The sequence below is a fragment of the Oncorhynchus masou genome, chromosome 28 (assembly GCF_036934945.1).
Source record: "Oncorhynchus masou masou isolate Uvic2021 chromosome 28, UVic_Omas_1.1, whole genome shotgun sequence".
NCBI lineage: Eukaryota > Metazoa > Chordata > Actinopteri > Salmoniformes > Salmonidae > Oncorhynchus > Oncorhynchus masou.
In genome coordinates, this window is record NC_088239.1 from 63140626 (window position 1) to 63201573 (window position 60948).

The 60948-nt window shown below is 41.8% G+C and overlaps 1 protein-coding gene across 2 annotated transcripts; it reads right to left on the reverse strand.

The window, feature by feature from the left end:
* Positions 1–49676: 49676 nt before the first annotated feature.
* LOC135518052 (uncharacterized) lies at positions 49677–60325 on the reverse strand. 2 transcript variants are annotated; one of them, XM_064942887.1, is made up of 6 exons: positions 60051–60325; positions 55132–55286; positions 54854–54906; positions 54049–54146; positions 53671–53839; positions 49677–53519 (listed from the first exon to the last, which is right to left on the reverse strand). In XM_064942887.1, the coding sequence occupies exons 2-6, from the start codon at positions 55274–55276 to the stop codon at positions 52104–52106; spliced, it is 1881 nt and encodes a 626-aa protein (XP_064798959.1). In that variant the 5' UTR covers positions 55277–55286; positions 60051–60325; the 3' UTR covers positions 49677–52103. The 2 variants fall into 2 exon arrangements, with proteins under 2 accessions (XP_064798959.1, XP_064798960.1); XM_064942888.1 differs by lacking the exons at positions 54854–54906; positions 60051–60325 and having other exon boundaries at positions 55132–55218.
* Between the last annotated feature and the right edge of the window lie 623 nt (positions 60326–60948).

Consider the following 60948-nt stretch of genomic DNA (forward strand, 5'->3'; position numbering starts at 1 on the left):
ATTTGCTTAATGGAAGTCAGCATCTCCGACAGAAGATGAGAATGTCTAGCCATTAAGGCCTCTTGCTGAACCAGGGCGGCTTCGTGGCGTTGGACAGTCTCCTGGTGGTGGGACAGCATGGCAAAAAAGTCCTGGAAACTGGCTGCCTCTGGGTTCATTTTAGGCTCTGTGTTTCTGTCAGGACCCGGTTACGAACCTGGGTCTCCGGAGTGAGAAACAGTCACTTAACCAACTGAGCCACGAATAGTCAGCAGAACCCAGAAGATGAGGCAGACACAGCAGTACTTAAGACGGTGTATTTAATAAAGTAAAAAAGGAGAAGTCCTTCAATACAAAAATGGCAAATTCAAAAGGTGGTAGGAATAGCACAAAAAAGCCTCAAGAGATACTCAAAACAAAAACAGAATTCCACAAGAGCATCCACCGGAATCGACAAGAAAACACAGAACACTAGGGCTGGGTGCTAACATACAAACACAGAGCACAGAACTGAGGGAAACTAAGGGTTTAAATACAATCAGGGGAAAAGAGGCACAGGTGCAAATAATAATGGGGAACAAGGGAAAAAACATAAGGTCAAAAAGCACAATGGGGGCATCTAGTGACCAAAACCCGGAACAACCCTGGCCAAATCCTGACACTTTTTCCTTTTTTGTGAACAATGTGCAATTCACATTCTGACCTGTGAAAAGCAGCAATACACAACATAGCATTGTGTCTGCCAGAAAACCACACGAAGAAGAAGAAGCAGACGCAATGATTTGTATAACTAACCCATGATAGACCATAGTTGTTTTCAATGGGAACAAATTAGTCATGGCGGGCACAACAAGCAAGGAGGAGAGCCAAGCATGAGCTAGCGAGATCCTATTGGTTCGTTCTAGCAGTATTTGCATATATCTCTGTCCAGTGTCTGTGTTCTTTTGCCCATCTTAATCTTTTATTTTTATTGGCCAGGCTGAGACATGGCTTTTTCTTTGCAACTCTTCCTAGAAGGCCAGCATCCCGGAGGCGCCTCTTCACTGTTGACATTGAGACGGGTGTTTTGCGGGTACTATTTAATGAACCTGCCAGTTGAGGATTTGTGAGGCGTCTGCTTCTCAAACTAGACACTATTGTACTTGTCCTCTTGCTCAGGGCCTCCCAGTCCTCTTTCTATTCTGGTTAGAGATAGTTTGCGCTGTTCTGTGAAGGGAGTTGTACACAGTGTTGTACGAGATCTTCAGTTTCTTGGTAGTTCCTCGCATGGAATAGCCTTAATTTCTTAGAACAAGAATAGACTGATGAGTTTCAGAAGAAAGTTCTTTGTTTCTGGCCATTTTGAGCCTGAAATGCTGATGCTCCAGATACTCAACTAGTCTATAGAAGGCCAGTTTTCTTGCTTCTTTAATCAGGACAACAGTTTTCAGCTGTGCTAACATAATAGCAAAAGGGGTTTTTCTAGTGATCAATTATCTTTTTAAAATGATAAACTTGGATTAGCTAACACAACGTGCCATTGGAACACAGGAGTGATGGCTGCTGATAATGGGTCTCTGTACGCCTATGTAGATATTCCATTAACAAAATCAGCCGTTTACAGCTACAATAGTCATTTACAACATTAACTATGTCTACACTGTATTTCTGATCAATTTGATGTTATTTTAATGGACAAAAAATGTGCTTTTCTTTCAAAAACAAGGACATTTCTAACTGACCCCAAACTTTTGAACGGTAGTGTATATATATTTGTTGATACAAAAAAACGTGTCTCAAAGCAGGTGGGACTCTGTCACTGTATATTGCCAACACACCATAGCCAAGGCCTGCATCCAGTCACTCTGAGTTGTGTCATGCATCATAACAGCCCCAGCCACAGCATATTTGTCACACCGCTTAAATATATAATATACCTCTCGCTTAGGGAAGTGCTTCTATAAGCCAGTTATTGTGTTGGTTCTACCGTTAACTTTAATCAGTTATCCCAGTGTTAACCAGCTTGCCAGACACTAATAGAGACAACAACCCTGTTGACAATACCCAATCCATTTGCCGGTGTGTTTAGGAAAAAAATTTAAATGTAAAAGGATAATGACACCAATGACTTTAGAAACGTACAGGCCTTCCAAGCCCTACATTATATCTACATTCATATTTATTACGTATTATCTTAGAAGCTAATTGGGTTGCACACTATTTAACAGCTTCTAAGTCATAATATACCCGGCCTCTACAATTAGGCCATATCATTAAAAATTAAACGTGTAATTTCTAATGTACTACTGTGCAATATGCATATTAACTAAACAATCAAAATGAAAAAAGGTCAGCCTGACCAATCTTCTCCTTTCCCCTAAATCAAAACCTGATCGTAAGTCTTTCTAGTCCGAAGTTCCATATTGCCAACGTTTTATCATACCCAATTTATTTATTATACCCAATTTATTTATCACACCCAACCTTAATTGATGTAGTCCAGGGTTCTATATTGCATTGTAAAAAACGAATGAATCCATAATTATAATGTGTAATGCGTTGCAAATGTGTATCGGGGACTACTCCAGAAGGATGGAGCTATCATTCACAGCCACGTTGTAATCTTCGAGTCCCGTGAACATTTGGTTGTTTACATACAATTTATAGACCACTAGACAAATATTCTGTTTCTCTGCTTGGAGCCTTTTGAAAGTAGGGTATAGGGCACGTCGTCTCTCCACTACTTCATGGGGAAATTGTTCCTTAATAGAGAACGGGGTGCTCTTTTTCTATTGGAAGTTAGTAGGGCTCTTTTTATTTTCTCAGGAGTACTGAGTTAGGAAGTTGTTGTAGGCACGTTATTGGGGACATGAACAGAACTTCAGAATGGGAAAATGGAGTCCATAGAGAAAGCAAGTACAAGATGGGTGTCAGGGAAGGAGCGGCAGTATTATCATAAGGAGACGTGTACTTGGTAAACGGAGGAGGAATGAAGGGAAAAAGAGAGGGAGAAGTGGTCTAAGAGAGTGAGGAAAGAAGAGGGTGAGCTTGAGTCGGATAAAAAAAGTGGATAAAAGGAAAAAGAATGGTAGAAAGTGTAAGCAGAGGGAGCTGAAGACAGGAGGAGAAATGGAAGTGAATGAGGGTGAAGTATCGGAGGTGGTAGGTGTGGTAAAGCTATTGGAGACGGAGGTATGCGCCGAGGATCAGGATGAAGAAGAGTCTGTGACAGTAGGAGTGAAGTTTATAGAAAAAGTGGCCTTTTGGCTGATCCATTTGTGGTTTCATGGTGAATGAAAAAATTGTTGGGTCATGTGGAATCGGTGAGGGTAACTAAAAGTGGTCTAGTGATAATTGTTTGTGTTTCTGTTGGGCAGAGGAAGAATGCGCTTGAAGTAAAATGATTGGGGGCAAGCAAAGTGAATTGTTTTGTTCTCAAAAAAAGGGCACCAATTGATTTAACTAGGCAAGTCAGTTAAGAAGCAGTGTATCTTTCTAAGCTATATGTAGAACATGTATATTTAGTCAAAGTTTATGATGTGTATTGCTGTTATCTGGCGTTATCTGGCGGAGCTATGTATAATTTCTCCGTACATTTCTGTAGCATTTTTGAACATGGCTCAATGTAAACAGATTTATGGATATAAATGGCATATTATTGAAAAAAAACAAATGTACTGTGTAACATGTCCTATTACTGTCATCTGATGAAGATTTTCAAAAGGTTAGTGAATTATTTTTCTTTTAATCCTGCGTTTGTGATTGTGTCTTTGGCTTGACAAAATGGCTGGACATCGTCTGTGTGTCTGTGGTGGTTTGACATAAATATGTGCTATGTTTTCGCCGTAAAACATTTTAGAAATCTGACTCGCTGGGTAGATGAACAAGGTGTTTATCTTTCATTTGTGCTATTGGACTTGTTAATGTGTGGAGGTTAAATATTTCTAAGAATATTTTTGCATTCTGTGCATCACGGTTTGAGTTGAGTGGGGGGGTGTGGTTCCCCTTGGGGAACCTGTATCATTAACAAGTTAAGAACAAATTCTTATTTTCAGTGATGGCCTAGGAACAGTGAGTTAACTGCCTTGTTCAAGGGCATAATGACAGATTTTTACCTTGTCAGCTCGGGGGATTTGATCTTGCAGCCTTTCGGGTATTAGTCCAACGCGCTAACCACTAGGGTACCTGCCGCCTCTCCTGCATCAATGAAAGGAGTGATAACTGGGGTAGCAGTAGATATAAACATTGACCAGCTGAGGGCAAAGATTCCCGGTACATGTGATGCTCGATGCAGACAGGGTGGCGAGAGTGGGGAAACAGAAGAGTCATTGTCTGTTCTTTTGAGTTTTGAAATTGAGTCTGTGCCTGACAAAGTGAAGTTAGGATATATAAGTTATCCTGTATGAGCGTATGTGCCGAATGCATTAAGATGTAACAGGTGTTAAGCTTATGGGCATGTGGCAGCAGTGTGTAGGAGGGAGGGTCCAAGGTGTGAGAAAGGGCATGAGACAAAGGAATGTGTAGTATTGGGGAAGTAGTGGAATGTGTTAATTGTAGGGGTGGCCATGGAGCTGGGGATCAGACATGTCCCGTGCTAGAAAGGCAGGTTGAGGTTTCCAGGGTTAGAGTAGAGCAGAAGTTGACATATGCTGAGGCAGTGACGAAAGTGTTGGAAGGTGGGTTAAGCAGTAGGAGTGGTCAGAGTAGTAGAGATATACCAGTACAGAGGGACGGCCAAAAATTGAAATACGTTTCTGTAAGATTGGATTTGTAGCAGTCTCAGAAAATGGAGGTTGTGGTGACAGCTGCAGAGAGGTATTTGGGTGTGTGAGACTTGACAGCAGAAGAGTTACAGGATATGTTAAGTTGTGATGTCCCATCCTTTCAGGGTGATGGCATAAGGTAGGAATAAATGCATTTAATTAGTGGAGTAGGGGGGTGTTCATTTTATTTTATATCATTTTGAAATTAGTGAGTATAGTGTGTAGGGTATTTATTTAGTACATTTTTATTTTTAAAGTAAACTATAAGTGAGTTGTACTCCAGTCTAGTAGGTAGCAGTAATGCAACAAATTGGCTGCCAAGTGCGTTAAACCTCATAGAAGGGCAACACTGGCAGACAAGTTGGTCTCAAATGTTTCTTCCATTAGAACATATTCAACAATGTATAGCTTTTGCATATGGACATGAAAACAAAATCAGCAAACAACACTCATACCAGCACAGGATAAGCTATTCTGCAGTGATAATGCATATATTGTGATGTTGCCTTTTCTATACTTTGTCTATGGCTGCAAAGTAAATATACACGTTTAACAGTTTAAACCATGTAATTGACAAAGGGTCGGCTGGCTTTTAGTCTTGTGTAAATAGTTTCGAAGCCTATTTTCTTTTATGTCAAAGTGAGTGATTAATATGGCATGTGTCAAAATTGGGCGGCGCTATAAATCCACTCACAGCGTGTCATCATAGTGCAACGCCCTGCATGAGTTGGTCTCTTCCTGATACTGTCTCTGACTGAGAATAGTGACGACCCTCTGATGTCCCACGGACCTAAGAAAGAGATATTCCACTATTAACTTCTCAAATATTTTATTAATTTCTTTATCATTTATAGCCTAGTTAGCTAACTGGTAGGTTACTCTTGCCATTGGTGTGTGTCTTTTACGCATCTGTATCATAGGATTTGACATAGTTGTGTTCACATAGTCGGCAATTACAATGTTTTGCCAAAGTCAGGTGTCAAGAACCACAGTAGCAAAGGGGTCGGCACAGGATCTCGAACTACGACGATGGGGACATTTCAACAGTCTTTATCGACACGGTACAGTTGAGTGGAGGGTAACATTTCACAAAGCGCTCCTCCCGTCCAGTGTGCACGGTTACATGCACACAATAATGCGATTATTGTGGATAGTCACATTAATATAATAGTTCGTTTAACATATTTACATACTTTGCAAGAATAACGTTTTCCTTAATAGACCTGTTTACATGGACACATCTGAAATCTTGCTCCTGATGGGACTTTTGAAAAATGCAGAAAATCGCCAGTCAAAACACCCTACAAAGTTTGTATTAGAAAACTATTTATACGTGTGAGTACAGTTTGTTTAGTGCTGTTGAGGCTGTTCGCTCTTAATGGTTAATAAGGCCGTTGTAAGGTACACTACATTACCAAAAGTATGTGGACACCTGAACATCGCATTCCAAAATCATGGGCATTAATATGGAGTTGGTTCCCCCTTTGCTGCTATAACAGCCTCCATTCTTCTGGGAAGGATTTCTACTAGATGTTGGAACATTGCTGCTGGGACTTGCTTCCATTCCATAAATCACGGGGAAACCAACGCTCCGAAAGACATGTGTCACAAAACAAACAATACCTCACAGTGATGGGGTGCAAAGAACTGAACTAAATAGTGTGTGATAATGACATACAGGTGTGTGAACAGGTGATTAGAATTCAGGTGATTGGGATCTGGAGAGTGAGCTCCGTTCAGGGGATGTAGGTGTTAGAGAGTGTGAGCTGGAAGCAGACATTACAAGATCATCTGGAGGTGAATTTAAGAAAGAAGGAAGGGAAAGAGGAGGGATAGAAGGGAGACAGACACACACACACAAACCTGACCTAAGGCCAGGGAGTGGGAGGAGAGCAGATCAGACTATGACTATCATTACTCAAGTGCAATAAGTCCAGACAGTTCCAGTGTGGAGGATTGCTACTGTGAATTAGTCATCCAGAACATGTCTATAACTATGAGATCAGACACAAACAATGGCTGATCTGAGGGCAGCTTCGTGTTTTCCTTTTGAATCATGCTGATCAGTTTGTCCTAGCCTGCAGTAAGTGAGGCTGCCATTGGCGAAACCACCTTTTGTAATAATATTGACATGATCATTTATGTCAATGTGTGATGTTCACTAGTTGGTTCCAGGCTCAATTCCTTTTGGGTCATGGCTTAAGACATGGGTCTTGGATAAAAAACCTTGGTTGGTTATAAATATAACTGAAAAGTAGAAACATAGGACAAAACATATTGGAACAACTCATCCAGAGGGTTATCATGGGCCATAGATAATCTCTGACCTGTCCTTCTGTGCAGTGGACTGACCTTAGATCAGTAGGCCAGAGTGAACTAGCTAGCTCTACAGCCCTTTGTTGAAGGTCTGTATAGTGCTGTAGGGGAGAGATCCTTGTCAATACTGTGTCTTCTCCCAACACCAGACTGGACCGCATTCCATTGTGGTTTTATTGACTACTGATCCACTAGACAGTCCAAACCCTTTATAAAATATTGGCCCCAACACTCCCCCTCAGGAGCTGAATGGATTTGACAATGCTGTCACCCTCTGCATGGTCAGTGTCTGAGGTCTGCAACCATGCACTCAATGAACTACGATGTGTAAGAAAGGCCGTTGGATGTAGAAAAAAATAAATCCAGGAGAGGGCACTGTTGCCACAAATGTGCTTGTATGAATATTATAGTACAGCAGGGGTCCCCAATTACATCCAGCTGGGGCCAATAAATATATATCTATATATTTTTTTTGACTATTACATAAAATAAAATAATATTCATAATACGTGTGTGCTTTACATTTTGGAATGGATGGTCAGGGTGCTGGATCATAATTAAGTAATAAGGAGCAACGCAGAGTTCTTGGAAACAGCTCTTACATGCTGCCCGTCGCATGTGTGAGTTTTGGCAAAAAAAAATACACATACATGTTATTCAATCTGCACGCGAGTGGCGCTAAAATAGAAGTTGGTTTTATTTTTGATGCACTGCAAGTCCTGTCTCTCCCATCTCCTCATTGGTTTTTAGGAGCATATACCACGTTGTTGATTGAAAGATGAACTGAGGTCCACACTTCAGTCCAGTTTGTGGTGGTAATGCACCACAGAAAACTGAAGGAGGAGAGATTACTAGAAACAAACTAGTTTTCCCCTTTTATCTGTGGATTAATTTTTGGAGTAGAGAACACATGATTTTGTGTGACTCAAAATTCTAACAAGATCCAGAAAAACACAATGCAAATAGTCTGGGTAACCATTTGGTTACCTGTTCAGGAGTTTTGGGGGGGTAAAAACTTTTGAGAAGAGGATTAACGGTCAATTACTGTTAGAACGGCAGTTATTTTCTTGACGATTATGCATAACAAAATTTCATTACAGCCACAGCCCTAGTTCAGAGTTCGTTTTGATACTTCAACCTGCATGTCCTGATCACATCTGGTGTGGATGGATAAAATCAACATACTCGCGATGGCACACCCGCGTGCTTGGTCTGGTCTGCATTGGTTTATTTGCCATATACCGGAAACCGCTGAGGGGCATTATTGCTATTATAAACTGGTTACCAACGTAATTAAAAAGTAATCAAGTAATTTTGCATCATACCCGTGGTATATTGTCTCATATCAGCATCCGGGACTCAAACTAGCTGGTTTATAATTATGAATAATTTGTACACGGAACATTTTTATACAAGAAGCCAAGCCCAAACAGATATAATATTGGACAAAACATGTTTACAGAATGTGTTATTTTACCTATAAAACAGAAATCAATGTTTAAAGTGAGAATTAGGCAGGTCTTTTGCTGAAAATGAAAGGAAATGATTGCCTACTTCGTCCGTGTGTGTGTGTGTGTGTGTGTGTGTGTGTGTGTGTGTGTGTGTGTGTGTGTGTGTGTGTGTGTGTGTGTGTGTGTGTGTGTGTGTGTGTGTGTGTGTGTGTGTGTGTGTGTGTGTGTGTGTGTACTGGACCAGTCAAAAGTTTTTTTCCCAGGGTTTTTCTTTATTTGTACTATTTCTACATTGTAGAGTAATAGTGAAGATATCAAGACTAGGAAATAACACATGGAATCATGTAGTAACCAAAAAAGTGTTAAAGAAATAAAAATATATTTGAGAATCTTTAAAGTAGACACCCTTTGCCTTGATGACAGCTTTGCACTTTCTTGACATTCTCTAAACCAGCTTCACCTGGAATGCTTCTCCAACAGTCTTACAGGAGTTCCCACATATGCTGTGATAGCCATGCAGGTTAAGTGTGCCTTGAATTCTAAATAAATCACTGACAGTGTCCCCAGCAAAGTACCGCCGCACCATCATACCTCCTCCATGCTTCACGGTGGGAGCCACATATGCAGAGATGATCCGTTCACCTACTCTGCGTCTCACAAAGACACGGCAGTTGGAACCAAAAATCTCAAATTTGGACCCATCAGACCAAAGGACAGAATTCCACCAGTCTAATGTCCATTGCTAGTGTTTCTTGGCCCAAGCAAGTCTCTTCTTATTATTGGTGTCCTTTAGTAGTGGCTTCTATGCAGGAATTTGACCATGAAAGCCTGATTCACGCAGTCTCCTCTGAACAGTTGATGTTGAGATGCCTGTTACTTGAACTCTGAAGCATTTATTTGGGCTGCAATTATTTTTTTATTTTTTACTTTATAGATTTTCAGATAAAACAACAGAAACAGTACAACCCCAACCAGTCATTCTCCCTCCCTCCCTCCCTCCCTCCCTCCCTCCCTCCCTCCCTCCCTCCCTCCCTCCCTCCCTCCCTCCCTCCCTCCCTCCCTCCCTCCCTCCCTCCCTCCCTCCCTCCCTCCCTCCCTCCCTCCCTCCCTCCCTCCCTCCCTCCCTCCAAACCACCCAACCACCCAACCACCATGGCATATATAAAAGTAAGTTAAATAGGAAAGAAAAACAGAAACAAACAGTAATAGAAACAAAACAATGGGAAAAAAGCTCAATAAAAATTATCAGCACAAACAACTACTAGAACAGACATGACTGCTTACCAAACTATGCAAGTTACACTAAGCAAAAAACAGGCTCTCCACGTATTATATTAATCGGGACCAGTGAACCTAACCTTCTCCAGAGGCAAAGATGACATCACCTCCTTAACCCACTGCATAAAGGAGGGAGGCTTTGCAGACTTCCAGTGGAAGAGGACAAGGTGGTGAGCTAGCAACTTTCGCATTTGCCTGATGTGTGGTAGCATTCTGGTCTAGGGGAAGTACCCAAAAAATGTCAGTGACGGAGTTGGGGCTAACAGTTGTATTACACATATGTGAGAATGCCTCCATAATGGGGTCCCAGGGGCCACTCAAAGATTGGCATGACCAAAACATGTGTCCCACAGGCACTAGACTGGTGGCATCTCAAACACTTGGGGTCAATATTTGGGTATATTTTTGCCAGTCTGTTATTTGCTTAATGGAGACGGTGCAAAACCTTCAACTGAATGAGCCCATCCATGCCTTATGCAAAATGATGTGTGGATACGCTCAATACTGTGTTGCCATATATCATCGGGTAGCTCACCACCAATGTCTTGCTCCCATGTAGATTTTGTATTTGCCAAGGAAGGTGGATTAATGTTCTGTATTATGCCATATAATCTGGAGATTGTGCCCTTCAGATACGGGTTAAGATCTAAGCACCTCTCGACTGGACACTTAGTGGGCTCGAGTGGAAATGAAGGGAAATGTGTTTTGGCTAAGCTGCGAGTTTGCAGGTACCTAACAAAAGTGGGTATTGGGAATATTATGGTCAACCCTCAGAGTATCGAATGAGACAAATGTGTTGTCAACAAAAACACCAGACTGTTCCTATGCCAGAACTGGAATGCGGTGTCAACCTGTGATGCTGGGAATAGATTCCTTTTCCAACATTTGCGCTTATAGCCTACTGCCGTGTTTGCATTGCTGCGCTTATAGTGTGAAGAAACAGACTAATAGTTCATCAACATTTTAAGCTGAACATTCTCATCTGTTGCGTCAGGCTCATTGCTTAAAACAGTTTTTTTTTATGTCAGTGGTTTTATTAATTTGGGATCTATCGCATCCCACAATTGTTCCAGATCTTTTCTGTTCATTATGCCTACTTGTTGACTGACGCAAAGTAAATGTGGACAGTTCTTACAATGTCTTCAATATGCGCCTCGGAATTGAATAAGGATGCACGCAGTTGCGTCCCCGATGTGTCTGTCTTCACTTGTAGCTTGTGAGAAAGACCCGATCACTTGATTGACTGCCATGTGAGGGAGAGGTGCTTCGGCACACAGCAGGGAGAAGGGAATTATAATTATTATGTTCAGCCCAAGGGCATAACGGCTACTGGCCGCAAAAGGCATGGATTTTTTTAGGGGGATTATGGTCACACAAAGGGGATGCAGCCGGGAATTTTGAGGCATTATCAAAAACTTGTCAAATTGTGAATGACAGACTGATGAAGTGTGTACAGCCTGCGCAAAAAAAACAAAGCAGAGCTCATGCCTTTCATGCAACTGTTTTAAACTTTTTTCAAATCATCATTATTCGCATCATGCACCCTTAGAATGTATTAGAAGCAAATAGCCCAAGATTTCTATCATAATTAAAGTTACATAACTCTAAATTAAGCATATGAATTCAGCAAAAAAAGAAACGTCCTGTCACTGTCAACTGTGTTTATTTTCAGCAAACTTAACATGTGTAAATATTTGTATGAACATAACAATATTCAACAGACATGTGACTAACATAAATGGAATAATGTGTCCCTGAACAAAGGGGGGGGGGGTCGGGTCAAAAGTAACAGCTAGTGTCTGGTGTGGCCACCAGCTGCATTAAGTACTGCAGTGCATTTACACCAGATTTACCAGTTCTTGCTGAGAGATGTTACCCCACTCCTCCACCAAGGCACCTGCAAGTTCCCGGACATTTCTGGGGGGAATGGCCTTAGCCCTCACCCTCCGGTCCAACAGGCCCGGCCTCGCTCAATGGGATTGAGATCCGGGCTCTTCGCTGGCTATGGCAGAACACTGACATTCCTGTCTTGCAGGAAATCACGTACAGAATAAGCAGTATGGGTGGTAGCATTGTCATGCTGGAGGGTCATGTCAGGATAGGCCTGCAGGAAGGGTAACACATGAGGGAGAGGGATGTCTTCCCTGTAACACACGGCATTGAGATTGCCCGCAATGACAACAAGCTCAGTCCGATGATGCTGTGATACACCGCCCCAGACCATGACGGACCCTCCACCTCCAAATCGATCCCTCTCCAGAGTACAGGCCTCGGTGTAACGCGCATTCCTTCGACGATAAACGCCAATCCGACCATCATCCCTGGTGAGACAAAACCTTGACTCGTCAGTGAAGAGCACGCTTTGCCAGTCCTGTCTGGCCCAGAAATGGTGTGTTTGTGCCCATAGGAAATGTTGTACATTGTAATTTATTGCCTGGCCACATCTGCAGTCCTCATGCCTCCTTGCAGCATGCCTAAGGCACATTCACACAGGTGAGCAGGGACTCTGAGCATCTTTCTTTTGGTGTTTTTCAGAGTCAGTAGAAAGGCCTCTTTAGTGTCCTAAGTTTTCATAACTGTGACCTTAGTTGCCCACCGTCTGTAAGTTGCTGTTAGTTGCTTAATGACTGTTCCACAGGTGCATGTTCATTAATTGTTTATGGTTCATTGGACAAGCATGGGAAACAGCGTTTAAACCTATCATGTTTCTTTAGACCTGTCTAAAATAATGAATTGATTTATTGTGATGGTGTAGGCTATATTACATGGATTTGGCTTTTTTTTTTACATGTAGATGTTCCAACAATATTCATCAGTGGCTTGTAAGCTACGCGTGGAAGACAGGAGATGCTAAATGTGTTGCTGTTATTTTAACTGTCAATTAAAGTGAGACTGGCAGTTATTTGCTTGACAATCTCCGAATGACAAAATGTAATGACTGCCACAGCCCTAGTATTGATACACCATCCAAAGTTTAATGAATAACTTCAGCATGCTCAAATGGATATTCAGTGTCTATTAGGTGCCCTTCCTTGAAGGTTTTCCAATGCCTGGCATGGTCTTTGGTTAAATTTGTTTTAAGATTCACTGCTCGAATGAGGGAACTTACAGATCATTGTATGGGTGGGATACAGAGGTGAGGTAGTCATTCAACAATTATGTTAAACATTATTGCACACTGAGTGAGTCCATGCAACTTATTATGTGACTTCTTACGAACATTTTTACTCCTGAACTTAAGGCTTGCCATAACAATAGTGTTGAATACTTGTTGACTCAAGACAGTTCAGCTTTTCATTTGTCATTTGTTATTAATTAGTCAAATGTTTAAAAAAAACATTATTCCTCTGACATTATGGCGTATTGTGGAATTCGACTCCTTTTTACAGATGCACCATTAAAAGTATTATGTCGGGCTGCATCACCACCTGGTACGGCACCTGCACCGCACTCAACCGAATGGCTCTCCAGAGGGTGGTGCAGTCAGCCCAAAGCATCACTGGGGGCACGCTGCCTGCCCTCCAGGACACTTAAAGCACACTCAAAGAAAGGCCAAAAAATATCATGTCACGGTCTGTTCACTCTGCTACCATCTATCAGACAGAGACAGTACAGGTGCATCAAAGCTGGGACCAAAAGACTGAAAAACAGTTTCTATCGCCAGGCCAACAGACTGTTGAACACCCATCACACAATCTCCTGTAGTAAAAGGCTCACTTCTGGGTGTAGATTGTGCCCCCCCTCCCTCTCTCTCTCTCTCCTAAACCCAGGTTTTATTGCCCATGTCATAAATTGCTTGCAGAGACTCTCTCACCCTGGTCATGCAGAGAGAGGATGAGGATGGTGCCGACAGAGATGGTCGCCTCGCTACGCGTTCTTAGGAAACTATGCAGATTTTTTTTTTATGTGTTATTTTTTACACTGTTACCCCAAGAAATCTTAAGTCTTATTACATACAGCCGGGAAGAACTATTGGATATAAGAGCAATGACTTTCCCGAAGCGGATCCTCTGTTTGGACCACCACCCAGGACAATGGATCGGATCCCAGTAGGCCACCCAAAACTACGGCACCACAGAAGGGGCAGACGAGCGGTCTTCTGGTCTGGCTCCGTAGACGGGCACATCGCTCCCGAGTATACTACTCGCCAATGTCCAGTCACTTGACAAAAAGGTAGATGAAATTCGACCAAGGGTTGCCTTCCAGAGAGACATCAGAGATTGTAACATTCTCTGTTTCAGGGAAACATGACTCACTCGGGATACGTTATCAGAGTCGGTACAGCCACCTGGTTTCTTCCCGCATCGCACCGACAGAAACAAACATCTCTCTGGTAAGAAGAAGGGCTGGGGTGTATGCCTTATGATTAATGAGTCGTGGTGTGATCATAACAACATACAGGAACTCCAGTCCTTTTGTTTGCCTGATCTAGAATTCCTTACAATCAAATGCCGACCGCATTATCTACCAAGAGAATTCTCTTAGATTATAATCACAGCCATGTATACCCCCTCCCCAAGCAGACACCTCGACGGCCCTGAAAGCACTTCATTGGACTCTATGTAAACTGGAAACCATATATCCTGATGCTGCATTTATTGTAGCTGGGGATTTTAACAAAACTAATCTGAAAACAAGGCTCCCTAAATTTGATCAGCATATTGAATGCACAACCCATGCTGGCAGCATTCTGGATCATTGCTACTCTAACTTCAACGACGCATACAAAGCCCTCCCTCACCCTACTTTCGACAAATCTGACCACGACTCCATTTTGTTGCTCCCAGCCTATAGACATAAACTAAAACAAGAAGCGCCCATGCTCAGGTCTGTTCAACACTGGTCCGACCAATCTGATTCCACGCTTCAAGATTGCTTCGATCACATGGACTGGGATATGTTCCGGATAGCCTCAGACAACAACATTGATGTATACGCTGATTCGGTGAGCGAGTTTATTAGCAAGTGCATTGGTGATGTTGTACCCACGGTGACTATTAAAACCGTGGATTGATGGCAGCATTCGGACAAAACTGAAAGAGCAAACCACTGCTTTTAATCATGGCAAGGCGACCAGAAACATGGCCGAAAACAAACAGTGTAGTTATTCCCTCCGCAAGGCAATCAAACAAGCTAAGCGTCAGTATAGAGACAAAGTAGAGTCGCAATTCAACAGCTCAGACACGAGACGTATGAGGCAGAGTCTGCAGTCAATCACGGATTACAAAACCAGCCCCGTCGCGGACACCGTCTTGCTCCCAGACAAACGAAACAACTTCTTTGCTCACTGTGAGGACAATACAGTGCCACTGACACAGCCCGCTACCAAAACCTGCGGGCTCTCCTTCACCGCAGCCAACGTGAGTAAAATATTTAAACGTGTTAACCCTCGCAAGGCGGCATCCCTAGCCACGTCCTCAGACCATGCGCAAACCAGCTGGTTGTTGTGTTTACGGACATATTCAATCAATCCCTATCTCAGTCTGCTGTTCCCACATGCTTCAAGAGGGCCACCATTGTTTCTGTTCCCAAGAAAGCTAAGGTAACTGAGCTAAACAACTATCTCACTTCCATCACCACTTCCGTCATCATGAAGTGCTTTGAGAGACTAGTCAAGGGAGCACCCCCCTATCCACATTGGCGGGACACTAGTGGAGAAGGTGGAAAGTTTTAAGTTCCTCGGCGTACACATCACAAACAAACTGAAATGGTTCACCTACACAGACAGCGTGGTGAAGAAGGCGCAACAGCGCCTCTTCAATCTCAGGAGGCTGAAAAAATTTGGCTTGTCACCAAAAACACTCTCAAACGTATACAGATGCACAATCAAGAGCATCCTGTCGGGTTGTATCACCACCTGGTACGGCAACTGCTCTGCCCACAACCGTAAGGCTCTCCAGAGGGTAGTGAGGTCTGCACAACGCATCACCGGGGGCAAACTACCTGCCCTCCAGGACACCTACACCACCCAATGTCACAGGAAGGCCAAAAAGATCATAAAGGACAACAACCACCCGAGCCACTGCCTGTTCACCCCGCTATCATCCTGAAGGCAAGGTCAGTACAGGTGCATCAAAGTTGGGACCGAGAGACTGAAAAACAGCTTCTACCTCAAGGCCATCAGACTGTTAAACAGCCATCACTAACATTGAGTGGCTGCTGCCAACATACTGACTCAAATCTCAAACCACTTTAACAATAAAAAATTGGATGTAATAAATGTATCACTAGTCACTTTAAACAATGACATTTTATATAATGTTTACATATCCTATCCTGCATTACTCATCTCACATACATACATACATACATACATACATACATACATACATACATACATACATACATACATACATACATACATACATACATACATACATACATACATACATACTGTACTCTGTACCATCTACTGCATCTTGCCTATGCTGCACAGCCATATATTTATCCATATATTTATATGTACATATTCTAATTACACTTGTGTGTATGTGTGTGTTTGTATAAGGTGTTTGAGGTGAAATTGTTAGATTACTTGTTAGATATTACTGCACGGTCAGAACTAGAAGCACAAGCATTTCGCTACACTCACATTAACATCTGCTAACCATGTGTCTGTGACCAAAAACATTTAATTTGATTTGAGAGAGAGCACAGAGTGAACAAAGGATTTCACTTGGCCAAACTCCTAAATCAACAAAATGGGAGAATTAAACAATATATCCACTTTTGAGAGTGTTGGAATGGTCCGTGGACAGTTATATTGAATGTGTTTCATTTGGTGACCTCATGAAGGACAGGAAACACACAATGAATATGTACATTTCTCAATTATGGTGTTTGCATTTAATTATTGTATAAAATGAATGAGTAAAGAGGAAACCATTTGAAAATGATGTAATGTGATGTTAACATTTTAATTGTAGAGAATTGTATTCCCTGTAAAGTTTTAACTAGTCAGCGGCCACGCCCCCGTTAGCACAGACATGTCTGGCGTTATGGAACGGCCCTTTTCTATTGTTACGAATAAACCCCACTCTTGAGGAAATTCACATCAGACTAAACAAAACCCAGCGTGAGCTGAGGTTGCAAATGGTTGAATTCCTAAGACTAGAAAACCATGGGAGTGGTTCAACTCTGAGACTTTCGATCCCTACAGAATAAGAGCAAATCTTAGATATAATTACTAGACTAAAGCTAGAACTGATGTAAACCTAGAATTAGTGCTGACAACTGCCAAAACATCTATGCAAAAACAATGGACACCTGACATACTTTTTTATTTTACAAGTCAGTTGAGAACAAATTCTTATTTTCAATGACGGCCTAGGAGCAGTGGGTTAAGTGCCTGTTCAGGGGCAGAACTACAGATTTGTACCTCGTCATCTCGGAGATTTGAACATGCAACCTTCCAGTTATTAGTCCAACGCTCTAACCACTAGGCTACCCTGCCACCCTGGGGTACAGACAGACACTGTCCGAAGCCACTGATAATGCTACAACCATGAAAGACATTGTGACTTCTGGGGAAGGAACCAGAGACTCTCTGATGAACTGAGTCTCCAGCAGACGGACTGACGTTTCCAACAGCGAAGACGACAACGACATAAGGGCGTAAATGTATTTATTGCAATTATTCCCAAATGAGCGGCCGTTCATGTGCAAAGGATTAGCATTTCTATGAATATAATTACCCACTGTGTGTGGTGAATCCATTTCATCTTTATGGGTCCACACCCACTTTCCTTTTCCCACCAAGCCGTCATATTGTTTTATCCCACTAGGGAATCTTTCCCATCATTGTTCGTAACCAATATCTACGGCTTGTTTGTTTATGCATTTCTGTGATTAGTTAGTAAATAAATGATGAAGCCAATTGGTGTATAGATGATTCATGGTTTAGGCTGGGTTCATGCAGATAACCAAGAATTCTACAACGTTTGAAACGAGACTGTAAGGTAAAGAATAATTCATTAATAGAAGACTAATTGATCAGATATTAAAATATCTTTAGTTATATTTGGACAATTATAAATGTGTAATCTGAAGATTTTTCGTGGTACCCTGACTTCCCACTGAATTAAATTGACATGATTAGTTTAATTACATAATAATAATTAGAGAATTGATTTGATAAAATAAGTATTCACATTTCATGATAGCCAACGACACGACACTAGCTAGCTAACAAGCTTGGGTTTGCAGAGTGGCATCTGCATTAAAAACACATGACCTTTTTTGTTGTTAATAAGCATTGAAAAAGTGAATCCATTCTTCTCCAATTATAAATCTCTCTCCCCATCTTCTGAATCACACTTGTAACGTCAGTAGGCTACAGCTATGCTTCGGAGGCGGAGGGGCAGGTAGCCTACATGCGCATGCACACACACTGGTAAAGATTCTCAGCTGGCAGGCAGACGCTGGAAGAAGTTTCTGATTGACAGAGGAAGGGCTTTGCATAGGTGATTTGTTGCATTTTTTTGTGGGACTGGTAAAAACTACATGCAAAGTAAAATAACGTTATAACAGTTTCCTGTGCTTTTAAAGGAACTGTTCTGTTCCGCAACCATATACAATAGATCACTTTTGTTCTGGGTTTTGATTCTGTTTCTTGAAAGATTTTGTTATTTTCTGGTTTTCGGTTCTGTTACCTGAACTGGTTCCAAATGACTTAAATGTAAATGTAAATTATATTTTATACTTATTCATTGGTCTGCGTATGTTTTTCCACAGCTCAACCTTTATGCTGGGTCGCGACTCAAAAGGTTTGGGATTCCATGGGTTAGAGGTTGATTGACTGACACTCTGCACATAGTTAATTGATAGTTGAGGAAGAGGAGTGACAGGGCATTGTTTTGAAGGAGGAAGCAATGTGAATATGATGTACTGCTGAACCAAAGTTAAAGATGGGAATTTCAGACCAGTCTTACTGATTGAACTTACGTTAACTACATTTAGTTAGAGCTGTGGTATTGACTAATTTATTTTCTTTAAAGGGGCAATCTGCAGTTCCTACATACATTGTTGGACTTGTAAATGAATGATCCTGTATAGACCCATTGATTCCTGAAGAATATAACTTTTATAAATGTGGTTGAAATGCTTTTGGCAGGTCCCAATCGCTCAAAGGCCCTAGAATACAGATGGTCAGAGGTGGTCAGCCAGTCACTGGAATGACAATCCAAATTGGGATGGGGAGAGGTTTTAGCAGGTGGAATAGTGGGAAACAATTGGAGGTTTACTCAGAGCAGTGCACATACCATGTTACAGCTATATGGACACTCAATCATTGTGATATTTTTTAATGGTAAGTTTAGAAACATACAGTGCCTTCGGAAAGTTTTCAGAACCCTTCACTTACTCCACATTTTGTTACATTACAGCTTTATTCTAAAATGGATTTATATTTAAAAAATAAAAAATCCTCAGCAATCTACACACAATACCCCATTAATGATAAAGTGAAAAACAGGCTTTAGAAATTGTAGCAAATGTATTAAAAATCAAAAACAGAAATACCTTATTTACATAAGTATTCAGACCCTTTGCTATGACATTTACATTACATTTAAGTCATTTAGCAGACGCTCTTATCCAGAGCGACTTACAAGTTAATTTTTACCTTTATTTAACCAGGCAAGTCAGTTAAGAACACATTCTTATTTTCAATGACGGCCTGGGAACAGTGGGTTAACTGCCTGTTCAGGGGCAGAACGACAGATTTGTACCTTGTCGGCTCGGGGGTTTGAACTCACAACCTTCCGGTTACTAGTCCAACACTCTAACCACTAGGCTACCCTGCCGCCCCATGAGACTTGTAAGTTAGCTCCGGTGCATCTTGTTTCCATTGATCATCCTTTAGATTTCTCTACAACTTTATTGGAATCCACCTGTGCTAAATCCAATTGATTGGACATGATTTGGAAAGGCACACAACTGTCTATGTAAGGTCCCACAGTTGATAGTGCATGTCAGAGCAAAAACCAAGCCATGACTTGTCTGTAGAGCTCCAAGACAAGATTGTGTCGAGGCACAGATCTGGGGAAGGGTACCAAAAAAGATTCCATTCTTAAATGTTAGAGGTTTGGAACCACCAAGTCTCTTCCTAGAGCTGGCCGCCCGGCCAAAATTAGCAATCGGGGGGGAGGACCTTGGTCAGGGAGGAGAAAATACGATTTTGAAAGGGAATCAATTGTGTGTCCACAAGGTTATTTAAACACGTGCCTATTTGTGTGTGTGAGAGAGAGGGAGAGTGTTGATAAGACTAATTCATGTCATCTAAAGGAAGCTGCTGTACCCTGCATAGTGACAGTTGCTATTTATGACATCAGTGAGATGAGTATCCCTTTGTGGAATGGCATACTACCACAATGGAATGCAACCTTTTCATATTTCCCACGTGTAATGTATATGGGCTGGTTTAACCTTATGGGCTTGGTTTAGCCTTATGCCTTTTGTAAATGAGAACTTGTTCTCAACTGGCCTACCTGGTTAAATAAAGGTGAAAAAATATAACTATTTTACTATCTGGCATATCATACCAGGTGAAATTTAAAAAAGAAAGTTAAATAGTTGTGTTTATTTCTATCTGGCACATCATACATTACATTTACATTTACATTTAAGTCATTTAGCAGACGCTCTTATCCAGAGCGACTTACAAATTGGACATACTGTAACTGTCGACTAATTGAGCTTTTTGATACGTATATTGTCCATTTTACTTTACACTGAGATAAATTAAGACTTGAAACAATGCATGTACCCTCATGCCTCTTTGAATATGTTCAGGTCTTAAAGCTGTTGATGACAAATTGGCCTTGAGAATTAAAAAATGTTCTTTCAGATCCATGGCAGGACGTGTGGAATTGCAGGAGATTAGCTTTGAAACGTCAAAATTGTCTCTGCTGACAAGATGTACATATTTTTTACTTATTCTTTGTATGGGGTCAATTTCACGCCATGTGTATTTAATTAATTCAAAATAAAATAAATCATGAACATGAAAAGTTGAGAATGTATTTTCGAGGACGGGTGAAATAATGGATGTTAAAATAAAAAAAATAAAAAAATTGTAAGCAAATAATTTTCAAGCGAGAGCAATCTAATAATAACAAACCATCTATCTACTTAGGTAAACATATGAATTACTTGTTGCACAACGTTTAGTACAGGTGTATGGTAATCAGTTACAAACTCCTGCACCGAAAGTTGTGCAACCGGTAATTCATTTTTCCTAAGTTTACCTAAGTATTCAATAGGATTGGTTGCTGGGAAAGTTTAACACAGAGCTATTTTTCATTTGTTTAAAAAAAAAATATTAAGTGTCATAGAGTTTTGCTCTCGCTTGAAAATTATTTGATTACAAATGTTTGGGTTTTGCTTTTGATATCTTTTATTTTTGTTTACAATTCTATACATTTTGCTTTCAATTGTTTGGTTTTTCATTTCAACATCCATTATTTCACCTGTCCTCAAATACAATGTTTACATTCTGAACTTGATTTTTCCTAAGAATGATTTATTTTATTTTGTATTCAATACATATGGCGTGAAATTGACCCCATATCTTTGGTCCGTGTATGTTTTTTCACTGCTCAACCATTAAGGTGGGTTGTGACTCAAGACAACTGAATTGGTGGTTCACAAAGCAAAACAGTTTGGGAATCCATAGGCTAGAGGATGATTGACTGACACTCTCCAAATTGTTTATTGATAGTGGAGTAGAAGGAGTGTCAGGGCATTGTGTTGTTGATGAAACCAATTGTGAACATGATAGTATAAAGTTCCCTCTGGGCCCATGTTAAAGGAAGCAATGTGAATATGATGTACTGCTGAACCAAAATTAATGTAAGATGGGACATTCAGACCAGTCTTACTGATTGAACTTACGTTAACTACATTTAGTTAGAGCTGTGGTATTGACTAATTTATTTTCTTTAAAGCAGAAATCTACAGTTGCTACATCCATTTTTTGACTTAATGAATACATTAATGATATATATATATATATATATATATATATATATATATATATATATATATATATATATATATATATATATATATATATATACCCATTGATTCTTTAAGAATATAACTTAGAAATGTCTCATGAGCTTAGTTTAACTGTCAAACCCCATCAGAACCCAATTATATAAGATTGTAGTAAAACAATGTAAATGTAAACAAACACTGGATATCCTCAAAACATGACAAAAAAATATAATGTTGAAATCCTGGATGGTCAGTTGTTGCATCCATGGCTCTGTCTGAATTTGAGTGTGGTTACATTTCTCCAGCCCCATCCCTGAGCTTTTTACATCACACAGCATGGTACAAAAAAGTGCAGTACATATTGTTCTTTTCTCTTTTCTATAGCGCGTGCAATGATGTCTTTGGAGAAAACAGTTTGTCATTTTCTGTAACTTCTTTGTTGTTCTAATATCACAAACTGATGTGTCAATTTCACCATTAAGGATTCCAGCTTTAAATGACACCACAGTCCTCATGACAATTTGTACCTTTTTTGATAACTTTAATGGTTTTAAGTGACTTATGAACTTCAGTCTTACTGCAATATTGCATTGAGCAAAGGTTTGTGGTCGTGTAGGATAGGCATTTTAATTATAGGTGTGGTTGTGCCTGTCTGTCGGATGTCTATCTGTCTGTCCTCAGGTATTCCTCCTTATTGTCTGACTCTGAAATACTTGTTTTGGACATGAATGGTGTCTATTATCTGAATGACCGGCATGGTTAGACGACTGAGAGTAGGGCTCAGATATAGGGAAGAGAGAGCATTCTTCTGTGACTTAGTTTTTAAAGGGACAATCTGCAGTTCAAACAGTTTTGATAAACTGGTGAGGGATGGGGCTCATGAGGCATTTATAAGTTATATTCTACAAGAATCAGTGACTATATAATATTATTAATTTAAGTAAAAAAATTGTGCCGATTGCAGGTTGTCCCTTTAACCCAAGGTCCTATTTCTGACAGGGTCTTACGGGTTTCCTCCCTGCGTTCCTGCTCAACCATGTTGTTTCTTTTAAGAACATGATACCAATGAAAACAGGAAAATAGCTATGATGCCTGAAGGCTCTGAAGAGTGCAGGGTCGTACAAAAACCCTGGTGATGTTCTTATTTATGTTGGCTGTGAAAAATCTATAAAAATGTAAATCATAAAAAAGCAACCTTCATCACCTCAATCATTCTGGAGCTGGGCATTCTTCTGAATACTTCATACACCCGCTCTCCTCCTTTAGAAACAGTGCTATTCAGTTGGAGGGTGTTATTAAAGACACTGAATTCTCTGCTACATGTATAATGACAGGTGTTGAGGTTTGTGTCTTAATGTGCTGACAGAGGTCTGACATCTGGAATACATCTACTGATTTATGACCAAGGGGTAACACATGTATAAGGCCATGACAATGCACATTAAGTAGAAGAACCTGGTTTCTACTGAAATTAGTATCCTTGTCATACTACTCACTCTTTTGTATTTAAATTGGGTGAGGGGTACATTTCACCAAGATGATGAACTGAACATATGCAAAACAAATTATAATAGTAACATTTCATTTAAATACATTTGACAACGATATGTCTACTTTGCATTGCAGGTCAGTGGAAGCAGTTTTGTGATGACCTGATAAAGATCAAGGTGTCCTCACCCAGGAAATCAAATTTGGTCACAGTGAAGCAGGGATTCGCAGTAGGTAATTATTCAATAACACACACTCCCATCACATATTTCTTCACACTCACCTACACCGTTTGAATTATTTGAATATAAGCCTGCAGACCTGCTATAATCTTCTCTAAATTCTTAAACAAATTGGATGCTTACGCAACCGTGGGAAACAAACGATTGCTCTCAAAATATTTTTGGGTAAATCTATCTTTTGTGAATCTTCTGAACTAACTTCCCCACACATTATAAAGAAGTGAAAATACAGTTGCTCACCATTACCACTAGTTCTGGCTACAAGATTAAGCGAGGCATAAAATAAGTATAGAAAGGAGGATGGACTGAAAGAAACCTGCTCTGATGGAACCAGGGAGATTAAACCTGTTTCAAGAGCAACAGCGATATAAAAAAAGGTGTAATTTTATTACTTAACCTGAGACAACAGCATATAGAAGCACAATGGCTGCGTTATCTACAACACCTGTTATGTATACCGCAATGACTCAGATTTAAGGCTCTATTCAACTCTAGTTTCTGTAATATGTACCTTTGCAGCCAAGGGAAACCAGAATACAATACCTATCATGTGGTTAGGGAACTGTGGCAAGACCGCTCTTTGAAGAAACATTCCAAACGTTCAGGAATGAGAGCGAGAGAGACAGAATGTCTGATGGACTCAAGATGAGTAGAGGAGAGGAATCAGGCGTGAAAGATGAGGGTTAAAGAAGAATGGAGAAAGGAGGCATAAAGGAAATGGTATAAGAAAATGGATCCGAATTTCCCCCCATTCCCCCCAATTTCCCCCCATCTTCCGGCACAGCCAGAAGAGGACTGGCCACCCCACATAGCCTGGTTCCTCTCTAGGTTTCTTCCTAGGTTTTGGCCTTTCTAGGGAGTTTTTCCTAGCCACCGTGCTTCTACACCTGCATTGCTTGCTGTTTGGGGTTTTAGGCTGGGTTTCTGTACAGCACTTTGAGATATCAGCTGATGTACAAAGGGCTATATAAATAAATTTGATTTGATTTGATTTGATTGTTCCTCCCTCATGCCTGAATCGACCAGCAGAATGTGATCATATGTTTCAGGCTATGTTAAGAGATTCACTTGTGCATCTGTACGTAATGTGTAGGAACTACATTTAAAAAAAATCTTTCTTCACCTCTTTCCACCTACCCCATTCTCTCTCCTCCTTCATTATTCTCCCTTCCTCCTCAATTATCCATCTATCATATTGTCCATTTTCATACATCTCTATTATACCTCTCTAAACACATCCACTTTACTTATCTTCACCCTCCCCTCTTCTTCATCTACTCCTCCTCAGTCACTCCATATTCCCCAGGTGAGGTTGTGGTGATCCAGGATAACTCTGTCTGCTGAGGTGCAGGCCTGCTCTCATCCTACAATAACAGGTAAAGTATCACCAACTGTACCAGCATCCCACAAACTTACAACACAACACAAAACCCCATAGACATCAACTTCACAATATAGTGGGAGTGTAACTAATGTTCTGCCAACAATACACAACTTTCCTCTGCCATGCCATCCATGGCAACCACAGACTTACTTGATTCGAACCACAAATGGGTGATTATAGTTGGGAGTTGTGCTCATATGGAAGTGTATTAAGGTAGGGGAAACCTGTCACGACAGAGCTACATTACAACACTCCATTGACTCAGACATCCACAAACATATTGATATGAATACATTTTTATAAACCCTGCTGATCTACAGTATCAACCTAGTAAACTCACACTAATCTCTATTAGATTAAGTTTAAAGGTTTATTAGTCGTATGTAGAGGATACACACGGTATACCCCATCCAAGGAAATTCTTGCAGGTTACTTCTCGACAATGCAAGAAATAAGAAATAAGAATACGAACATAAAGTAAATGGCTCAGTAGAATATAATAAACATTTTAGCAAAAGTGTTTTGAGGAAGTGGGGATTGGGGGGCAAGTGTTTACATTTTGCAGTATTTAGCGCGTACAGTGCCTTGCGAAAGTATTCGGCCCCCTTGAACTTTGCGACCTTTTGTCACATTTCAGGCTTCAAACATAAAAATATAAAACTGTATTTTTTTGTGAAGAATCAACAACAAGTGGGACACAATCATGAAGTGGAACGACATTTATTGGATATTTCAAACTTTTTTAACAAATCAAAAACTGAAAAATTGGGCGTGCAAAATTATTCAGCCCCTTTACTTTCAGTGCAGCAAACTCTCTCCAGAAGTTCAGTGAGGATCTCTGAATGATCCAATGTTGACCTAAATGACTAATGATGATAAATACAATCCACCTGTGTGTAATCAAGTCTGTGATAGTCTCAGAGGTCCGTTAAAAGCGCAGAGAGCATCATGAAGAACAAGGAACACACCAGGCAGGTCCGAGATACTGTTGTGAAGAAGTTTAAAGCCGGATTTGGATACAGCAAGATTTCCCAAGCTTTAAACATCCCAAGGAGCACTGTGCAAGCGATAATATTGAAATGGAAGGAGTATCAGACCACTGCAAATCTACCAAGACCTGGCCGTCCCTTTAAACTTTCAGCTCATACAAGGAGAAGACTGATCAGAGATGCAGCCAAGAGGCCGATGATCACTCCGGATGAACTGCAGAGATCTACAGCTGAGGTGGGAGACTCTGTCCATAGGACAACAATCAGTCGTATATTGCACAAATCTGGCCTTTATGGAAGAGTGGCAAGAAGAAAGCCATTTCTTAAAGATATCCATAAAAAGTGTCGTTTAAAGTTTGCCACAAGCCACCTGGGAGACACACCAAACATGTGGAAGAAGGTGCTCTGGTCAGATGAAACCAAAATTGAACTTTTTGGCAACAATGCAAAATGTTATGTTTGGCGTAAAAGCAACACAGCTCATCACCCTGAACACACCATCCCCACTGTCAAACATGGTGGTGGCAGCATCATGGTTTGGGCCTACTTTTCTTCAGCAGGGACAGGGAAGATGGTTAAAATTGATGGGAAGATGGATGGAGCCAAATACAGGACCATTCTGGAAGAATACCTGATGGAGTTTGCAAAAGACCTGAGACTGGGACGGAGATTTGTCTTCCAACAAGACAATGATACAAAACATAAAGCAAAATCTACAATGGAATGGTTCAAAAATAAACATATCCAGGTGTTGAAATGGCCAAGTCAAAGTCCAGACCTGAATCCAATCGAGAATCTGTGGAAAGAACTGAAAACTGCTGTTCACAAATGCTCTCCATCCAACATCACTGAGCTCGAGCTGTTTTGCAAGGAGGAATGAGAAAAAATTTCAGTCTCTCGATGTGCAAAATTGATAGACATACCCCAAGCGACTTACAGCTGTAATCGCAGCAAAAGGTGGCGCTACAAAGTATTAACTTAAGGGGGCTGAATAATTTTGCACGCCCAATTTTTCAGTTTTTGATTTGTTAAAAAAGTTTGAAATATCCAATAAATGTCGTTCCACTTCATGATTGTGTCCCATACCATTTTATATCTTTATGTTTGAAGCCTGAAATGTGGCAAAAGGTCGCAAAGTTCAAGGGGGCCGAATACTTTCGCAAGGCACTGTATATACAGTGGGGCAAAAAAGTATTTAGTCAGCCACCAATTGTGCAAGTTCTCCCACTTAAAAAGATGAGAGAGGCATGTAATTTTCATCATAGGTACACTTCAACTATGACAGACAAAATGAGGAAAAAAAATCCAGAAAATCACATTGTAGGATTTTTAATGAATTTATTTGCAAATTATGGTGGAAAATAAGTATTTGGTCAATAACAAAAGTTTATCTCAATACTTTGTTATATACCCTTTGTTGACAATGACAGAGGTCAAACGTTTTCTGTAAGTCTTCACAAGGTTTTCACACACTGTTGCTGGTATTTTGGCCCATTCCTCCATGCAAATCTCCTCTAGAGCAGTGATGTTTTGGGGCTGTTGCTGGGCAACACGGACTTTCAACTCCCTCCAAAGATTTTCTATGGGGTTGAGATCTGGAGACTGGCTAGGCCATTCCAGGACCTTGAAATGCTTCTTACGAAGCCACTCCTTCGTTGCCCGGGCGTTTGGGATCATTGTCATGCTGAAAGACCCAGCCACGTTTCATCTTCAATGCCCTTGCTGATGGAAGGAGGTTTTCACTCAAAATCTCACGATACATGGCCCCATTCATTCTTTCCTTTGCACGGATCAGTTATCCTGGTCCCTTTGCAGAGAAACAGCCTCAAAGCATGATGTTTCCACCCCCATGCTTCACAGTAGGTATGGTGTTCTTTGGATGCAACTCAGCATTCTTTGTCCTCCAAACACGACGAGTTGAGTTTTTACCAAAAAGTTATTTGTTTCATCTGACCATATGACATTCTCCCAATCTTCTTCTGGATCATCCAAATGCTCTTTAGCAAACTTCAGATGGGCCTGGACATGTACTGGCTTAAGCAGGGGGCACGTCTGGCACTGCAGGATTTGAGTCCCTGGCGGCGTAGTGTGTTACTGATGGTAGGCTTTGTTACTTTGGTCCCAGCTCTCTGCAGGTCATTCACTAGGTCCCCCCATGTGGTTCTGGGATTTTTGCTCACCGTTCTTGTGATCATTTTGACCCCACGGGGTGAGATCTTGCGTGGAGCCCCAGATCGAGGGAGATTATCAATGGTCTTGTATGTCTTCCATTTCCTAATAATTGCTCCCACAGTTGATTTCTTCAAACCAAGCTGCTTACCTATTGCAGATTCAGTCTTCCCAGCCTGGTGCAGGTCTACAATTTTGTTTCTGGTGTCCTTTGACAGCTCTTTGGTCTTGGCCATAGTGAAGTTTGGAGTGTGACTGTTTGAGGTTGTGGACAGGTGTCTTTTATACTGATAACAAGTTCAAACAGGTGCCATTAATACAGGCAAAGAGTGGAGGACAGAGGAGCCTCTTAAAGAAGAAGTTACAGGTCTGTGAGAGCCAGAAATCTTGCTTGTTTGTAGGTGACCAAATACTTATTTTCCACCATAATTTGCAAATAAATTCATAACAAATCCTACAATGTGATTTCCTGGATTTTGTTCTTCTCATTTTGTCTGTCATAGTTGAAGTGTACCTATGATGAAAATTACAGGCCCCTCTTATCTTTTTAAGTGGGAGAACTTGCACAATTGGTGGCTGACAAAATACTTTTTTGCCCCACTGTATGTCTGTGTGGGTGTGTGAGGTAAGTTAATTTGTGCTAAGATGCAGAGAATCACGGCAGGTGGTCAGTCTGGTTCAAGTGTTCAGCAGTCTGATGGCTTTAAGATAGAAACAGTCTCTGAGCCTGTTGGTATCAGATCTCATGCTCTGATACCGTCTCCCGGCGGGAGGGGAGTGAACACCTCGTGGCTGGGTGTGTGTGGGGGTCCTTGATGATGCTGCGGGCCTTCCTCTGGCACTGTTTTGTGTAGATGTTCTGGATGGGTGGGAGCACAGTCCCAGTGATGTACTGGGCCGTCTTCACCACCCGCTGGAAGGTTTTGCGGTCGTGGACAGAGCAATTTTCTTATCAGGCCGTGATGCAACCGCTCTCGATGGTGCAGCGGTAGTATTTGAAGAGGACCGAGGGTGGCATGCCAAATTTCTTCAGCTGCCTTAGGAAGTAGAGATGCTGTTGTGCCCTCTTGACAAGAGTGGCTCTCTCTCTGCTGCAGTCCCGTTGATGTGGATCGTGGGATGTTCCTTCCTCTGCAACCTGAAGTCAACAATCAACTCCTTTGTTTTGCTGACAATGAGGCAGAGGTTGTTGTCCTCCTTATAGGCTGACAGGGCATTGTTGGTTATCAGGCCGACAACCATGGTGTCATCAGCAAACTTGATCATGTCATTGGTGTCATGCAGTTGTGGGTGAACAGGGAGTACATCAGAGGGCTGAGAACAACCCCTGGGGGGCCCTGTGTTAAGAGTCAGTGTAGAGGAGGTGTTGATACCAATCCTCACAGCCTGTGGATGTCCAGGATCCAGTTGCAGAGGCTGGTGTCCAGAACTTGGTGTTGAGCTTGGAGGGAACAATCATGTTGAATGCTGAACTGTAGTCAATGTTCCTGATGTCCAGATGTGTTACAGGCTGTATGAATAGCAATGAAATGTGGCATCTTCCATGGATCTGTGCATGCCTGGCATGCTTGCCTTGATGTGGGCCATGACCAGCCTCTCGAAGCACTTCATGAAGACCGAGGTAAGCACAATGGGTTAGTCTGTGAGACGGTAGTCACAGATACTATACTGGGAAGGTCAATAGTTCTACTTGTAGGCTTGTGTTCTTCACTCCTGTTCCTGGAGAGCCACATTGTGTGCTGGCTTTTATTACAACCCTGCACTAATACTCCATGATTTGCAGAATGAGGTGGTATAGAACATTGACCATTAAATGCCGTACAATTTTGATCACAGTGGCCAGGACAGTAGTGGTTGTGGTTTCCCATGAGTCATGTAAAAATAACCATAGCTGTACTTAATAACAAAATTATAAATGCAACATGTAAAGTGTTGGTCCCATGTTTCATAAGCTGAAATAAAAGATCACAGAAATCTTCCATACGCACAAAAAGCTTATTTCTCTCAAATTTTGAGCACAAATGAATTTACATCCCTGTTGGTGAACATTTTTCCTTTACCAAAATAATCCATCCACCTGACAGGTGTGGCATATCAAGAAGCTGATTAAACACCATGATCATTACACAGGTGCACTTTGGGCTGGGGACAATAAAAGGCCAATTTAAAATGTGCAGTTTTGTCACACAATACAATGCCACAGATGTCTCAAGTTGAGGGAGCGTGCACTTCACAAATGTCCACCAGAGCTGCTGCCAGATAATTGAATGTTTCTCTACCATAAGCCACCTCCAATGTCATTTTAGAGAATTTGGCAGTTCTTCCAACCTGCCACACAACCACAAACCACGTGTAACCACCCCAGCCCAGGCACTCCAAATCCGGCTTCTTCACCTGTGAGATTGTCTGAGACGAGCCGTCCGGACAGCTTATGAAACTGAGGCGTTTTTCTGTCGCTAATAAAGCCCTTTTGTCGGGAAAAAAATATTCAAATTGCCTGGGCCTGGCTCCCCAGTGGGTGCTCCTGGGTCCCAAGTGGGTGGGCCTATGCCCTCCCAGGCCCACCCATGGCTGCTCCCCTGCCCAATCATGAGAAATCGATAGATTAGGGCCTAATGAATTGATTTAAATTGACTTATTTCCTCATATGAACTGTAACATCAATTAAATTGTTGCGTTAATTTTTGTTCAGTATAATAGCTCTACAGTCAACAAGCCTGAGACACACTGTCCCTGAGAGACAACGTACAACATCAAACACTTACTGTTAGGATCGGCATTGTGTTTTACTGACTCAGTCATGACAAACACCGGCTAAACCAGGGTTTAGTCTAAGTTAATGTGCCAAATGCTACAAATATCTCAGTGAAACTAATGGATAGCTGATGGATGTTTTCTAGGGAAAGGCCAGGGATGACTCAACATGATGTTACCAGGTCTAAATTGACACAGGTTCTGCCATAGTCATCGTATCTGTTGGGTTGGCATATAATACAGTAAGTAGCTAGGTGATGTAATGCATATGAATCGGGTATAACAATGGACAATGGATGGCTGTGTTCTGGCTCTGCATTCTTTATATTGTATCATGGATTTCAACAGTGTAATGTAGCACCTTATAATTATTATGGATTAGGAACATATAAAGGTATTGGAACCAACACGCACCTTTATTCATAAATCCTGATCGAATCCTATTGACTTTAGTTCAGGGGTGGATGGCAGTTTGGCAGCTTCTCGAAATCAGTTAAAACCCGAACTGTATTAACAATCCTGTGGTGGCAAGGGGGGGGGAATAAAGGAATGCTGCTGATCTGAAATCTTAAACCAGTGGCACTTGTGTATTGCAACATCCAACAGAGCCATTTGGCAAGGTGTGTGTGGGGAGGAATGGGGTGTTGGGGGAGTTCCTCGTGCTACTTAAAATGGGAGTGTTTAGGGAGCTTTTTTTTCTTCAATCATATGACCTTACACGATGCCTTTGGAAAGTATTCAGACGACTTGACCTTTTCCCAATTTTGTTACGTTATTGCCTCATTTTAAAATGGATTAAACAAATGTCAGCACACAATACACAATAGCCCATAATGACATTTTTGCAAATTTATGAAAAATACTTATTTACATAAGTATTCTGACCCATTGCTATGAGACTTAAAATTGAGCACAGGTGCATCCTGTTTCTATTGATCATCCTTGAGATGTTTCTACAACTTGATTGGAGTCCACCTGTGTCAGGATTTGGCCAGGGTTGTTCCGGGTTTTGGTCACTAGATGCCCCCATTGTGCTTTTTGACCTTATGTTTTTTCCCTTGTTCCCCATTATTATTTGCACCTGTACCTCGTTTTCCCTGATTGTATTTAAACCCTTAGTTTCCCTCAGTTCTGTGCTCTGTGTTTGTATGTTAGCACCCAGCCCTAGTGTTCTGTGTTTTCCTGTCGATTCCGGTGGATGCTCTTGTGGAATTCTGTTTTTGTTTTTGAGTGTCTCTTGAGGCTTTTTTGTGCTATTCCTACCACCTTTTGGATTTGCCATTTTTGTATTTTAGGACTTCTCCTTTTTACTTTATTAAATACACCGTCTTAAGTACTGCTGTGTCTGCCTCATCTTCTGGGTTCTGCTGACTATTCGTGGCTCAGTTGGTTAAGTGACTGTTTCTCACTCCGGAGACCCAGGTTCGTAACCGGGTCCTGACAACCTGTGGTAAATTTAATTGATTGGACATGATTTGGAAAGGCACATGCCTGTCTATATAAGGTCCCACAGTTGACAGGTTATGTCAGAGCAAAAACCAAGCCATGAGGTTGAAGGAATTGTCCTTAGAGCTCTGAGACAATATTGTGTCGAGGCACAGATCTGGGGGAAGGGCACCAAAACAATTCTGCAGCATTGAAGGTCCCCAAGAACACAGTGGCCTCCATCATTCTTAAATGGAACATGTTTGGAACCACTCTTTCTAGAGCTTGCCTCCCGGCCAAACTGAGCAATCGGGGGAGAAGGGCCTTGGTCAGGGAGGTGACTAAGAACCCGATGGTCACTGACAGCGCTATAGAGTTCCTCTGGAGATGCGAGAACATTCCAGAAGGACAACCATCACAGCACTAGACGGAAGCCACTCCTCAGTAAAAGACACATGACAGCCCGCTTGGAGTTTGCCAAAGGTCTGATGAAACCAAGATTTAACTCTTTGGCCTGAATGCCAAGCATCACATATGGAGGAAACCTGGTAACATCCCTACTGTGGGGGCATCATCATGCTGTGGGGATGTTTTTTAGCGGCAGGGACTGGGAGACTAGTCAGGATCGAAGCAAAGATGAATGGAGAAAAGTACAGAGATCCTTGATGAAAACCTGCTCCACAGTGCTCAGGACCTCCGACTGGGGTCAAAGGTTCACCTTCCAACAGGATAACAACCCCAAGCACAATGCAGGAGTGACTTTGGGACAAGTCTCTGAATGTCCTTGAGTGGCCCAGCCAAAGCCCGGACTTGAACCCGATCAAACATCTCCGGAGAGACCTGAAATTAGCTGTGCAGCAACGCTCCCTATCCAACCTGACAGAGCTTAAGAGGATCTGCAGAGAAGAATGGGAGAAACTCTCCAAATACAGGTGTGCCAAGCTTGTAGCGTCACACCCAAGAAGACTCAAGGCTGTAGTCGTTGCCAAAGTTGCTTCAACAAAGTATTGTGTGATTTGTCTGAATATTTGTGATTTTACTTGAACAAATTAGCAAAAATGTCTAAACCTGTTTTTGCTTTGTTATTATAGGGTATTGTGTGTAGATTAATACATTTTACAATAATATCGTAACCTAACAGACTGGGGCAAAGGCGGCAGGTTAGAGCATTGGGCCAATAACCAAAAGGTTGCTAGATCAAATCCTGAGCTGATAAGGTCAAAATCTGTCGCTCTGCCCCTGAACAAGGCAGTGTTGTGTCTTTGGCATCATTAAAGGAGAAGACTGTTATTTTATCAAATCAATTCTCTGTAGTTAGTATTACGTGATTAAACTAATCATTTACATTTTAATTAACTAGGAAGTCGGGGCACCACGGAAAATCTTCAGATTACAAAGTTATACTTTTCTAAATATAACTTCAGATATTTTAATATCTTATCAATTAGTCTTATATTAATGAATTATTATTTTACCTCACGTCAGTCTCATCTGAATGTCATAAATGTTTGATCTGCACAATCCCAGCCTTTACTATAAATCATCCATACACCAATTGGCTTAATATTTATTTACTAACTAACTAAAATAAAATCACAGAAATGCATAAACAAACAAACAGTTTGTTATTAACAATGATAGGGAAGATCCCCTAGTTGGCTAAACCGATATGACGGCTTGGTGGACAAAGGGAAGGTGGTGTGGACTGAAAGAGAGCGGGAAACTCAAAATGGATTCATTACATTGTCTATAATCATATACATTGAAATGCTAATCCTTCGCACATGAACGGCCGCTCATTCGAGTCTAATTGCAAGTACACATTTATGGTGTAGATAATTGTTGTCTTCTCTGTTCAAATCCGGTCCGTCTGCTGGAGAGTTAATCCGAGTCTCTCTCTCTTTCTTTTCCCTGAAGATCAGTCTTTCGTGGTTAGAATGAATACTTCAGAGTACCATTCAGAAATGTTCTCCTAGTATAGATGTATAGGCAGTTGTCGGTATTCGCATCCCAGGTTTACATAATTTCTAGCTGCAGACTACTAATTACAGTCGTGGCCAAAAGTTTTGAGAATGACACAAATATACATTTTCACAGTCTGCTGTCTGTCTGTATGATGGCATTTTGCATATATTCCAGAATGTTATGAAGAGTGATCAGATGAATTGCATTTAATTGCAAAGTCCCCCTTCACCATGCAAATGAACTGAATCCCCAAAAAACATTTCCTCTGCATTTAAGCCGTGCCACAAAAGGACCAGCTGACATCATGTCAGTGATTCTCTCGTTAACACAGGTGTGAGTGTTGATGAGGACAAGGCTGGAGATCACTCTGTCATGCTGATTGAGTTCGAATAACAGACTGGAAGCTTCAAAAGGAGGGTGGAGCTTGGAGTCATTGTTCTTCCTCTGTCAACCATGGTTACCGGCAAGGAAACGCATGCCATCGTCATTGCTTTGCACTAAAAGGGCTTCACAGACAAGGCTATTGCTGCCAGTAAGACTGGACCTAAATCAAACATTTATCAGATCATCAAGAACTTCAAGGAGAGCGGTTCAATTGTTGTTTAAGAAGGCTTCAGGGCGCCCAAGAAAGTCCCGCAAGCGCCAGGACCATCTCCTAAAGTTGATTCGGCTGCGGGATTGGGGCACCACCAGTGCAGAGCTTGCTCAGGAATGGCAGCAGGCAGGTGTGAGTGCTTCTGCATGCACAGTGAGACAAAGACGTTTGGAGGATGGCCTGGTGTCAAGAAGGGCAGCAAAGAAGCCACTTCTCTCCAGGAAAAACATCAGCGACAGACTGATATTCTACAAAAGGTACAGGGATTGGACTGCTGAGGACTGGGGTTAAGTCATTTTCTCTGATGAATCCACTTTCCGATTGTTTGGGGGATCTGGAAAAAAGATTGTCCGGAGAAGACCAGGTGAACGCTAGCATCAGTCCCATGTCATGCCAACAGTAAAGCATCCTGAGACCATTCATGTGTGGGGTTGCTTCTCAGCCAAGGGAAGAATACAGCCATGAATAAAGAATGGTACCAACACATCCTCCAAGAGAAACTTCTCCCAACCATCCAGGATCAGTTTGGTGACGAACAATGCCTTTTCCAGCATGATGGAGCAGCTTGCAATAATAAATATTGACTCTTTGCATCAACTTCATGTACTTGTCAATAAAAGCCTTTGACACTTATGTAATTACACTTAAGTATTCCATAGTAACATCTGACAAAAATATCTAAAGACACTGAAGTAGCAAACTTTGTGAAAATGAATATTTGTGTCATTCTCAAAACTTTTGGCCACGACCGTAGCGTAGTATCTAAGATTTGCTCTTATTCTGTAGGGATCTATAGTCTCAAAGTTTAACCATTTTCATCCGTGTAGCCAAATGCTCCATGTGGTATGGTTAGGAATTCAATAACTATTCCGGATCACAGTTCACGCTGTGGGTTTGCTTTGTCTGATGAGGATTTTCTTAGGAGGGGCATTTTATTCGTAACAGTAGAAAATGTGGTTCCATGACGCCAGATCATGTCTGTGCTCACGGGGGTGGGCCAATGACTTAGTTAAACTTCAAAGGGAATACAATTATCTCACATTAAAGGTTGGTTTAACATCACATTACATCATTTAAACAAATAGTTTCATCTTTACTGATTAATTTTATACAAGAATTAGATGCAAACACTATTGAGAAATGTACACATTCAGAGATATAGTTATGTCTGTTTCCTGTCCTTCGTGAGGTCACCAAATGAAACCCACAACGTAACAGTCCCTGAAGTGTCCAAGGACCCTTCCCTCATTCTCACAAGTGGACATATAGTTTCATTTTCCCATTTTGGGGATTTAGGAGTTCGGCCACGTGAAATCCTTTGTTCATTCTGTGGTCTCGCTCTCTGCATGAAAAGGGGAAGCTAGTCTCCACCAGGAATTTACAACCTGAGATAACAGAACCTGGGTAGAGCTGCCCCGGTCAACTGTAAGTGCTGTTATTGTGAATTGGAAATGTCTATGAGCAACAACGGCTCAGCCGCAAAGTGGTAGGCCACACAAGCTCATAGAACGGGACCACCGAGTGCTGTAGCGCGTAAAAATCATCTGTCCTCGGTTGCAACACGAGCAAGTTCCAAACTGCCTCTGGAAGAAACGCCAGCACAAAAACTGTTCGTCGGGAGCTTCGTGAAATGGGTTTCCATGGCCGAGAGCTGCACACAGGCAAGTTCACCATGTGCAATGCCACGTTTCGGCTGGAGTGGGTTAAAGCTTGCTGCCATTGGACTCTGGAAAGTGAAAACGTGTTCTCTGTAGTGATGACTCACGCTTCACCATCTGGCATTCCGACAGATGAATCTGGGTTTGGTGGATGCCAGGAGAACACTACCTGCCCCCAATGCATAGTGCCAACTGAAAAGTTTGTTGGAGGATGTTTTGTTCCCCAGTGTCTGTGTTATAGCTTGTGTATTTGAGTGTGTGTTTCAGGAGACTGCTTCCTGAATTCTCCCCAAGCAGCTGATTGGTCGACTCTATGGCTAATTGGAGAGCTGACCCCTGACCCCACGCAGCTGTCTCCAATTACCCATTCCTTCTGGAGCTATATAAAAGCCAGTGTTCTGTTCAGAAGAGATATTGCAGAAAGATTGATTGTGATATAGATTGCAGAGAGATCATTGCAGCATGCATTTCCTGAGAGAGCAGGCTGATGGCTGTGGGTAATTTACTGTGTTTGTTGCTGCTGGGAGCAGTTGGTATGTTCTGTGTGAGTTTGTTGCTCAGTCAGACAGAGCCTATTTGATGTCCTGTGTTTCTCAGTGTGTTTGTGAAATTGGTAATAATATTCTGTTTCATTTGTTCCCAGGGGGTAAGGGGAAGGCACCTAGGGAGTGCTTAGGAAAGAGGCCCGCGGGCATACCCGTAGTATATTCACTGTCTTGGCACACTAGGCAAGACCTGGGCGGACCACCCCCTGTAATTTGGTTAGTGCACCAGGTGGTGATAAATTAGATAAGTAGTGTTTAGGCAGGTAAGATAGGAGAGGGGGCTTTGATATTTACTTTCTTTGCTTTGGTTCCGTCCAGCCCCTCTTCCCCATATTACCGTGTGAAGGAATAAATTCCTAGTATACGGTCAATTCTGCCTTTTGTCATCCTTACTCACACCTACAGTCCATACCTCTTTCACTTCACGGAGAGTTGAGTTGTAGCAGTGTGTTGCGTTCCCTCTTCACAGAGGTGTGCGTAACAGATGAGGAATAATGGTCTGGGGCTGTTTTTCATGGTTCTTGCTTGGTCCCTTAGATCCAGTGAAGGGAAATCTTAACGCTACAGCATACAATGAAATTCTAGATGATTCTGTGGCAACAGTTTGGGGAAGGCCCTTTCTTGTATCAGCATCAAATCAAATCAAATTTTATTTGTCACATACACATGGTTAGCAGATGTTAATGCGAGTGTAGCGAAATGCTTGTGCTTCTAGTTCCGACAATGCAGTAATAACCAACAAGTAATCTAACTAACAATTCCTAAACTACTGTCTTATACACAGTGTAAGGGGATAAAGAATATGTACATAAGGATATATGAATGAGTGATGGTACAGAGCAGCATAGGCAAGATACAGTAGATGGTATCGAGTACAGTATATACATATGAGATGAGTATGTAAACAAAGTGGCATAGTTAAAGTGGCTAGTGATACATGTATTACATAAGGATGCAGTCGATGATATAGAGTACAGTATATACGTATGCATATGAGATGAATAATGTAGGGTAAGTAACATTATATAAGGTAGCGTTGTTTAAAGTGGCTAATGATATATTTACATCATTTCCCATCAATTCCCATTATTAAAGTGGCTGGAGTTGAGTCAGTGTCAGTGTGTTGCCAGCAGCCACTCAATGTTAGTGGTGGCTGTTAAACAGTCTGATGGCCTTGAGATAGAAGCTGTTTTTCAGTCTCTCGGTCCCAGCTTTGATGCACCTGTACTGACCTCGCCTTCTGGATGATAGCGGGGTGAACAGGCAGTGGCTCGGGTGGTTGATGTCCTTGATGATCTTTATGGCCTTCCTGTAACATCGGGTGGTGTAGGTGTCCTGGAGGGCAGGTAGTTTGCCCCCGGTGATGCGTTGTGCAGACCTCACTACCCTCTGGAGAGCCTTACGGTTGAGGGCGGAGCAATTGCCGTACCAGGCGGTGATACAGCCCGCCAGGATGCTCTCGATTGTGCATCTGTAGAAGTTTGTGAGTGCTTTTGGTGACAAGCCGAATTTCTTCAGCCTCCTGAGGTTGAAGAGGCGCTGCTGCGCCTTCTTCACGATGCTGTCTGTGTGAGTGGACCAATTCAGTTTGTCTGTGATGTGTATGCCGAGGAACTTAAAACTTGCTACTCTCTCCACTACTGTTCCATCGATGTGGATAGGGGGGTGTTCCCTCTGCTGTTTCCTGAAGTCCACAATCATCTCATTAGTTTTGTTGACGTTGAGTGTGAGGTTATTTTCCTGACACCACACTCCGAGGGCCCTCACCTCCTCCCTGTAGGCCGTCTCGTCGTTGTTGGTAATCAAGCCTACCACTGTTGTGTCGTCCGCAAACTTGATGATTGAGTTGGATGCGTGCGTGGCCACGCAGTCGTGGGTGAACAGGGAGTACAGGAGAGGGCTCAGAATGCACCCTTGTGGGGCCCCAGTGTTGAGGATCAGCGGGGAGGAGATGTTGTTACCTACCCTCACCACCTGGGGGCGGCCCGTCAGGAAGTCCAGTACCCAGTTGCACAGGGCGTGGTTGAGACCCAGGGTCTCGAGCTTGATGACGAGCTTGGAGGGTACTATGGTGTTGAATGCCGAGCTGTAGTCGATGAACAGCATTCTCACATAGGTATTCCTCTTGTCCAGATGGGTTAGGGCAGTGTGCAGTGTGGTTGAGATTGCATCGTCTGTGGACCTATTTGGGCGGTAAGCAAATAGGAGTGGGTCTAGGGTGTCAGGTAGGGTGGAGGTGATATGGTCCTTGACTAGTCTCTCAAAGCACTTCATGATGACGGAAGTGAGTGCTACGGGGCGGTAGTCGTTTAGCTCAGTTACCTTAGCTTTCTTGGGAACAGGAACAATGGTGGCCCTCTTGAAGCATGTGGGAACAGCAGACTGGTATAGGGATTGATTGAATATGTCCGTAAACACACCAGCCAGCTGGTCTGCGCATGCTCTGAGGGCGCGGCTGGGGATGCCGTCTGGGCCTGCAGCCTTGCGAGGGTTAACACGTTTAAATGTTTTACTAACCTCGGCTGCAGTGAAGGAGAGACCGCATGTTTCTGTTGCAGGCGGTGTCAGTGGCACTGTATTGTCCTCAAAGCGGGCAAAAAAGTTATTTAGTCTGCCTGGGAGCAAGACATCCTGGTCCGTGACTGGGCTGGATTTCTTCCTGTAATCCGTGATTGACTGTAGACCCTGCCACATGCCTCTTGTGTCTGAGCCGTTGAATTGAGATTCTACTTTGTCTCTGTACTGACGCTTAGCTTGTTTGATAGCCTTATGGAGGGAATAGCTGCACTGTTTGTATTCAGTCATGTTACCAGACACCTTGCCCTGATTGAAAGCAGTGGTTCACGCTTTCAGTTTCACGCGAATGCTGCCATCAATCCACGGTTTCTGGTTAGGGAATGTTTTAATCGTTGCTATGGGAACGACATCTTCAACACACGTTCTAATGAACTCGCACACCGAATCAGCGTATTCGTCAATGTTGTTATCTGACGCAATACGAAACATGTCCCAGTCCACGTGATGGAAGCCGTCTTGGAGTGTGGAGTCAGCTTGGTCGGACCAGCGTTGGACAGACCTCAGCGTGGGAGCTTCTTTTTTTAGTTTTTGTCTGTAGGCAGGTATCAGCAAAATGGAGTCGTGGTATACTTATTTTCCACCATAATTTGCAAATAAATTAATTAAAAATCCTACAATGTGATTTTCTGGATTTTTTTCTTCTCATTTTGTCTGTCAAGGTTGAAGTGTACCTATGATGAAAATTACAGGCCTCTCATCTTTGTATGTGGGAGAACTTGCACAATTGGTAGCTGACTAAATACTTTTTTTGCTCCACTGTATGTAGTGATGAGTACTCGATACTGCCTATAAGTTTGTCTAAGCTCTGTGTGAACTCTCAAGTCATCTATAAATTATTTACCCACATGTATAACTGCTAAAAGTATACCTTATTTTAAAGTGACAGACCTATGAACATTTATAACTGAGTTCTCAACCTGTATAACTGCTAAAATTATACAAACCACTGACCATTAACAAATGAGTTACCAACATTTATAGCTGCTGAAAAAATACCCTTATAGAAAGTGGAAACTTTCTGGTCATTTATTAAGGAGTTGAAAACATTGTATGCAGTTATAAATCTCCTCAAACATGCAATACATAGTAAGAACAAAATGTATTTTAATAGAAACATACATTGGTAAAGCAATTTTTATAGTGAGTAGCCTAGCTAATTCAGATAAACGGGGTGTCTTTTTATCCCCTTTTCAACATTACAAGTCAGAATAGAAATTGACAACAGATTTAACTATTTAAATATATAGGGTCTCATGGTCCCCTTCTGTGTCTTAATCTGTTTCTTTCTTGCTGAGCATTTTTCCGTCATGAAATCTGAGACCTTAAGAGGAATTTAGGAACTTTTTGCATAGAAGCTCTAGCTTCACAGCTTTACTAATCATTCTCATGATTTAAACCATTTAGGCGTACTAGTTATGTTATCCACTGCTTGCTAATAGTAATGATGATGATAGTAATGATGATAATAATAGCTAGCTAGTGTTTAACTTTACTTGCTAATGCTAATAGCTAGCTCCCACTGATTAAATGGGTTAGCTAGTTATAATTTGTTTTGCTAATGCACTAGTTAGCTAGCTAGTTAGTAAGTTAGCCTTAAAATTGTAACCACTAATGTGCTGACAAAGGTTTTATAACTAGCTAGCTGGTGTGCTAATCCAAAAAGCTAGCTAAACAAATTGCATGTAAATTATGTCATGTCAATGTTCGCTAGCTAGCTGAAAGCTAACGTTTGCTAGTTGGCTCGGTAGCGACGCTAACTAGCCAGCAAACTTAATGTTTGTCATGATATGTTACCTAGCTAAATAGATTGTCTCGCGCTAAATCGTCTAGCAGAATTTCTATATTAACAAAATCTGTTTTAGCTTACACCTAATGCTTGCTTGCTGAGCAGTGTGCTCAATTATCTAGCAGAACTTCTGTATCCAAAAGTGAAACAAATTGCATAGAGAATTTACCCTCTCTCATTTTCATCTTGTGAATTATTTTTTGTGCAGTCTCTTCTGTCTGGGCTTTGCACACTTCTCTAAGGGAAGCATTGCAATGTGCAAAACTAATTGCAGATTTTTGGGGAAATGATGATCCACAGTTATTCCATTCACCATCATCATCTGTTGATTATTACAGTATGTGTATCTGTGAATTTGTGTTAATTACATTCTTGTGTTCTTTTGAGATCCAGCTGTGTAAAGTACTTAAATATTTTTTGTGGTATCTGTACTTTACTATTTACATTTTTGACAACTTTTTGACAACACCCAAAAGAACACATTACATTTTGAATGCTAATCAGGACAGACAAATGGTCCAATTCACGCACTTATCAAGAGAACGTCCCCCAAGAGAACGTATTGTAAAGTGTTAATGGGTAGGGTTTGGGTTAAGTGCTGGTCAGTATGGTGAAGAGGGGAGTGTCTTTGAAGTGTATTACTTTGCTTGTATATGTGGGGAAGTGGGGGCTTAAGGGTAGGCCTTGTCAAAGAGGTGGAGCTTTAGGAGGGACTGAAAAATAGTGATGGACTCCGAGTCACGGATGGCTGGAGGGAGGGAGTTCCAGAGCCTAGGGCCAACCCTGGAGAAGGCCTTGTCACTGAAGCTCTGGAGCTTTGACCTGGGGGTGACAAGGTGGCCTGCTGTGGTGGAACGGAGTGCACGTGTGGGTTGGTAGGGGAAAAGGTCTGAGAGGTAGGTCAGAAGGAGAATCAAAGCATTGGGATCCAGTGGAGGACAGGGGTGATGTGCTGCCAGGATTTAGGCAGCAGAGTTTTGTAGTGACACCCACCTCTCCCATGGCACAGTGTCCCTGTACCTACGCCCTGTCCCATGCAACAGGAGCATGCTGGTAAAGCTAAACCCACTGGGCTGGGTTCATTTGCTGCTAGCCTTCACAACATGGAGTAGTGCTACATCTGGACTTGAACTCTAATTTAGTTGAGTCGACAGACACCCATGCACTGTGCCTGTAACGGCGTTCGTCTGTCCATGGTGAAGCGGACCAAAATGCAGCATGGTGGTTACTCATGTTCTTTAATGAAAAATGAACTAGACATTAAATAACTTAACAATACAAAACAACAAACGGACCGTGAAAACCTATACAGCCTATCTGGTGACAACAAACACAGAGACAGGAACAATCACCCACGAAATACTCAAAGAATATGGCTGCCTAAATATGGTTCCCAATCAGAGACAACGATAATCACCTGACTCTGATTGAGAACCGACTCAGGCAGCCATAGACTATGCTTGACACCCCCAAGACAAAACACATCACAAAAACCCATGTCACACCCTGGCCTAACCAAATAAATGCAGACAAACACAATATACTTCGACCAGGGCGTGACAGTGCCATTCCATGCAGGTTTACTGAACAGACCTCTCCATCAACAAAAAAAAGTTACAGAAATCTGTATCTGTCACTGAGGTACTTAAATTCCATGCATTTATATGTTTTGATATGAAACCTGCACACACAGTTGCCTGATGTATTCCAATATGATTGACATTTAGGTTACCTAACCAAAAAGGACTATGAGCAGGGATCATCAACTAGATTCAGCCCCGGGCTGATTTGTTTTCTTGACCTTATGGTCACGGGGAGGAAAAAATAATTATAAATAATCTGTAAACTACAAATTGACCTGCAAGCCCAAACAGCGATAATATTTGACCAAAAATAATAATTTTAAACCTTGCTTATATTTGTATATGATCACATGCTGTATCTCTATGTGTGGGAATAATTTGCAACAGATTTCCCACATTAAAATAGCTTGGAGCTGATTTAAAGTAAAGTAAAATAAAGACAATTGCTCAGAGAACTTGGGGGGTCAAATAAAATCACTGGCAGTTGGGGAACCTTGACTTAGAGGCTGTCAGGTACCATTAGGGCTTAACTTACATTTCTCTGCATAGTTATAGGATTACCCTTCTGTAGAAACATGGAGTGCATGCAATATTCTTATGAAGAAAGTGTGATTTTCCTGCCTATCGAGCATGCCAATACTACACCTACAGTAGAGGTTTGCTCAAATTGTAGTATTCCACACTCTTGAGTTATTCTGGCAATACAGCCTTGACCTTTTCTAGTCCAGACTCAGTGTTTATAGGATACTTGACTCTTCTCTTTTTTTGTCCCGAGCCCAAACCCAATCGGTTCTCATATGCGGTTTACAGATTGTAAAGTGTAAAAATATGTTGGTATGATTTTTGTACTTTTTAGTCTTACTTTTAGTCTTTAGTCTTTTTTCTATTCAAATGAGACTGTTGTTGTTTTCTGACACAGAAATGTAAGAAAATATAAGAAATATGATTGGAATGTGAAGAATGTATCTCATATTTTAGGATAGCAATAAAAACCTGAAACCCTTTATTAGCATGTCTTCCGGTCATGATCGTTGCCACTCATCAACTGTCACCTCTGTCAACGGTGTCAACTTCGTTATTGATTGCTAACCTAATTTTTGTCAATGTTCTGACAAAATATGCCAATCACTGTTCTGCAGTATATGCATGAACTATTAAAGTGTTTGCTGTGCTAGACATAGGGATAATCTTTACTATATAAAAGTTGTTATATGTTCTGAATTAATGAATCCAATAGTAGGTTAGACATTATTTGTTTTTCGGGCCTGCAGCAGTCAGTCATGGCCATGGAGGCCTGGTTAGATGAATAATTGACCTTAAGCTATTATAGAGTTACAGATCGCTTCTGTTCATTCCATGTATAATGTTCCTACGGCTGCCATTATTTGATGGAATTTTCACAATGTTTTATGTGTGAAACCGATGCAGCATAATTAATATATGGATAGACATGCAATTGACTATAAACATGTCTGTCACGCAGTCATCAAGAAGCCATGGGAGTGTGTTCAGATCTGTGGTGCCGATGTGCTGTGTTGTTCAGTCAGACTTACTGGCAATGATGACGATGGTATGTGCCTATACTTCCTTGAGGTAATAAGGTGCTCATGCCAGTAAAAAACTCTGACACCACCCAAACAGTCGTGCGCGTGTGTACAACTATGCACGTAAAGCTTACATTGGCCACAATATCAGTCATAACAGGTATTAAAATTGTAATTATAAAATGTGCATCTGCGTTACAAGATTGTTCTCAGAAGCATTGAATACATGGATTTGAATATAAGAAAATATAAGGAATACAATTGGAATGTGAAGCATGTATATTAAACTTTAGGATAGCATTACAAACCTAAAACCCTTTAATTGTATGTCTTCCGGTCATGATTGTTGTCACTCCTGAACTGTTGTTTGCTAATGGTGTTTTAACATTTGATAACACAAACCCAACAAGTGGCTGTGTCTTTCCTTGTTTAACTGGGGTTTGGAAAATCCCCAAGAATCTACCTGGAATTGTGTGCATTGTCAGTTGACATATTGACAGTGGTGGAAAAAGTTTCATACTTGTGTAATAGTTATGTTAATAGAAAACGACTCAAGTAAAAGTGAAAGTGACCCAGCAAAATACTACTAGAGTAAAAGTCTAAAACGATTTGGTTTTAAATAGACTTAAGTATCAAAATTAAATGTGATTGCTAAAATATACCTAAGTATCAAAAGTCCAAGTAAAAGTATAAATAATTTCTAATTCCTTATATTAAGCAAACCAGACAGCACAATGCTCTTGTTTATTTAATTTACAGATAGCCAGGGGCACACTACAACACTTAGACATAATTTACAAACAAAGCATTTTTGTTGAGTGGGTCTGCCAGATTAGAGGTAGTAGGGATGACCTGGGATGTTCCCTTGATACGTGTGTGAATTTGACCAGTTCCCTGTCCTTGTCACGACTTCTACCAAAGTCGAAGCCTCTCCTTGTTCGGGCGGTGCTCGGCGGTCGACGTCACCGGTCTTCTAGCCATCATTGATCCATTTTTGATTTTCCATTGGTTTTGTCTTGTCTTCCTACACACCTGGTTTCAATCCCATTCATTACCTGTTGTGTATTTAACCCTCTGTTTCCCCTCATGTCTTTGTTTGTATTTCAGTGTTGTATATCTTTTTGTATTGGTGCGTGTCGGGTCCTCGTACCAATTTTTGTTATTTGTTACATTTAGTGGTTGGAGTATGTTTCGTTCATTGTTATTAAATAATTCCATTAGACTCAGTTTGAGTCTCCTGCGCCTGACTTCCCTGCCACCTATAACACATGACTCTGACAGTCATGCTAACCAATCAAAATGTAATGAGTACTTTTGGGGGTCAGGGAAAATGTATGGAGTAAAAAGTACATTATTTTCTTTAAAAATGTAGTGAAGTAAAAGTTGTAAAAAAATATAAATAGTAAAGTACAGATATCAAAAAAAAGTACAGATACCCAAAAAAACTACTAATTTGTACTTTAAGGTATTTTTACACCACTGCATATTGATGGAGGAACTTGAACATTCATGTGAATTGATAACATGTGCCTCAGACAGTGTGGGTGATATTGTGACACTGTTTGTCTTCAAACACAACAGGTGGCTTCCTTGTTTAACTGGGGTTTTGCAAATATCCTCAACAAATCTCACAACAGAGTTGACTGACAACTTGGCATAGTGCATTCAGTTTTCATATTGAGGGAGAAACGTTCATGTGATTTGATAACAGGTGCCTCAGTCCTTAAGTGTGTGTGTATGCGTGTGCGTGTGTCTTGTCAATTCAGTCAATGCTTTGTATTCACACTACAATGCCAACCCAGGCCTTGCTAAGGCCTGCATATAAGATCATGTGCCTAGTGACTTTGTATACAGGTACATGCTTATGTATAGTATCAGTGTTACAGGTATACAATTACTGAAGATGCTGGGAGACATAATAGACAGACACATTTTCGTCTTTTGAAATATAACCCCCATATGGTATTGCTAACCAGTGCGACTGGTAAAGTAACTAAGTTTTATGAAGTAGCAGGTTGATCCTGCAGTGCCACATATATTAACTAATACATGTATCGTCAACGTTTTTATGACCAGGTATTTTATTTGGTTTAGTTGGTGCAATTGAGAGTTTCATAGACCATCATTATCTGTACCTTCCTCTCAAAGCTCGTGACAGATAATTATGGTTATTGGAAATACTGTGCACATAACATTTTTACAGTGAGACTATTTTTTCTTTTGACAACATGCCACTGTTGAGCAATTCAGTAAACAAGATAGATGGGATTATGGTTGTTGTTAAATTATGTAACCACCAGTAGTTAACTGGTTCTGCATGAGCGCGTCTGCAAAACATTCTAAATGTTCACCCGAACAACACAAATCACCCACACCTTACCATTAGCATCATTGGGTGCAAAACAACATGGAAGGTAGGCACGCAATCAATTCAAAGACTGGGATTGTAGACAAGTGCATTGCACTGTCGACAATGTTCATTTTTAAAGGCAATTTTCCTGAAGTTCTCGCAGATTGCATTCACGGTAAATGCCGCTGATTTCAGCTCTAGTGTGAATTACCTTTAAAAGTAATGTGCAATGCTTGTTTGACATTTGTTTGACATTATGCTGCATTGTTAGGAGCTAGTAACATAAGCATTTCGCTGCACCTGCTATAACATCTGCTAAACTGTGTACCTGACCAATAAACTTGGATTTGATTTAGACAATGCCTCATGATGTCAGAAAAAATACAACAAACAGGAGAAAGGTGGATTAATTACAATCCTGATGACAAGATGATTGCTTAGGTCTTTTGAGTGTCAGCTGATGTGTTTTTTTTAAGACTATTCTTTCTTGATTCTCTCCCTCTTCAGTCAGGGATAACTTGTGTTTATGGCTATAGCAGCATGTTAAAGGCTTATTCTTCTGTGATAGCTATTGTCGGCAGTGTACGTATATATTTCCAGTAAAATAAGCTCTGTGGAGTTCCACATCTGACAAAACAAGCTCCGGTCCAAAGTCAACAGAACGGTGCTGTAGTACACACATCAACGTGTTTCTGAGGAATATAGGTGGCATCGTGTTTCACGCTGACACTTCCTGCTATTTCATATTTGTGTTCCAACCACAAGCAATACATTCTCGCTGATCGTTCTGAAGTTCCACTTTGCTTAAGGTTTTGCCTATGCATAATGAGTTGATATAGTTGTTAGATTATGCCATGTTTGTACAATACTACAGTTGATGTCGGAAGTTTACATACACTTATTTTGGAGTCATTAAAACATGTTTTTCAACCACTCCACAAATGTCTTGTTAACAAACTATAGTTTTGGCAAGTCGGTTAGGGGATCTACTTCATGCATGACACAAGTAATATTTCCAACAATTGTTTACAGACAGATTATTTCACTTATAATTCACGGTATCACAATTCCAGTGGGTCAGAAGTTTACATACACTAAGTTGACTGTGCCTTTAAACAGCTAAGAAATTTCCCAAAATTTATGTCATAGCTTTAGTTGCTTCTGATAGGCTAATTGACATCATTTGAGTCAATTGGAGGTGTACTTGTGGATGTATTTCAAGTCCTACCTTCAAACTCAGTTCCTCTTTGCTTGACATCATGGGAAAATCAAAAGAAATCAGCCAAGACCTCAGAAAAACAATTGTAGACCACAAGTCTGGTTCATCCTTGGGAGCAATTTCCAAACACCTGAAGGTACCACGTTTATCTGTACAAACAATAGTACGCAAGTATAAACACCATGGGACCACGCAGCCGTCGTACTGCTCAGGAAGGAGATGCATTCTGTCTCCTAGATGAACGTACTTTGGTGCGAAAAGTGCAAATCAATCCGAGAACAACAGCAAAGGACCTTGTGAAGATGCTGTAGGAAACAGGTACAAACGTATCTATATCCACAGTAAAACGAGTCCTATCTTGACATAACCTGAAAGGCCGCCCAGCAAGGAAGGCCACTGTTCCAAAACCGCCATATAAAAGCCAGACTACGGTTTGAAACTGCACACGAGGACAAAGATTGTACTTTTTGGAGAAATGTCCTCTGGTCTGCTGAAAAAAATGTAACTGTTTGGCCATAATTACCATCGTTATGTTTGGAGGAAAAAGGGGGAGGCTTGCAAGCCGAAGAACACCATCCCAACTGTGAAGCACAGGGATGGCAGCATCATGTTCTGGGGGTGCTTTGCTGCAGGAGGGACTGGTGCACTTCACAAAATAGATGGGCATCATGAGGCGGGAAAAGTATGTGGATATATTGAAGCAACATCTCAAGACATCAGTCAGGAAGTTAAAGCTTGGTTGCAAATGGGTCTTCCAAATGGACAATGACCCCAAGCATACTTCCAATGTTGTGGCAAAATGATTTAAGGACAACAAAGTCAAGGCTTTGGAGTGGCCATCACAAAGCCCTGACCTCAATCCCATAAAATATTTGTGGGCAGAACAGAAAAAGCTCTGTCAGGAGGAATGGGCCAAAATTCACCCATCTTATTGTGGGAAGCTTGTGGAAGGCTACCAAAAACGTTTGACCTAAGTTAAACAATTTAAAGGCAATGCTACCAAATACTAATTGAGTGTATGTAAACTTCTGACCCAATGGGAATGTGATGAAAAAAATGAAAACTGAAATAGATCATTCTCTCTAGTATTATTCTGACATTTCACATTCTTAAAATAAAGTGGTGACCCTCACTGACCCTAGACAGGGAATTTTTACTCAGATTAAATGTCAGGAATTGTGAAAAACTGAGTTTGAATGTATTTGACTTCAACTGTATGTAAATATTAGGAGGAAATGATACTCAATTCTGGAGTCATTCGATAAAACATCTGAATGTGTAACAGTTTTCTTTACTTGAAGGAGAGGTGGACCAAAACGCAGCGTGGTTATATTGATTCATGTTTAATAAAAAAAAAGATAAAAGATAAACACGAACACTACAAAACAATAAATGTGGAAAACCAAAAACAGCCCTATCTGGTGCAAACACAGAGACAGGAACAATCACCCACAAACACACAGTGAAACCCAGGCTACCTAAGTATGATTCTCAATCAGAGACAACTAATGACACCTGCCTCTGATTGAGAACCATACTAGGCCGAAACATTGAAATACCCAAATCATAGAAAAACAAACATAGACTGCCCACCCCAACTCACGCCCTGACCATACTAAATAATGACAAAACAAAGGAAATAAAGGTCAGAACATGACAGAATGTTTATTGTGTGAAAATGTGTAAACTTGAAAAGGATTAAAAGAATCCAACATTACTCATGGTAAAATAAGAATAGGAAGAAAATATGACATATATATATATACACTGCTCAAAAAAATAAAGGGAACACTAAAATAACACATCCAAGATGTGAATGAATGAAAAATTCTTATGAAATACTTTTTTCTTTACATAGTTGAATGTGCTGACAACAAAATCACACAAGAATTATCAATGGAAATCAAATTTCATCAACCCATGGAGGTCTGGATTTGGAGTCAAAATTAAAGTGGAAAACCACACTACAGGCTGATCCAATTTTGATGTAATGTCCTTAAAACAAGTTAAAATGAGTCTCAGTAGTGTGTGTGGCCTCCAAGTGCCTGTATGACCTCCCTACAATGCCTGGGCATGCTCCTGATGAGGTGGGGGATGGTCTCCTGAGGGATCTCCTCCCAGACCTGGACTAAAGCATCCGCCAACTCCTGGACAGTCTGTGGTGCAATGTGGCGTTGGTGGATGGAGCGAGACATGTGGTCCCAGATGTGCTCAATTGGATCCAGGTCTGGGAAACGGGCGGGCCAGTCCATAGCATCAATGCCTTCCTCTTGCAGGAACTGCTGACACACTCCAGCCACAAGAGGTCTAGCATGGTCTTGCATTAGGAGGAACCCAGGGCCAACCGCACCAGCATATGGTCTCACAAGGGGTCTGAGGATCTCATCTCGGTACCTAATGGCAGTCAGGCTACCTCTGGCGAGCACATGGAGGGCTGTGCGGCCCCCCAAAGAAATGCCACCCCACACCATAACTAACCCACCGCTAAACCGGTCATGCTGGAGGATGTTGCAGGCAGCAGAACGTTCTCCACGGCGTCTCCAGACTGTCATGTCTGTCACGTGCTCCGTGTGAACCTGCTTTCATCTGTGAAGAGTACAGGGCGCCAGTGGCAAATTTGCCAATCTTGGTGTTCTCTGGCAAATGCCCAACGTCCTGCACGGTGTTGGGCTGTAAGCACAACCCCACCTGTGGACGTCGGGCCCTCATACCACCTTCATGGAGTCTGTTTCTGACCCTTTGAGCAGGCACATGCACATTTGTGGCCTGCTGGAGGTCATTTTGCAGGGCTCTGGCAGTGCTCCTCCTGCTCCTCCTTGCACAAAGGCGGAGGTAGCGGTCCTGCTGCTGGGTTGTTGCTCTCCTACGGCCTCCTCCACGTCTCCTGATGTTCTGCCCTGTCTCCTAGTAGCGCCTCCATGCTCTGGACACTACGCTGACAGACCCAGCAAACCTTCTTGTCACAGCTCGCATTGATGTTCCATCCTGGATGAGCTGCACTACCTGAGCCACTTGTTTGGGTTGTAGACTCCGTCTCATGCTACCACTAGAGTGAAAGCACCACCAGCATTCAAAAGTGACCAAAACATCAGCCAGGAAGCTTAGGAACTGAGAAGTAGTCTGTGGTTATCACCTGCAGAACCACTGCTTTATTGGGGGTGTTTTGCTAATTGCCTATAATTTCCACCTGTTGTCTATTCCATTTGCACAACAGCATGTGAAATGTATTGTCAATCAGTGTTGCTTCCTAAGTGGACAGTTTTATTTCACAGAAGTGTGATTGACTTGGAGTTACATTGTGTTGTTTAAGTGTTCCCTTTATTTTTTTGAGCAGTGTATATATAAGGGGTAGAGGTGTTTAAAAAAATAATAATATATATATATATATAAACATTCACAAATTCAGAATAAAGTGTATCTTTTATATTTTTATATGATTGTTTCTCCTCATAAACAGCGGATAGCCTTGTGGTTAGAGCGTTGGACTAGTAACCATAAGGTTGCAAGATGGAATCCCTGATCTGACAAGGTAGAAATGTGTTGTTCTGCCACTGAACAAGGCAGTTAACCCACTGTTCCTAGGCTGTCATTGAAAATAAGAATTTGTGGCATAACAACAAGAATGACTGGCATAACAACAACTCTCAACAATTCTTTAAAAGAAATGTACAAGTTACAAATCTCAACAAAATTGCAAGTAAGAACTCAATAGAATGTCCCTTTGCTGTCTGGGTAGTAAACTTTTATAATTAGTTTCAAGCTTTTTTACTGTCATTATCAGGCTACATGTTTTTTTTCTCGATGCTACTTCATTTTCAAAACAAACCGCTGAGATGAAGGGGGAAAAAACGTTTCACTCCAGTGCTCAATACAGAAGATTAAAGGACTAAATTCATATTCTGAAGTACTAGTTAGTCAACAGTAGTGCTACATTGTCTCTTGATTTTGAACAGTAATGAGGGCTTTTTAAGTGTCCAATGTCAATGTTGACATTTCACAGCTTTTCGTCCAGAGTGCATCATATTTTATATTAATTAGCAGGTTGTTGTCCTGCTGTTCCATTCTATTCATGAGGAGCTTGAGATTAGCCTCTTTAACTTCATTAACTCCTCAGGTGTCAGTGGCACCAGAGAGGGAAATGAGGGGTTCACCATCAGCGCCATATAAGGGTTCTCCACCCTTCCCAGTGATGTGCCTGGACAATAGCCTGGGGATGTGTGGCGTACACTATCCTGCTCCAGAGCCTGGCTGCTGGGGTGGATCTTTAAGGGAATTGGCTGGGCTCTATCCCATAGGTCCTGGGAGGACATGAGTTTTGGGTGGTAGGGCCTCCTTGTGTCCTCCCGGGGATCCAATTTCCAGCTGTCCGGGTTACGGACGATGCTCCCTGATGGCCGAGGCTTGTAGCTGGAGAACTGGTAGGGCGCCATGGAGCGGCAGTGACTGGTACTAGGGAAGGTGGTGGTGGTGGGCCTAAGCAGGTTCCTGTGCCTCTCCAGACTCCTCTCTCTCAGATCCCCAGAACCCCTGTCCTGGTCTTTGTGATGGTTGTGGAAGACCTGGTCAGCATGTGTAGCAATGGTGGGGGAGGTGTCAGACCAGGCCTGTGCACTTTCCCTCTCCCTGGGCTCTGAGCCTGGGGTCTGGCCCATGGTTGGATCCTGCAGCGATAGATCCCCAGGCTGGGTGCCAGCAGGCCCACACAGCAGAACTCCTTTTACCCAGTCATGGAGCATCGCCAGCGGGATCTGGATCTCCATGCTTCCCTCTGTCCCTCTGGGGGTACTGCACAGAGCATCACTAAAATTGAGAGGCCCTGGACTGTGCTTGGGGCTTTCCCCTCTCCACTCCTCCCTCTTCTGGAGTTTGGGGACGTGAATCATGGAGGGGGCACTATCCCTGCAACTCTGCAGCGGAGAGGGGATGGGGGACTCTTTCTTCATGCCTGGGCTGGAGGCTGAGGTCGGGCTGCGGGAGTAACCGCCAGAGGAGGATGTGAGGTTGATGATGCAGTCGTCTCTGGTCGCTAAGGGGTAGAGGTGGGTTTTCTCCAGGGGCACCTCTCCCTCCGGCGTCTCACTGCTCTCATCTTTAACCAGCCCCTTGGCGGGGTACAGAGGTGAGACCCTATTCAAGAACCTTGGGGAGATGTTGGAGGGAGGAGGGGCGAAGGATGAAGCAGGGTGACCGCCTGACTCCTGACCAGCCTTCTTGTGACTGAGGTTGAGTGGCTCAGTCCAGCCTGAGGAGTCCTTGTACTGGTTGGCCAGGAAGCGTAGACGCTCCAGAGGCTGCTTGGCCCTCTCTGTCTGTCCTTGAGGGGAGGGGAGGCTGCTGGGGTGGCTGCTAGGGGTCAGAGGTGGGTGGACATAGGGGAGCAGATCTGGGTGGACGGGGTGGACAGGGTGGTGGTAGTACTGACTGTAGTGCACAGGCATAGGGATGATCCTCACTCTGGAGTCTGTCAGAAAGTTATGGGGCTTCTGAGAGAACAGAACAATGAGTTAGTCAATTCATTTAAATGTGTGTGCGTGTGTCTTTGTGTCTTCATCGGTGTATTAATGCTTGTCACTGTGTGTGCATACATGCTAGTGTGCGTGTGTGTGTGTATGTTTGCTTGTTAGTGTACAGTACCTGGTGCAGGGATGTCTGTAGAGCTCCGTATGTCATGCTACGCTTGGCTGTCCTGGGGCACTTGTCCTGCTCACTGAGCCTACTGTAATGTAAACGCTTCTGCTGGCATTGTGGCAGTACCTCCATGTAGTCTTCTCCTCTTACATGACACTCATACGGCAGAAGCAGCCTAAGGAAACATGAAGAACATTTATAGATACTGAACCGATTTACACAAACCACACGTACACTTAACGTACTTGCATTATCTGTGTCATAGTCATGCAAAGATATGCAAGCATCCACCGTTATGCGCAATTACACAGGTATATGCAGACAAACACTCCAGCACACATGCGAGCACAGACATGCTTGTATAATAAGTTTGCTCTGACTTACTTCTCGTAGTGTCTACGGGTGCAGGTGGCTGCACTGGTACTTCTGGGGTTTCCTCCCAGGGTGTTGTATACTTGCTTCCACATCTGCTGGGCCGTCACCTGGGAAAGATTCAGGATTATTTTAACACCATTTTATTCTGTATGTAACATAGACATACGTGAAATGTGATGCCATACATTACTAACAACCTAACAACCTCCTAACAGGTATAATAAACCATCTAACCACATGCACAGATGTATAATAGACTAGTTTAATAATACACTTCTTTCTCTAGTCAATATCATTAATAGTTGTTGTTGTATCTCTTGATAAAGAGTGGTTTGACTCTTATCCCTCCAAACTTGTCAAGGAGAGATCATGCTGCATCAAAACCTTGATAGGAATGCCAGTCTCGCAGCCTGTCAATGTAGCAGCTACCAAAGTGCTATAAACCATACTGCCTATCTGTATCATATGACACTAGTAATATCTCCCTGCTACTGCTACAGTCATTTGAGATTGTTTCTTGAAACAAATAAAAGCAGTAACTTCCGTGAGAAAGAAATGGATCTTTGACACAGACACAAATGGTTTACTAAATAAATATATATATTACATTTCCTGCTCAGACATAAGGTTATGGGTGCTATTTAAGTGACAGGAGGATAGTTTACTTTACATACAAATGAACATGATTTTCTGTTGAATCTGTGATTTGACTTGAAATATGAATTGTTCACACCTATTTTAATCAGAAACCAAGAGTGCACAAAAACATCCCACTTAAACATAATAAATATTAGAAATGTTATTGTTATTTTACCTGGTGGTAGCCACCCAAGCTTTTCACAGTCTTGTACATCATGAACAGACCGACTATAAATATAGAAACAATAAACAAAATATCAGCTGTACATCCAGTCTGAGAGATCTCAACAATTACTGTGTATGCGCGTGCTAGCACTGTATGTTTGTGTGTGTGTGTGTGTGTGTGTGTGTGTGTGTGTGTGTGTGTGTGTGTGTGTGTGTGTGTGTGTGTGTGTGTGTGTGTGTGTGTGTGTGTGCGTGTGTGTGTGTTTTTCTGCAGTACAGTATACTCACTCTGTTTGAAGCCCAGGTGTGGTATTTTCTCTATGGGTGTATTTCTCTTCTTCATGTACAGATGGAGGTCTTTGAGGAAGGTCTCCTCTCCCATCTCTTCGCCCTGTTCTGAGGGTCTCTCATCCTGGTTCTTTCCATGGGCCATTTTTGTCTGCCTGAGAACAAACACACAATACACACACAACATTACCGCAATGTTTACACAACATACTGAAGAAGAAGACAGCATCATGTGGTTCATTCATCATTGACATTCATAGTTTAAAAAAGGTATAGTAGCCTAACAGTATTTTACATAATAATCTCTCACACATTAGCAACATACTGTACAGTATCTACAATGCACATTCAACAATTTGACTGAAGCTTCCCTACCAATCAAACAATGAGTTTGACTGATGAACCAACACATAAAACCACTTTGACTACTGTACGCATTTCAACCCGTCTTCAATTGCCAACAGTTGATTTACAGTAAACCGTGTTCCAAAATAGAACTGATAACTAAATATCACCTAAACCCTGTTCTCAACGCAATGTGTGACTGATCACAACATGCCTTCTGATCGAACTCAACCATGTGTTTGTCCCTGTCAACACCCAGGCTGTCACAACTGGCAAGCTGTTCTGTTTTGTGTCCTATTGGAGAGGACAGATCAATCATATACTAGGGCTGCATTCAGTGAGGTGATGCGTTCACAACATTACAGATAGAAATGCAACATAAAAACCCAACATTATCTCATATTCTGCTAAATGGATAATCATGTTATACACAATACTTTTTCATCTGAATGTTGTGTAACATTTCACCCTTCTAAAAAGGATAAATTGTCATTGGATAAATGACATATGTGCCCTGCCGAGCTATGAGATTGGAGAGTGGAGGAGAGTCAGAGACAGAATATGGCACACTCTCACATCTGTGTGCCACTTTATTACACAACATTTAATTGAGATACAGATTCTGCACAATATATTGTATCTCTTGTATCTGTCATGTTTTTCATATGCTGATCCAGGCTCTACAGAATCTACTATAAATCTCTATGAGAGATATGTCTGTTTTATAGATTCTGATAAGGTCCTCTTTCATTGTCTACCTCTTATATATGTGAATTACATGTTTAAATATTTAGTTTGTTATTTCATGAACGTTTAATTCACATATTTTATGCAAAAGGACCTTAAAGATCAACCACCAAAGAGGCAGTACACAGAGTATGAAAATATGTTCCATTTCATCACACTGTGAAACTGTTTTCAGTGTCTCTTGCAAAGTTAAGTTAATTATGACAGATTTTTCTGTCATTGCTGAATAGAACCACAAAAGGCAATTGGTTTCCCGAGGCACCCAGGTAGAGAGTAAGCATCTAGACGGACACAATCGCCTGTGTGTTGACAAACAGCGCATTTGGAAAGTATTCAGACCTCTCAACTTTTTCCACATTTTGTTACATTACAGCATTATTCTAAAATTCATAAAATATATTTTTCCCCCGCATCAATCTACACACAATACCCCATAATGACAAAGCAAAAAAAGGTTTTTAGAAATGTTTGCAAATTTATATATATATAAATAAATACCTTATTTACACAAGTATTCAGACCCTTTGTTATGAGACTCAAAAAAATGGAGCTCAGGTGCATCCTGTTTCCATTGATCATCCTTGAGATGTTTCTATAACTTTATTGGAGTCCACCTGTGGTAAATTTAATTGATTGGACATTCGGAAAGGCACACACCTGTCTATATAAGGTCCCACAGGTGACAGAGCAAAAATCAAGCCATGAGGTTGAAGGAATTGTCCTTAGAGCTCTGAGACAGTATTGTGTCGAGGCACAGATCTGGGGGAAGGGTACCAAAACATTTCTGCAGCATTGAAGGTCCCTAACAACACAGAGGCCTCCATCACTCTTAAATGGAAAAAGTTTGGAACAACCAAGACTCTTTCTAGAGCTGGCCGCCTGGCCAAACTAAGCAATCGGGGGAGAAGGGGCTTGGTCAGGGAGGTGACCAAGAACCAGAGTTCCTCTGTGGAGATGGGAGAAACTTCCAGAAGGACAACCATCTCTGCATCACTCCACCAATCAGACCTTTATAGTAGAGTGGCCAGACAGAAGCCACCCCTCAGTAAAAGGCACATGACAGCCCGCATGGAGTTTACCAAAAGGTAGCTCAAGGACTCTCAGACCATGAGAAACAAGATGCTCTGATCTGAATGCCAAGCGTCACACACAAAGGAAACCTGGCACCATCCCTACGGTAAAGCATGGGTGTGGCAGCATAATGCAGTGGAAATGTTTTTCAGTGGCAGGGACTGGGAGACTGGTAAGGCTCGAGGGAAAGATGAACAAGATGAGCAAAGTACAGAGAGATACATAATGAAAACCTACTCCAAAGCACTCAGGACCTTAGACTGGGTCCTGTTGGAAGGTGACAACGACCCTAAGCCCACAGTCAAATAATGCAGGAGTGGCTTCGGGACAAGTCTCTGAATATCTTTGAGTGGCCCAGCCAGAGCCTGAACCCGATTGAACATCTCTCGAGAGACCTGAAAATAGCTGTGCAGCTACGCTCCCCATCCAACCTGACAGAGCTTGAAAGAATCTGCAGAGAAGAATGGGAGAAATTCTTGTAGTGTCATACCCAAGAAGAGTCGATGCTGTAATCGCTGCCAAAGGTGCTTCAACAAATTACTGAGTGAAGGGTCTGAATATTTATGTAAATGTTATATTTCAGTTTGTAATTTCTTATCCATTTTAAGTTTTAAAGCAAGCTTTCTGTAATTCTACAGATTTTGCCATGGGTCGGAGAGAAGTTTATCCATTTTATAAGAAATGTTATGCAATTCTACTCATTTTGCCATGTGGCATGGAACATTTTCTTGCAGTTTTGCAGCTAATTTCCTGCAATTCTACCCATTTTGCCATGGGTTGGAGATGCATTTTTGTAGTTTTAAAGCTAATTTCCTGCAATTCTACACATGTTGCCAATCCTTATGCCATGTTAATGATGTATGAATGAGAGGGAATAACAAAATCAATGTGGGCCCCCTGGTGGTGCCCTGTCGGTATTTGGCCAAGGTTGCTACAATTTTCGATAGCTAGACAACCTTACCAATCCAAGAATTTCCACTGACATGGCTAATTGAGTGACTGTCAGTAACTGATATAACAACAGAAAAACTGCTGATGTACAACCAAATTGTATAATTGCACCTTGTGTATTCTACTATACTAACTCTCAACAGTTAATTGAGAACCCGACAGAGTTCCTACATGAAACTTTTTTTTAAAATAAAGTTTGTTGATCGTGGGCCCACTAGTGGCCAGGGAACCTAAGCGACCGCTTATGCCACTTATGCCTGGAGCCGGCCCTGAATAGTGGTCTTCCTAAGCAGACGGCTTGCCTCCCACAATGTTAACAGTGTTCCAGTGTACACTGTTCTTTTGCACATTGCTGTTCCCCTAGGTCGGGAATTTCCAAGACAACTAACATAGCTTTGGGCAATTCAGTGTGAAATGTGAAATCACAGCAATTCACCACTTTATTTAAAAACCTTTCACCAAACTTGGGAACGTGGGACAGAACACCTCCCTCTGCAACTGGATCCTGGACTTCCTGACGGGCTTAGTCCCCTCCTGTACTCACTGTTCACCCAGGACTGCGTGGCCACGCACGACTTCACACCATCATCAAGTTTGTTGATGCCACAATAGTGGCAACAATGAGACAGTCTACATGGAAGAGGTCAGTAATCTGGCAATGTGGTGCCACCTATCCCTAAACGTCAGTAAGACCAAGGAGATGATCGTGGACTGCTGGAGAAAGAGGGATGAGTACGCCCCCATCCACATTGACAGGGTTGTTGTAGAGGTTGAAAATATTTTGCATGGGCCCTCAAATCCTCAAAAAGTTATATAGCTCTGCCCCAGTGATGTACTGGGCTGTCCGCACCACCCTCTATAGCGCCATGTGATTGATGGCGGTGCAGTTGCCATACCAAGCAGTGATGCTGGCTGCATCACTGCTTGGTATGGCAACTGCCCCACTATCAATCACATGGCAGAGCATCAAATCTGACACCAACAGGCTCCTGAACAGCTTCTATTCCCAAGCCATTAGACTGCTAAATAGATAGCAAAATGGCTACATGGACTGTATTCATTGACCCTTCTATTTTATTGGTATTTTTGCACTGACTTTATGCACACTCTACACACTCACTCACACACACTCACACTGACACACTCATGCACACATGCACACACACACATACTTAATTTGCTCACACACACATAACACAAACACATTCATACTGATTATACACATGCACACACAATCATCAAATAGACTGCTGCTACTCTGTTTATAATATATCCTGATGCCTTGTCACCTTACCCCTATACATGGGCACTGACCCTGGAATGGTCCCTGTATAGAGCTTACTTCGTTCATTATGTTTTTATTATACATTTTTTTCTAGTGTGTTTTTGGTCCACTGGACATTTTAATAAAACATTTTTATAATACTACTAATATGTACTACTGCATTGTTGGGAAAGAGCAACCAAGAAAGGCTGTACAAGTGTACGTGACAATAACAACTTCAAACTTTAAGGGAAAAAAATGTCTAATCTCAATTGAATTCCATACCCTTTTTATCCCCTGTATTGAATAATTGTATGACATTTAATGGAAATTTGACTCTGAATCAAACAACAATATGGCATATACATTGGTTTGGAAATACCATCAGTACCAAGAGTAGTATTAGTGGCTCCAAGATTTAACCACATCAGTGCCTCCTCTCACCTATAAAGACTTGTGGATTGGGAAGAAACCAAGATGATATCAGAACCATCAACCAAGCCGTCAGAAAGTAACACAAGTATTTAGTGGTGCTGCTCACCTGTGATTTCAGAGACAGAATGGAGATGGATGGGTCTCAGTCTCAGGCCTCTGCACCAGGCTACAGCGAATCCACAGGCTCTATAGATCAGAGTTTATATCTCCAGAGAGGTAGCTACAATACAGACTCAGCTCCTGTCTCTGTATGTCTCCTCCCACTCTCCACAGTCAAGACAGTATTGTCACCTCTCCCTGTCACACATAAATACTAAAACACACCTGTTATGGCACCTGAATAACATTTCAGTCCAACGCTCTCAGGGAGGTTTATACCCAGAGTGCTTCCTGCTGGGAGATGGAAGTCGGACCAGTCCAACCTGCTCGTGGCAGCGTGCCAAAGGCGTGGCATCAGAATAGACCACATAATTAACCAGAATATAGAAATAATTGCTGAGAAAAGGTGTTTTGTTCGTTATTGGTAACAACAGACATTCACTCATGCATACTTTTACTTGTTGTCAATAATAATTCTTTGTCAATGCCTGTCTCCTGTGCTGATGCGTACATTGATAATTTGTGGAATGTAAACATCTTTGAGGGAAGTACACTACATGACCAGAAGTATGTGGACACCTGCTCGTCTAACCATTTCATTCCAAATTCATGGGCATTATTATGGAGTTGGTCCCCTCTTTGCTTCTATAACAGCCTCCACTCTTCTGGAAAGGCTTTCCACTAGATGGTGGAACATCGCTGTGGGGTCTTGCTTTCATTCAACCACAAGAGCATTAGTGAGGTTGGGCACTGATGTTGGGCAATTAGTCTTGGCTTGCAGTCGGCGATCCAATGAATCCCAAAAGTGTTCAAATGGGGTTGAGGTAAGGGCTCTGTGCAGGCCAGTCAAGTAATTCCACACTGATCTCGACAAAACATTTCTGTATAGACCTTGCTATGTGCAT

Bases quoted from the DNA above. Each gene is read 5' to 3' on its own strand.
- LOC135518052 (XM_064942887.1), bottom strand. From the start codon at position 55,276: ATGGCCCATGGAAAGAACCAGGATGAGAGACCCTCAGAACAGGGCGAA. The intron at 54,907-55,131 runs GTGAGTATACTG...CTATATTTATAG, and splicing joins ACACCTGGGCTTCAAACAGA to TCGGTCTGTTCATGATGTAC. The intron at 54,147-54,853 runs GTAAAATAACAA...AATCTTTCCCAG, and splicing joins GCTTGGGTGGCTACCACCAG to GTGACGGCCCAGCAGATGTG.